Raw genomic sequence first — 71,197 nt, 5'->3', positions numbered from 1 at the left:
GCAGCTTTAACTGTAGTGTGACTGTGTGGCTACCACAAAAGTTTATGCAGATAAAATTGAACAAAACTAAGCAGAAGATTAAGCAGCTTTGTTGTTTGTCAAAAGTATCTTTTGAACACGTGACTCAAAAGCCTGGGCTGAATCTCTGTAAGGCCTTGCAGTTATGTAAAGCTGTACAAAAATAGTTTGGCATGGTTCCTCCTCTTGAAGAACCTCTGGAAGACTAAAATATGATGTGTGAATGAATGAACAGGCAGGAAATGCAACAGAGGGCAGGCAGTTCTGCTTGCCAAAGATGTGGAAAGTTGCATCTTTTTGATGTGCCTTTTTTTTCTGCCTTCCTCCCCCCTCTCCCCACTACTGAGGAAACTTAACCAAACAAACTGTAGTGCTTCTCATATTTTGGTACCTGAAAGAAATCATGATGAACATTACATTCCAGCCAGAGTCTGCTTAAATATTTCATGAAGCAAATTCAGTCCCTTTAAAATACCTTGTTACTGCTACTACATTATAATTTCCACAGTGCTATAAAAGTATCCATGATCTATGAAGCTGATCCCAGTTTATATGAATTAATAATTTAATGGATGAATTAATAGCTGTGCAGAAGTTGAAATGATTGTTGCATTTATTTAATGAAATACTTTTTCATTTTTATAGGTGATTATTGCTTTGAGTGGTGTTATCTACTCACTTGATATTTAATAGCATACCTACCTTTAATGATATGAGCGCCTTAGTTTGTATAAAATCAATTTCATCTCCTGATACTTACATTCTTTATATCTTTAAAAAAACTGTGGTTTAAATGATAACTTCACCATTTCTAAATTAGGTCTCCTCATGCCATTTTCTTTATAAATAGTAGGCAGTGTTAGAAATTAGAAGCTGAACTAATGATTCTGCGCCATAGTTCAGGGATAAAATGGCATACAGTCTGGCCTCTGTGATGACTATAACTGATGTTTGCCAGTGGTATTGCCTGTAGTACTTTCTGGTTTAGTTTCATATAGTGTCTTCTGCTATGAGAAGGACAATTTGTTATATTCAAATCCAAGTGGCAATAAAAATCAAAACCTTAGATGTGTATCTAGTATATGTAGTGTTCTTTGTATTGTGGCCATCCCTCTGAAATCCTCTTCATGCTACCTGTTTTACAGTGTTTGGGTGAATATAATGCAGGGAAACATTTGTTGCTGTTTTCTGGTAGTCGTTCTTGTAGATTGCTTTGGTTCTTGGAAGAGACTTCTACAGATTACAGCTAAATTTTGCATGGTCATCTGTTACGTTGTATGACTTTCTCATCGTATTTGCTTGTTGTCTGTAACTGATTTGTGCTGTTTTCAGAAATATAACACTTAGTGTCTTATGGCAGAAATTTTCTTGTGAGGAGAATGGAAAAGCAATCTCTAACAATTTTTTGTCTGTATTTTCCCAAAAGAATACTAACTTTCATCTTTAGCTTATGTTGCCATGTGAAGAATAATAAGGTAGATAAAGTGGGACTTTATGTATTACAGCTTTACTGGTACACCAGAAGGCCAGGATGGAGCGACTTCAGCGAGAACTTGAGATTCAAAAGAAAAAGTTGGATAAACTAAAATCAGAGGTCAATGAAATGGAGAATAATCTAACACGAAGGCGCCTGAAAAGATCGAATTCTGTATCGCAGATTCCATCAGTAAGTTGAAATGCCTGTAGGCTATAAACCTAAACCACAAGTGTGGTCTGTCACGTTAAATTAAAGGAACAGTTGCTCATATATTGGCAATATACTAGTGACAAGTAATACAGCTAGAATTAAACCAATAAACACTGTAAACACTAAATATGCATTATTGAACCGTAGCCTTTCAGTTCACTAGTTGCTTTTTGAAGTGTTGCTTTTAAAGACAGTCACAAAAGGTTTGACCTGCTAGTCCTCCCTAATGTTTAAGACTACAAATTAATACTTATACTGCTTTCTACGCAAAGTACTTTTTGGTGTTCATGCGTATACCAATCTCAAGAAAACTGATTAATACACCAGTTTTCAGTGTCAGATGAGCCATTGACCTGGTGGACCATTGGCACCTAGCCACAATCTGGAGTCATTCAGTAAGCTCTGAAACCTGATGAGAGAAGAATTCAGTGGGTCTGAAAGCTTCGTTTAAGATTATGCTTGGATTAAAAGAAAGGTCATTATAAAGGAAGATTCCTTTATCTTCGCTTCTGAAATAACTGGATGCTGTCTGCTTATGTGTGACTGGTGACTGATAATGAAATGGAAAAATTTAACAGGCAGATTTATTTTTTTCAGCTGGAAGAAATGCAACAGTTACGAAGTTGTAACAGACAGCTGCAGATAGACATAGATTGCCTAACCAAAGAGATTGATCTTTTTCAAGCAAGAGGTACAGTATGTCTTAGTACATCAACAACTGTAAATACTGATTTATTTATTTTTTCCCTTCATTCACTGCATATAGAAAAGTCTCTGTTACAAATGCACACTATGTATATACACACTATTTGCAAAATCATCACATTAGTTTGAGTGGAACCATGGAAGTAATTGTCTAAGCCTGGGTTTGTTTGGCTTTGTGTTATTTTGTTGCTGGCTTTATGATTTTCCTAATTCCACAGTCATTCCTATCTCCTACTTAGCTCAGAAGAAACTTGTGATGCTGTTTATTTCATAAACCCTGGGGTGGGAAATCTGGTTATTTGAGTATCAAAGAAGGAGGAGAAGCTGTTTTCTGAATGATACAGCTATACCTATGTGTCCATCTCTCTCTCTTCTTTCACTTTTTCTGTATTGTATTCAGCCTCTCAAGTTAGCAAATATAAAGTACAGTTGTAACTTCCAGTGTACTCTGCTCCTATTCTTGTCTGCAGGGACACAGTCTATTGGTCATGTGAGTGAAACTATGAGAGAGCTGAGCCAATTCAAGAGCTGCCAGCAAGAGGTCCCCTTCTCTGCCTGTTTCCCTCTCTTGCTACTTACTGTGACTCTGGCTCTGTGTTACCTTTCTATACCTACTGCAGAGCTGATTCTGCTCCCTAGCCAAGCAAAAAATAAGACCTTGCTACAGCTGATGTGAGGGAGAGGCAAGGGAAGGGAGAACTGAGAAGGGGAAGGGACTAATGATTTCATCAGAGCAAGCTGTTAGATTGCTGTGAAGTTCTCCTTCAGACAGTGTACCTGCAGATAAGGAGAAAGTAGACAGGTGTACTGAATGTAAAAACTTGACCTTAAATAAAATATTCAAATTACATGTGATTTTTGTCTGTCCCTTACAGTAAATTTGAGTTAGGAGCTCCTCTAGGTATTAGATCTAAGCATATATAATGTGCTGTGTAGTAGATAGCACATCTCTTTCAGTAAGTTACAATTTAGAAAGTGTCTCAGGTAAAATTACTAATAAAATGCTGTTAAATATTTGAATGGCAGAAAAATATATTTAAGGAGTTTGTGCTACTGGATTCTATTTCTGACTTCTCTATTGAATATCTTGCACAGTAAGTTTCTTCAAGTGTATTTTTGACACTGGTAATATCTTAGGTCTGTATTGACACCCTGATTTAAAAGGTAATAAGTGAGTAATAGTACTATTTCAGAATTGGTGCCAAAAAAAACCTGATATGCTTTCCTACCCAAGCTTATTTTTAAGACTGCTGTACTTTTTTATTTTTAGGACCACATTTTAATCCCAGTGCTATTCATAATTTTTACGATAATATTGGATTTCTTGGTCCGGTTCCACCAAAACCCAAAGGTACTGTACTGGTAAAATTTGGATTTAATACTAATATCCGGTTTGCATCTAATACCAAGTTGCAGTTTATGAATCTAGTTTAAATGTTGATTATGAAATAGATTACTTTAAAAGTATATGAACCTTACATTTTACCTGTATTGGCAGTAAATATGCTTCTGTTTGCTGGTTTCCTCTCTATTTATGTATTCAGGAAAGAAATGTATTAAATGGGGTATGTTTAAAGATGGGTAATATGTTGGGGGGTATTTTAGGTCAATGGAAGCATAAATTTTATTTTTTCTTTTAAATGAGAGCATGGGAGATACATAGCTTAGGGATGAGTGAAACTCATTTAGATAACTTCAAAATTTTCTTTGGGGAAAAGTAGATTTATTTATACGTTCCAATAACCCAGTTTGGTTACCCTGACTTCCTGGGTACTGTACAATTTTTACTAGCAATTTACATTAAAGCCGTATCTGAGTCTTGTTAAATACAGTTTTACATAAGCTGATGATGAAAGGAATGCTGCCCAATAGAGCAGTCAGTATTGTTGAAATTCTCAGTCTGTCTTGAACACTGTTTTGCACTTTTTCTTGCCCTAATGGGATGTCAGATAAAATACAGTAATTACCTCATGTGTTACCTAAAGCAGAGAATGAAATTAACTGGTTTGCAGCAGCATCATACCATGACCTATAAACAGACCACCAAATGAAATAGATAATCCACTCGTTTCTGTCTAGTCTTTCTGTCCAGGAAGTTCTCCACATAATATATATGTGTGATTGGTCCCTGTAGTGTGCAGGTAATCATTGTTATAGAATCGCATTTTATGTATTTCTAGCCATTCTGTATTTCAGTAGGGTCTGGATAAATTGTACTTTTTTTGTCCTCCAGACTGTTTACAGCTCTTCCAAACTGGTGCTCTTCTTCATGCTTTATGAGGGTGCTTTTGCCTTCCATTATCTAAGCTGTTAATGAAAGTACTGAGTAAAGTTACATTCACACGTAGTAATTTCAGACAAACTTTACAGCTGAACCATGAAGAATTTATCATAAGTTTTGTCAATTAAAAAGTTCCCTTTGCATTAAATAAAACCTATCAAAGAAGAAAATTAAAATTAATTTTCTGTGGCTAGCTAATATTTGCATTGACTAATCTTCTGAGAACTCACAAGTTTAGGTGTTTAACTATATGGTACAACCTACCTTGAACATGCAAAGTTAACCCAGACTGGTTTATTAACTTCTGAAGTAACTCTCATTCTTTCTTTCTTAAAAAACATTGATATTGTATCTTAGTCTTTTGTTAATTTTAACTGAATTTTCAGTTCATTTTAAGTTTCAGTTTAGCTACGATATAAGCTGCAACTTCAACCAGACTTAACCACTGTTGACAAAAGAATGAAAAATAATTCTTTTTGCAGTTGTGATCAATTCCTTTGTACTTCCTGAAACTGTTGCCGTCGTTCTGCAAGTTGGCTACTTGCTAATGAGGTGTTCTCCAATTGACATAATTGGCTAAAAGACTTTGTTGCAGTTACCTAAACTGAGAACCCTTAACTTGAGAAGTTGATCTTCTTTATTTTCATCTTCTATATTTTCTCTTTTCACCTTCTGTCTTTTCAGATCATGCAAAAAGATGCACTTGTATGCTTGGGGGGGATTACTCTGTAGTGTAACAGACCTAGGCACTGATTTTCACTTTTGTGTATCTGCCTGCCTATTTGTTTTGGGGTAGAGCTGCATACATTCATTCTAGGTTCTAAATGTTAAATGTATCAAAAGGTTACAGACCAGTTCTTGATTTAATGAATTTTAGACTGCCTCGTAGGCCTCAGACTACTAAATCTTGTGCATGTTTCCTGTGCTGATTAATTTCTACATTTTATCTCCTTTACACGCAACAGCTTTGAACTGAGACCAAAAGGGAAGAAGAAAGCAGAGGGAAGGGATGTGAAACTTGCTTTTTATAGTTTCACCTTGTGCCTTTTGGCTGACTTACAATCAAGCTGTAGTCAAGGGGGTGGTAAAATGCTGCCTCTGTCACTTGCAATAACTGTGCTGTTCTCAGAGGAAAAAGATAGTTCTCAGTTACTGAAAAAAAAAAATCATCGCAAAATTCTTTCCATGCTGTTCTTCGTTAGTAACTACTTATCTTATCTCTTTCATGTCACAGATCAGAGGTCCATTGTGAAAACACCAAAGACTGTTCCAGACACAGATGAAGATGAGGGAGCTCAGTGGAGTTGTACTGCCTGTACTTTTTTAAATCATCCAGCCTTAAATCGCTGTGAACAGTGTGAAATGCCCAGGCATTTCTGAGCCAACAGGCTCATTACTTTCTGTAAAACCATAGCAAATGTTACAAGGATCTATCCAGTCATTGGGGGGAGGGGGGGTGAGAGGGGGGGGCAAAAAAAAGCATTTATGCGTAGGATTTTGTAAAATTGAAGGTGTGACAAGATGGTATTTTGCTAATGTTAAATGTCAGCCCACAGAGCTAGTAATACCTCAGTGTTGTGTCACAGGCAGTTGAAATCGATCGGCTGAAAGGTAATCTGCTGGAAGACTCAGTTGCCAGCTGCCTAAACCGTGTACAGTATTACCAGTATCCCAGTAACACACTCCATGTCCAGTGCTTGGGTGTTGCCCATTCTGTTCTCTGCCCAGATGTCACTACTGAATTTTGACAGGGGCAAAGGAATAGAGTGCTAGTGTTTTTGTTTTCAGAGCATTCAGTGGAGCACTACATGCACAGAGGAGATCTAAAAAGAACAAGGTTTAACTGTGTAAACTGTTTGCTGCCATAATAGTGCCTTCGATAAAGGGAAGAACTTCACAAATCAGTGGTACTTTCTCCCTTCCCTGAAAACATCTCTGTGAAGCCAAGTACAATCACGTCTAAAGATGAAAAGGAAAAACTGCATGCGTTGTCTGTACAATACACACAGTGAAATACCCCAAAGCTTTTTCCTACTGTACATAGCTCTAGAGCCTGCTTTAAGTGATTTCTTTTCTTCACCTTTATTATTTTCTTGTACTTCTGTATGTATAGTGTAATAGTCTTTTTGTTAACTTTCTTTTTTTTTTTCCTTTAAGTGATTAAGCACGATCATGTCCCCTTTTTTTAAGCTTTTATCTGAGAGAAGCAATGCCTTAAAATAAGAGCATTAATAAGAAACTATGCACAAAATAGCTTTCCTCTGCTCATTCTGTACATTGCTCTTGTAAATGCTGATGATCTGTGAAGACCTGCAGATGCAGCGTGGTAAAAATGCAGGAAAAGTTGGAAGAGTTATGCATATAGTTCACTCTGTACACTGAGTTTTACGGTGGGTGACACAAGGTAGCGTTTTGTCTGGTGTGAGGAAACTTTGTACTAAGCAACTTTCAACCCACCAACAGATCGGCATCCGATTTAAGCTTGCTTCATCTGCTGGGTATCTTGCAGACTCTTGAAGAGGAATTCGTTGGGGAAGTACATACAGTGCCAAAATCAACAGCAGCAGCATCGTACAGCTTTGTTCAAGGACTTTAAATGCTTTCCTGTTTCTGCAGCCGGTTTCTAAACCTGACTTTGTGGTGAAGTCTCATATTTATAGAAAACAAGGATAGCAATACTTAGGACAACTGAAATAAAGGCTGGAAAAGAGAAATCAAACAGACTTGAACACTGAAGCAACCTCAAGCATCTCTTTATTTTGATGATCTATTTTTTTAAAGAAAATATTCACATGATCGGGGATGTATGTAACTGAAATCAAGAAAATGGAATTCCAGTTCAGTATGCATGAAAGATGGCACGCAAAGAATGATGTAGCAGCACTTAGCGTGAGGCTGGAGGAAGTGCTAATAATGTAGCAAGAGACAAAGTAGACTGTCACCCACTGTAAACATTTGCCAGTGGACACTTTTGTTAGGAGTTTTACAAGTGATCTATGTGAATGCACAGAGGCCTTTGTTTTGAAGGCTTTGCTTTTTTTTTTATGTGGGAAGAAAATGCCAATCCCAGGTAATTAGGCAGTAGACCCAAAGCACTTGCATTCAATGCATTTTGTTTATAAAATGAGGCCTTGTTTTTCAGCTTCATCTGCAGTTCTATGTGAAGATTGACAAATCAGTTTTTACCTGTTTATTAATAAAACCTAATTTGGATATCTTGAGTTGATGGTTTTGTGATTTAGCTGGGTAAACTGCCTTTGTAACAGATAAGTTATTTATAAAAATTAAAAAAAAAAAAGAATTATATTCTAATGTTTGGGTTTGTGATTTGTTTGCTTTTCCCATGCTGTGGAGCAACACAATACTCAATGAAACAATAAGATTAGCAGTCTTGAAAGTAGATTTTTCTTATGACCAGAGATTTTATTTAAGGCTTTGTTTTGTTCAGTCTTGTCTTTCCTCCCATGCATTATTCTGTTTGATTCTAATTCAGTGACTGCTGTAAGGAATGTGTTCCAAAAAGCTGTACTGATAAAAACCATTCACTTATTTATGAAGTAGTAAGCTAGAGGTGGGCCTTTTTACCTCATGCTTTAAGGGTTTATGGCTTTTAAAATATTTTTCAAATACAAAATGAGCAACCATTTTGTCTGAGGTATTAGGTGATACAGAATATACTTTGTATACTGTTAATGTACTTACAGTTTAAGGATTCATATGGTTAAACTGTGTTTTGGTGCTATGTATATTACACTGTTGTAAGATGTGCAGTGTTCCTGGACTTGTCCTTCCCACTTGGTCCTGGTGTAGACAGACATCTGGTATGTGGAGTTGGGCTTTCCTGAGACACGGTCATTCTATGTAAAAGCCCTTCAGGAGACATCTATAAACAGATTAACTACATATCCAGCAAGAAACGTAGTGAATCAACTGGAGTGCCTTAATCTGCTGTGTGAAGAATATCGTTCGGAGCATGGAGGGCAGCTGTATTTAAAAAGCAAACCAAAAACTGCAGTCAGCTGTTGGGTGGAAAAAACATGTTTGGGGAAATAGGTAAAATGGAATTCTGTTCATCCTATCGAATATGTAATTGATCTTTTCCTTGCATTTATTTGAGTGTTTATTTTCTGAAAGAGGGGAAAAAAAAAAAAAACTTGCATCCTAGCTTCAGCTGCTTATGCAGAGCCCTTGACACAGCACTCAAATAAGCAATACATTTTTGTAAACTAGGTGTATTTTAAAGTAGTTATCAGCATACAGTCACTTGGTGATAAAATGCAGAATCCAATTTTGATACTTGATGAAATAGAAGAAATAGTTTTCACTGGAAGTATGACTAAAGAATTACCTGCTTCACACTTACATAAAATACTTTTATTGTCAAACAGCAAAATAACACACTTAGAAAGCATTCTTATGTCTGAGATGTCTGTTTATATCCATCATGCTTTGCCAAGAAGGGTTGGATGAGGTGATCCCTGAGGTCCCTTCCAACCTTGTATTCTGTGATTAGTATGAAAATGTATTAGGCAGTGTTTTCAGTAACTGATCCTGGAACACTGGGATAAGAGAAGTGACATCTCCAGTATTGTCCTTTAAACAGACTTTTACGTTCACCTTCAGTTACCTTTTACCTTCACCTTACCTTTTGCATTCTTCCTGAATTTCAAGTCACATACGTCATCAGCTCTTCCTTCAAGCTGATGTTGGTATATTGGCATGTCACTGTTGTATGTTTTTAAAGGGTAGGGTTTTAAGGGTTTAAATTTTGAAGGATGATACAGATTTCATGGCTGAATTTTATTATTTTTCCTCATAGAAGATAAATATAAAAATTGAAACATTTGCAGTAAGGTTAAACTTTTTATTATGAACATCAAAAGCTTACCTTGAATGCTGATTTATGACTTTTTTAAGATCTTTGGATCTCTGTAATGGGGAGGGGGAGAGATATTATTTCACTCTAGCAGGAAGGGAGAACTACACTCCTGGGCTTTTAGAGAAGCTCCCATTTATTTTTTGTGACTGTGTGAAACACTATCAAATGATCAAGCTTCTGATTTGGGATAACTTTGGAAATGAAGGCAGTGAAACTGAGCCAGAGAACTGGTAATTGGACTTCTGTGTCACGTCAACTCAGCTGTGTAGAGCTGACTCCTGTTGGTGGCTTGCTAGATAAACTGGAAAAACATTTGTCTTCTGCAGCTACTGATCAGTAGAGGTATTCTGTTGCCCAGGAGTAGGGTTATGTGTGGCGCCCCTGAAATTCAGATTAAATGTGAGATTTGATGTCTTTGGTTTCAAGCTAATGATAGGTCGATTTTAAAACTGCATAGTCAGTATTTGTGCCTGTGTGTATTTGTTTTACTTATGTCAAGTTCATCATTTTTATGATCTTGAAATGTCTACCTTTGGTGTATTTTGTAGGTGCCCAAGGAGAAAAGTACCCTTATCAGTACTTTTTTCTGTCAGATTTCTCTGCCTTGAGTGGCTATGACACATGAGTCTGGATACAAATTAAAAGAAGACTTGATTAAAGATGTTGAAGAAGCATTAAAAAAAAAAAGTCACCAAGTATTGAAATCTATTGAGTATTTACCCTTTTATTCATATCTTGTAAAAAAAAAAACCATATCCTAAATTTGAACAGAAATATACAAATCAGCTTTAAACTTTTGATTCCTTACTCTGCACTCATACAGGGTAGAATGTTTACAATGCACTCCTTTTTCAAGCCTGACTGCTTAATAACAGTTTTATTGCTAACTTTGAGGAATAGTCTTTAATTTTATGTAGCCCCAAATGGCTTGTGAGGGTCATACTTTGTGTAAGCTACTTTAAAGTTACCAGAGGGAGAGAGGGAGAACAGGAGTTGGTATGAAATGTTTGAGGGCTTAGAATCAGAGAGTAGTTAGGGTTGGAAAAGACCTTAAGATCATCAAGTTCCAACCCCCTGCCATGGGCAGGGACACCTCACACTAAACCATGCCACCCAAGGCTCTGTCCAGCCTGTCCTTGAACACTGCCAGGGATGGAGCATTCACGACTTCCTTCAGCAACCCATTCCAGTGCTTAACCCTCTCACAGTAAAGAACTTCCTCCTTGTATTTAATCTAAACTTCCCGTTTAAATTTGGACCTGTTACCCCTTGTCCTACCACTACAGTCCCTAATAAAGAGTCCCTCCCTAGCATCCTTACAGGCCTAACTACTATAGGAACACTGGGGAATGACAATGAACGTTTGGAATGATGCGATCACACTAAACTTTGAAATTTTGGTACAGTTCTCAGTGGGTTTGATCTGTTTTTCTTTGAGCAAATCCATGGTATGCTTCCTTTCACAGGATAGTTTCTCACACAGTGGTGCCTTCAGAGGCTGCACTGGGAGAACTAAAGTGTGTGCTTCAGTCAGACTTTAGACATGTTCATTCCCATCAGTGTAAGTGGATATAATTACATTTTCATCTAAAACAGATATTTTTAATACGTAACCAAAATGTAACAATCTCCATCCAGTGCTATGCTACGGCATGCATGAGTTTAGCTTACTCTTCCCCAGTGTTCTATTTTCTTCATTGATTTAAGTTGCAAGTATCTATGCATAGTTACAGAGAACTTTGAGCCAAAATGATTATCAGTATGGGTTGAAACTGCCTATTATTTGCAAGTTTACTTAAAATAATGAAGCACTATTGTGAGTGCAGATTTTGAAGTAGCGTGTCAGTTTGGGTACTACTCAAATGAGCAATTTGAGGTGCTTGTATAAACCTAATCCATTTTTTTTAAGGATGTACATTGTGTTATGGCTACAAATTCTGTGACTGTGTGCAATTTTTCCGCACCATTTATGGGAGTACAGTGCCAATACAATTTTGATGCAGTTAATTTGCTAACAAATGGAGGGAAATTTATATGAAGTGGGTTTTACGTGGTTTTTGTCTTAGTAGATGTTAGCAGACCATATCCAGCCTGTGGCTGATCAGGTTTGCCTGAATTGTGGTTCCTGTTGTGATTGAGATCCAGGGATAAGATAGATGGTGATGGAGATGTAGAGGAAATGGACTAAGAAACACTCTGTCCTTTGTTCTTCACATGCAGAAGAAGGTTGTGTTCCTTTTCTAGCACCCCATTGTAATACACAGACTAAAGTGCAGCAAATATCAGCTCTCAAAGCTGACAAGATTGTAAATGGTAAGAGTGGAACTTGATTCGTAGCATGTCTGGCTATGAAGACTGGTGTGCTTGGTCTGCGGTACCTTAGAAGTCTGTCTGTACAAGTAAATGGGTTTGTCACATTCTGTAGCCAATCGTTGCGAGGATTTGTTGGTTTTCTGGTGGTTGATGGAGTTGGTTGATCTGTTATGTTCCTCGACATGGTGGCCAAATGTGGTCTTATCCCATGAATTCTTTGCAGACTTGCACTGCACCGTGCAGACTAAGGTCAGAAAAAGAACAGTAAGCTTAGGAAACAACAGCATCAGAGTATCTAATTTACATGCCATTTGACAAAAAAGGGTGGCCAACTTGTCAGGCTGGCTTCAGGGGCAAAGGGAGGTGCAGTCTGTGTAGAAGGTACCCAAAACCACCTCAACGCAGAACTTACTTCCCATTACATGAGAGACATACAGGTGCCACCACTGTCTTTTCTGCTCACCTGACAGCCATGTCTCCCATTATGTACTGGGGTCTCGCGCTTGGCATGTTCAGTTACATGCCCGGGAATGGTTCATGAGGTGCTCCTAAGAAAAAGATGGGGGGAGCAAGTAAGCAGAGTGCCTCGTCTGGCTGGTAGGCATCCGCTTACCCACCTTTGGGGAGAGGTGCCTGTGGGTAAAATGGGTTATTCAGCCTCTGCGGTTTTGAAGGTTGGATGCTTATTCATTAAAACAGACAGTTAATAGCCTCAGAAGGAAGGCCAGTGCATCTGTAATGCTTCCAACCATCATACTATAATAATAAACTCTTAAAAGTAGTGTTTTCTAATTAAGTAGTAAATCCAAAAGTGAGTTCAAAACAGGTTAGTTAGTGAATAATGATGGCTCTTCTCCGTTCCAGGTGAGATAATGAATGTTTGCTTGGAGTGAAAACTTGATTATAAAAGTTATCAGCCCCAAAACTTCAAATAAAGAATTACTTTTATAGTGGTGTTACATTTATGTTGATAAAAGATGATGAGCAAAGCAGTGCTTGTTTGTACAGAATGTCTCTTACCAGCTGATCAAAAAAAAGACTTCATTTATAAACACTGCTCCTGGTAACAACTCTGCACTTCATGGCTGTAAATTCTCAGTCAAGGACCCCTTCTAATGATTAGTATTTGATATTTCATGTGCTGTGTCCTGGGTAGGGCATAATTGGAGAGATGGATTCATTTTTTACAAAATCTTTTCTGTTCCGCTCTTGTTTATTTTGTGTTAGTCACATTTCCCAAATGACTTGCTTGGTGTCCTACAGCATTGTAATGGAAGCTTACTGTCATGCAGTCTGGGAGCTGCTGCTTGGAAGAAAGATGCAGAAGATGCTTGGATGCATTGGGCCCCCTACCCACTCCTCTCATGGGGTTGGAGCTGACTGGGAGCTGGTGGACAGTAACAGAGGAAATGTGAAATGCTAAAACTAAGTTTGTCTAAAGGGACCTAGAGAGGGCAAGGAAGGCAGCAGTTGAGGCAGCAGCAAGTCCAGTGCTTTTTTCTGCTGGAAGATTTATGGCACTGCTTTAGGATTTTTGTGTTTCCTCTTGGGTATAGCGTGTAAAGACATCCTAAAGATAATAGATGTTTTCTCACAGTTATGGCAGCTCTGCTCCAAGCAGTGTGCAGAATGTGAGCCCAGGATTTTGCAATTCCCTGTGCCTTAATTAATCTCTGTCTCTATTTCTGCCTCTTTGTCTTTTTAGCTTTCCTTTTTCTTCTCTCAAATTAGACTTGAACAGCCAACCACTCAAGCCAAATTTCCTATGCTTTGTTGGAGCTGTCTGATAGCTACAGTGAAAATTTGAATTAGAACAGGGATGTGTCTTTTGTTTTATTTCACAAGCCTTTTCCTTCCATCTGTGTTTTGGGGCTAGAAATCAAATATGACCTGCTGAAAGAAAATACCATCTTCTGACAGATACACCTGATGCAGTTGCAAAGAGGTCGTCATGAGGTGTCTGTTCTGTCTGCAAGAATCACTTTTTGGTAGCCAAAGTCTGTGGATGAAAATTGCTGTCATAGAGAGTTTGTTGGATGCTCTCATCGGGCATCCAGCTTTAAGTCTGAATGTGGTTTGATGCTGTGTCACAGACTTGTTTGGTGGTTTAGAGAAAGTTGCCCAAGTCCTTGTCTGTGTGTTCTATGGTACCAGTCTGACCTTTCTCATTTTTGCAGTGTTTCTTGTGCAATTTCTCTGCAACTGTGAAAGCATTTGGAGGTGTGTACATCTTCATGTCTTCTGTCCATGTTCGTGAACGTTGTTTTTGAAGAAGCAGTACTGTATACCAGGGGTTCATCCTATGTCAGTGCAACTAAGCTGCAGCTGTACTTACAAATAAACTGAAAAGGCGGAGTAACTCTTGGCTTCAGAAAACCTTTCCTAATCCTTGGCACAGATGCTCTGTAAATGAGAAAGAAAATAATGTGATGTTAGTGCTTTTTTTGAGCTGGAAGACATGACAAAAGCTTTCCTTATTTAATGATGACTAGTAAGGGGGGGGGAAGGGGGGGGGGGGCTTTCTGCTGAGCTTGGTAATTTTTAATTAGATTGCTTAGGCTTTTTGAACCCCTAAGGGAACCACGTGCTGTGCTGCCTGGCCACTGTTCTGCCCCTGTGAGCTTCACTTCTGGCCCTGGGCCTCTGCACTACATGAAACAGAGCAGCCAGCTAGCAAGGGCTGAGGCTGAATTTCCTCTTGCTAATGATCCTACAGCTGCCCTCACCACGGAGTGCTTTTCTGCCAGCCCCACAGCCTTGGCCTTTAAGCTCAACTCTCCAAACTCACCAATAGTTCTGCTTTGAGAAACAGACTTTACCATTTTTCAAAGTAACTGTTATGCGTTCCAGTTCCCAGTGCTTCCTGCAGCAACAGCAGAGTTGGGTGATGGAGATAAATACTAGGTTATTCACATGATTTACAATTGCACCCAGAACATCTGCCAGGCACAGCTGTGCCATGTGATGCTGTGCTAAGAAACCTCCTTCCCACTTGGAGAGCCCAACCATGTTCCAAGTGGATGTAAGTAACATGCAAAGGTATGTCTTGCGTGGTTTTGTTGAAAAGTGTATGGTGCATCTCCGGATGTATTGCTTCCTGTTGGTGTTTGTTTTCTTTATTTCTCTTTATTTTTTATCCTGATCTTTTCTTGCACCAATACCTGCATCCTGGTAGCAGGAATGAGCCTATTGATTTTTTTTATTGCATACAGTGGTTTAGTTCAAGATTTGAACCAGCATTTTAAGACTGTTAGTTCTAGTAGTGCTTCAGAAGGTGCTAGGCCGCCATGTGGTGAATTCAACTTGGTATCTTTTAATTTCACATGTGAAATTAATCTCCTGAGGCTAAACCAGAAGAGATTAGGAATGCTTTGGAGCAGAGACTGCATCACCACCCCCAGCTGGAAGTGTCCTCGTTACTGGTTTACAGGGTTGTACTCCATGATGCTCCCATTCTCTGTGGAGCTATTAATGAGCTGTGAATCCTGCGTTCTGGCATGGCCATGGCCCACCCTCCCCAGCGGCGGCAGGGAACGCTGGGCTCAGCGTTGCCCATTGTTCAGTCACAGCTGCCATGTTCTGGCTAGCGTGGAAGGGCTTCTACTTCTGAGGCCAAGAAGATGATGTTATCAAGTGTTGAGTAAGTTAATTTTCTTTCTGAATTTTGGGTGTATGACACTAGTTGGGTCTCAGAAAGATGACACTGCTCATTTCACAGTGCAACTGGATTCTGCTGTTACTGCTGTAACCAAATTGGTTTTCGTTTTCTTCAGAGTAAAAACGTTCAACTCCAGACTTATAAAAGAACCACAAATAAAACACCCCAGTGAAGAAGTTGTGGAAAAGGACCTGAATAAACTGGATTTCTCAGAAACTTGTTTTTTCTGTCATTAGTCGTATTGTCACTAACTCCTGTGTGATCCAGCCATCACTCGTGCTTGACAGAGCTTGCTTTCTGTAGTATTCTCTACCCTGAAACTCTGCTGTATTGCATTTAGCTACAAAAGCAGCTTCATACCTGCAGTTCCTGTTGGCTGTTTCTGGATGGTTTTAATGTGGGTTGATTTGAGAGCGTGCCTGCCAGCTGTCAGGACACAGAACAGCTAGTTCTCTCTGCTTGTCCTGCAAGCCTGCCCACTCAGTGACCTCTTCCAGATGTTTTTTATCAGCCTCCAGTATCTGGGTTGATGGAGTTTGCTTTCCCTACCTTTTTAGCTCTTTCCAGCCTGGAGCAGGTAAGCCCACTGCAGTATTGCAAGGGGTTATGCCATGGTATGGGCACGGGGAGCTCCCAAACCACGTATTTTCTCATTCTCCCTTCGCTTCCCTGCTAGTGTGTTTGATGGTGCCAGGCTTGGTGTAATGCACACAAGCTGCTGAGACAACCAGAGCTGGCAATGTTTTATTGTACTCTTAACCCCATGTAGAGCTCTCTGGTCCCTGGATCTGGAGGAGAGGAACTGGTGTTTCCTGCTTTGTTCAGAATCTCATCAAGACCAGCCCGGGGGAACCATTGCTTTCAGCCCCATGCAGCTTTCAGCACAGACTACCCTGCACTTCAGATGCCATGTAATGAAGAGCAGTGTTTTCAGGCAGGGCCACAACAGCATCCTGGTTGCAGCCTGGGTTGTGGGTCCTTTTGGGTCCCAGTTCTGCATTGGTGTGAAGTAACATACATACATCATAATATTGGCTGTGTCCTCCAGAAGGTTTGTGTTGGAAATTGTGCAAGAAGAATGGGGATATTTTGGGTTATTTTTACAGGTTCTTGTACATGTGATAGAGCCTAGAAAGTATGTGAAACTTTAGTAGTACTATTACTGATGACTATGGTGCAATTCTGCCTTGAAATAGGACAAACTGCGTTCTCCGAAACAAAAAAGGCTACTAAAAGCCAGGAGTTGGGCACCCCAGGTGGAGTGTTTAAGGTAGGTCTCAGTAAATGAAGGGGAGAATGGACCAGCATCAGGAATCATCTGCTGGCCCATGGGCAAATACAGGCTCAGGAAATCCTGCCTTTAAGCTAGCGCTGCTGCAGTGCCAGCAAAGTGATAGCTGGACCCTGGAGGGTTATTTGTGCCTCTGGCAAGGAGCTTGGACACAGACTGCATGCAGGTTTCGGGTAGCTCTGAGCTGAAGCCTGTATGTGCTGTGTGGCACACCGAGCCTGTACCTGGATAGCAGAGTATTTTATATTCAGCTGTGCAGAGATGTGGGTGCAGAACCCACTGACCTGGCCTTGGGCAACGGTACAGCTGTGGTGAACCCCCTCCCCGGCGATGCACGGGAAGAATGCCTAAAAGGAATGCAGTTGGAAATTGTGGCATTTTTACTTGCTGCGGAACTGCTTTGGGGTCCCTTCCCCCACTTACTGCTGCCTTGCAGTTGCATGCCTGGAATACTTGCTGTATATCTGCCTAGCTCTTGATTGACGCATGTACAAGATAATGAATTTAGTTACAATCCCCTGTGTTCAGATTGACCAGTTACGACCCAAGCACACCAGGAAAGACTTCAGAGATAACATTCGTAAGGCAATGCTCTCTGGAGTCAAAGAGAAAGTGTTTTTCCAATTAGTTTCTGTCTAAGGGCTGGCTGTGATGCTTATCCAATTGGCAAACCTCGGTTCGGATTTCAGCTTTAAAATATAATTGGCAGCTCAGCAAATTCATAAAATTGATCCCCATTCACACTTATTTTTGGCTTGCGTTAAGAATGTGCCAACCTGGAACTCTAAACTTAACCCGGAGTGACTTTCCCAGGCCCGCTGCCCTGAAAGGGAAGCCTGGCAGCAGCGCCTGGCCCCCAGCCAAGATAAATCCTGGGCCACTGATGTCAGGGCAGCTGAGGCTTGAATTGTAGGTGAGGGGAGAACAAAAAGGCAGAATAAAGGGTGGGTTTTGTAAAATGCCCCCTTTCTGAAACTCCTTGTTCAAGTGATCTTGAGTTTGGCTCACACTGCTCCAATCTCACACGGTGCTGCATTTTCTAAGACCATGTGAGCTGCCATGACATAAAGCACATGCTAAAGCTCAGATGCAGTGTAAATGCTCAAGAACGCAGTGCGTGCAGCAGTAGCTAGCAGAAAGCGGCAGAATTGGTTCAGATCAGACTGATCACAGTGTGATCAAGCCCCTCCTGTGGGTGGGTACATTAGTTTCCATCAGCCTGCAGGAGCCTTTTTGGCCAGGAGGCCCAGGCAAAGCTGCCTTCATGCTGAGCCGAAACCATCACGCAGCCCTCCAGCGTGGGCTGTCCTGTACATTCTGCTCGGTATATGGATGAAGTGTGCCTGCTCATGGGGCTTATGAGAGTGGATGGTTAAAGTCAGCTCTGGAGCAGCGAGTCCTGCTTCCAGTGCTACCACATTGACACCTGGTGGTGGATTTAGCCCTCGTGTTTCTTAAGATACATGTTCGGTGTATGTCTTACAGATGGCAATTACTAGACATTTCCTAGAGGCATTCCGCTTGGCTGCTTATACTTTTTCTGTCAACAACTCTAAGCTCCCTTGGACAAATACAAACATTAGAACATCAAAGAGCAAAGTGCAGAGGCTGACCTAAATCAGTGCCTCCCAAACACCATCACCACTTGCAAATCAGTATCATAAAAGACGAACAGAAATAACCATTGGAGAGTAATTTTCTACTTTTCTACTCTTCTAGAACTTAGGTTCTCTGCCCTTTTTCCATAATATTGTTATTGTAACTTCAGCCTGTACTGATACTTACTTTTTTCCCCCCTCTTCTGCAAGACTTAAATATGACCCATGTAACCTAAGAAAGATGCTCTAAAGGTTTAAAGATCTTCCATCTGCTTCTCGAAGTGAAGCTTGGGCTCCAAATCCCCCGCATGACATGCATTACGTTATGAGCAAAAGGATATTCAGATGCTGAAGTTCTTCTCCGAGAATGTTTCCCTGCTGGAAATAACATTTTTACAAGCTTCTGCATTCCCCCCAGTCTCTTCCTAACAGGACCTCCTGTGGGGAGAACTCAGTATTTCTCATTCTGATGATAGTTTTGAGTAACATTTATAATTGTCTGCCAATGGCTGTGTATTTTCAGGCAATAAGAAATCATAGTCAAGTTTGCTTCCCTGCTTAAATTTTCTTTAGCACTGCTTTGGAGTGGTGATGGGATGGGCTGCAGCCTTTGCCAGGCTATCATGGCATTTACACTTTCGGTTTCCCTGGAGCTGCAGAATGTGATTTGAGTTATGACGGGCATTTTACCATTTCAAGCAGTAAGAGCCACCATGTACCTCAGCACTTCTCCTGCTGCTCCCTTATCAAGTTCTGATCTCCCTGCATCTCTTCTGCTGTAACAGTGCAAGGAGAACATTATTCCTGTAGTAAAGTTAAATCTAATCTGGAAACCAAATTACCAGGTGGTGATGGTGTCTCTGTCTTGCCTTTGCGTTTGTCGTTGTAGTTCACTCAGCTACTGCAGCTTGTTATTTAGCAGTTTTCTCTGCTGTTTAGAGTCTCTGCAAATATTAAATCATGGATATTAAGTTCACAAACTGAGAGCCAGAGGAGAGCTGGACTCAGCTTTGCTCAGTGTTTCAAGGGTGCAGATGGATGGCATCCATCTTTGTCAATCTAACTATGCACAGCAGTATGCTTCCAAAGGTTATTATACCATGTGTAACAAACATAATTGCTTCTACCTGGTCTACATTTTCTTTTAATCTTATTTAGTACCTTTTTGGTCTTCTATGATAAAAAGTATTTCCACTTGTTTGCCTGGCTTTTATGCCATCCGTGTTTTGCTGCCTACTTCTAGTTTATGGTTTTGTTTTGCCATTCGGTATTCCAATGCCTATTTGTCTCCTGTATGAAGCCAGTAGTGTAAGTAACTGCCTCAAATGTACAGTCCTGGGGATGGTAGGTGAAGGGTGCTCATTGCTTTTGCAGTAGTTTAAGGTAGTTCAGAGCATGTGTTGGCTGAGTTTCTGCTAGCATCCCGTTTGATCCTTGGTGAGCGGAAAAAGCTGTATGAAGTCAGCTTTGGTAAGAAGACTGCTTTAATGTGCCATAGGAGAACAGCCCAAGGATACCAGTTCTCTGCCAGGCTGAAGGTATCTCCATTGTGGTTTTAATAACAACAAAAAACAAAACCAAATTTGGGATTTTTTTAAAAAGTAAAACAAGAATCTGTAAGAAAATTTACAGAAGGAACTCCTAAAAACCTCTTGAGCTGGAGGGCAGGGAAGGGAGAGACAGGATCCTTACAGGATCCTTGCTGGGCTTGAGTGGGAGCAGTGCATTTCACAGCAAGATGGGGGGGGTGGGGAATGTGTAGAAATTAAGAAGGCTGAGGAAACCGTGTGGCACAAGGGAATGCCGAAGAGGAGGAGCTGGTTATGGTGAGCAATTCTGATGCCAGCACTCATCGGCAGAGGCACATCATCCGACTTCCTTTGCCCATTCAAAGGCCTGCCAGCCCTGCATACATTGTCCTAACTTTCTGGCTTGCTGCCTTGCATGTGCTGTCCTCACAGATTGCTGTGTTCACAGCTTTGCTTCATTTGTATGTCTATTTTGACTGCATTTGCCAAGTCAGCATGGTACTACATCTTCCTCAAGAGTTCCTCTGAGCCTGCTGCAAGACTTCAAGGCAGTGAGTGCAACCTGGGGCAGAGAAGGAATATATGTGGCTGAAATGTTGTAAAAATCCCTTCACTATAGACTGTGAATTGCCCTGCTTCCTTAATAATGCTAATAACAAGTGGTGCTGTAATATTAAACTATTCTTGTCAAAAGCTCAAAGCATCCCAGTCCCGATAGCCCATAGGAAGTAAATACTACAGAGGTCTTACATGTGTAGAATCATTAGATGGTTTTGGTTGGAAAGGACCTTAAGATCATCAAGTTCCAACCCCCCTGCCATGGGCAGGGACACCTCACACTAAATCGTGTCACCCAAGGCCTCGTCCAACCTGGCCTTGAACACTGCCAGGGGTGGAGCATTCACGACTTCCTTGGGCAGCCTGTGCCAGTTCTTCACCACTCAGCACAGACATACCCTGATGCAGAGTGGATGAGTTGAATGACCTGTGTTCAACAAGCAGTCTGTCTGTTAAAGGCTTCCACCAGAGGCTTTGGGGTTTGAGGTGGTCTGTCCTACTTGGTGAAGGACAGGACTTGCTGGGTTCTTAAATTGCAAGCCAACATTTTTAATGAAACCTGTCTTGTTCTCTTTAGTTGTTTGTGATTAGTTCAAATGTTTGCTTATAAATTGTGTCAACTCTTGTCGGAAGTTAAAATATTGTAGTGAGTTAAAATATTAGCAAAACTTCTAAGAATAATTGGCAAACACAGTGTTTGATACAGAACGCTTTTATTATCTGCTTCATAGACAGTCTTATTATTAATACTCTTTATGGTATCTAAGCTCACAAATTAGTGGACTTGGCATGAGTGTTCTGTGAGAGGAAGATTTCTGCATGTAAGAGGAGGTAGGAGGGAGGTATAATGGGCTGCCTGGACTGCATGGGGAGCAGAGGACCACCCTGTTCCCCTTATGCTGACGGGCTGTTGCAGGGGCAACTTCCACCCAAGGGTTTTCAGTGACATATTTGTCTCTAGCTTCCCCAGCCCCTCACAGAGCAGGGTGTCTGTTCCTTCTGAACTTCTTGGGAAAGGCTGAGAGAAGGGAAGAGCACTCTTTTTTTATGCCTTTTTTTTTAATTATTATTGTTTTCAAATGAACTTGGCAACTCTGTAGCTGTCCCTTAGGAAAGCTGTCTCCTGGAGGATTGCTCTCACTGCTTCCAGCTGCTTATAAAAGTCTTGACAACCAAAAAGTAGAGAACATCAAGGGCTGTCCAAGCCTGTTGGGATTTATGGATTCATTTTCAACTTGGCAGCGAGAGCTGGACTCAAATACATCGCAGCAGAGACACCAAATAGCAACAGCCTCCCACCCCATCTGAACCCCCTGGCAAGAACTGCCTTCTCCTCCTTCCCATTAGTAGCCCCTTCCCCTAGCCCAGGAGCTGACACAGCCAAAAAGAGATCCTCCTGTCTTGGAAAGTGCAAGAGGCGCTGCAGCAGGAATTCTGAGCCCCAGATACTTGTGCTGTGGTGAAATAATGGAACAGTCAGCGCTTTCCATGGGCTCTTGGCCAGCAGCAGAGCTCCTCTCAAGCAGGCAGTGACACAGCACCACTGCTGAGCTGCCCTTCGGACAAAAGCTCCATGAGAAACAACCCTCTGGTGAGCAGAAGAGCCAAGAGAAATTAAGTTCTGCTTAGTGCCAAGGTCTGATTTATTTTCTCAGCCACTTTCCCAGCAGAATGCGCGTTCTGTGTGTTTTGCCGAAAGAGTCTCCAGTAAATAAGACAGAAATGAAAGAAAAATAAGTTATAAAGCATCAAGAGAGGATTTTGACCAACCACCAAATTCCTGTGCATCCTCAAAGGAAAAGCAGAAAAGCTGATGCATGTCTCCAGCAAGCCGAGGGCACTATATAAAGGCAGAATGCCAATTTTCCTATAGATTTTAAATGCTTTTTGCACTGAAATATGTAACATTCATTCCAGACATGCAAACAAATGTTGACAAGTACAGTTATATCCTGCTCTGTTCCTATGTGTGTATTTTCTGAGTGCTGTCATTTTGGATTTGCAGTGTTCAAGTATGTGGAAGATCTTTTTCCACTCTGCATCACACTTGCTCTGTGATCGTACACATGTGTACAGCAGCATATCTGTGTATAGCAATAGTTGGGAAAGCTCTGGTACAGGTTGGTAGGCAAGCCAATGAGCCTGGCCTTGCATAGGCACAATCCAGGCACTTAACTCCATGAGATGGTTGCTTCAGTGTGTGAAGTATGTTGCGTGGCGTATTTCAGCACAACTAATAATGCCTGTAGAACTCCAGAACTTTTCAAAGCATTTCACAGGACATATATTCCATAGTTTTGTTTTATAATGTCATTTCTAATCTTCATGTAACATGAGGTGGATAAATTTACAAGCTGTTTTGGAAGCTATTCACTTGGAAGATGGCTGAAATCTTTTCACATATTCCACAGCTCAGTCAAGGACTGGGATAGGGAAATTACCTCTTGTTCTGCCTCTTCCTCTGTTTCTTGAATTAATTCCTCTCGTACTGGTGTTGCCCCCTCTAATTCTGGCATTGAGTCTTCTTCATCTTCCTTCACTAGATGAGTTGCTTTTCGTTTCCATTTCTTTTGTGTATAGGGGTAAATGATAGAGGCATGGACTGGTCCTTTGGTTCAGCTGCAGTGGCTGCTGCTGGGGTTGGACTGGGCTGCCGTGTCTGTTATCAGAGTTGGAGTAGCTGCTATGCTGATTGGTGGGGACAGAGTAGCCACATTGTCTGTTGCTTTGCCATCAGATTCAGACACGTCTTTTTCTGATAGTGTTGAGCAGGGCTCTCCATGAACAGTCCATGCCAGTGTTCATTGCAGTTATTTGTACCTCTCTGGTAGAACCAGGACAATCACATACTTTTCCCACATTTTACTAGCTTTTCTGGATCTTGTACTTGTTCAGGGGTGAAGTTCCAAAGCACTGGAGGGGCCCACCGGCCTAGGTGCTTGCCCATGCCACTCCACACACCCTGCCACTTGTGACTGTCCAGTCTCAGGGAAGCTCTCTTGGTGGTATTCTTAGGTCGTTGTTTAACCTGAACCATATTCAACAGAACGGTGGCTCCCAGCAAAAGGAGCAGGCTCGTTTCAAGGGTACTCAAAGGATACTCAAATAGCCTGGTGGGGGAGCAGAGGCTGTGAGGGAATGTCTCCTCCATAGGGGGAGAAAGAGAGAAGTGTAATTGTTAATAATTCCCATTACATGGTTCAAAGTGTAGGGGTGATGGCACAATTGCTCACAACCTGCCAACTGATATCCAGCCTGATGCGAGCAGCAGTTTGGGCCTTCTGGGTATCTCCCTCCAGTTTATATACTGGGCATGACGTGCTGTGGTATGGAATACCCCTTTGGCTAGTTTGGGTCAGGTGTCCTGTCTCTGCTTCCTCCTGGCTTCTTGTGCCCCTTCCCACTGGCAGAGCGTGAGACTGAAAAGCCCTTGATCAGAGTAAGCATTACTTAATGCACCAATGTTTTTAGTTGTTGCTGTCAATGTTGTTCTCAGGCTAAAGTCAAACCCACAGCACTGCACCAGCTACTAAGAAGGAGAAAAATGACTGCTGCTGCTGAGCCCAGGACAGACAGCTATCTATATTGTGACAGTGACTAGTGGATAATTCATTACATATGGAAAAAACTGCTCTGTTCTGTGAAGACAGATCATACCCCAGCCTCACGATTAGGATTTCTTGGAGCCAACTATGTGGCCATAGATGATCGAACTGATACAGTGTGCTTATTTCCTGAACATTCTTTAAACAACACTAACCAAGAAAAGCTGCTGGTGGTTTCCAGAAGGAAACAAATCAAACTGTCACCACTTCCAAATCATGCACCATGCGTTGATGTCACTAAAGGTCACTTCTTTGAAAACGAAAGAACTCAGTGGTGTCAGTGAGGGCCCTGTTTGACTCTTGCTTGAGATCAACATCACCGACTGCAAAATACCTGACAGAAACAGTGCAGGGTCAGAGTGTTTGTGAATCCCACCTACACACTGGAATTGGTGAAGCATCAGTGCTGAGAGTAATGGAAAAATAAAATACAAAGGAAAAAAGACAATGTTATTTAGAACAAAGAGTTGTAGGTAACCACTTCATGATGTGCTAAAGCATTTCTAAAACATGTCATACTGACATACTTGAGCTTTGGTATAATGCTAAAGCCCTTCATCTTCAACCTTAATCTTTGCATTATAACCTGAAGAGTTCAGTGGAATAATGCAGAGACTAGCAGCTTTACAATTTACTGCGGATCAAACACGTCCCAGCAGAGCACAGCTTAAATGTTTGCAATCCTAAGTCAGCTGTACAGTTGCATTATGGGACCATGTTCGGTAATTAAGGGTTAAATCAACAACAGGACTTTTTCAGTACAACAGAGACACTTCAAAGCTCCCCCGCCAGTCTCCTTGGCATCCTCTGTGCCTCCTTTTTTAATTCACAACCCCAAGCCCTCAGTCCACATCGGGACTTACACTGGAGATTACTTCCCTGAATTGACTCCTATTGTATGTGATCCCTGAGAAAGGTACCTGCAGCTTCTCTGCTGTACCCTCACACGTCTACTAGAGACTCTATGTGTTCACTGCTTCTGTTTATAAACACGAGATGTGCCTTTGAAAGCTCACTGATACAGCCAGTGGTATGGATTCAAAGGTTCCTTCTAGCAGAGAGCACAGCCCTGCATTAGGGGAAATGGGCCAAATGATTTTTTGCCTGTAGCTGAGCAAGTAGGCATGGGAGGTCTGTGCAGAGCCCTCCCCATGGAGCATGGCTCTTTTACAAGAGCTGAGCAAGAGGCTTAGGATTTTTAAAACATGTCTATTCTTTCAAGGCATCAACAAAGATCTCTGCCATCCTGAACCCAGTCACTACTGAGGTTCAAATGCTGACAGGGAGGAGAATGAGATCCCACTGCAGTGAATGGCAGCCTGTGCCTTGACTTGGTGCCCCATGTGACATAGCTGGTTGATGCTTAGACCTGTGCTCCCAGAGCAGCTACAGCGTTTGCCATAAAGCCCTTTAATAACACTTGGTTAAGCCTCAGAGTAGCATGTTATTTCCCCAGGACTTGTGCTTGTCAGGAAAGGTTTGATCTGGAGGCTTCACAAACTCCTGTGTCTTTGAATCAGTGAAGTCAATATAGCAATATCCTCAACGTTGGGGTACAAAGCCATGACATGGTTCACATCACTGTAAGGGAAAAGGGAGCACAGCTCCCTGTGTATGTTTGATTGCTGGGCAGAGGGTGGCCTTACAGCTGGAGTGGGCCAGTGGTCACTGTAAGAGGCACTGGGGTATGCGTGGGTTTTCTGGCGGAAGCCCAGTCTGTTTCTGGTGTCTAACACAAAGGGCTGTTGTGGGGGCTGGCTGGGGAAGCAATGCTGCTGCTGCTGCAGGTGATGCTCACTGTAAGAGTGGGGCAGGTCAGCGGGAAGAGCTGAAGTCTGCGGCAAAATGTGGTGCTGAGTCCCCAGGGCCTGTCTGTGCTGAGCACCATCAGGGGCATAGCGGCTCCTCTGACTGATCCTGTGTGTGCTGCAGCACTCCTGGGGCCAGCTGTGGTCTGGGCACATCCCACCAGGCACAGGAGGGAGCACCGTTTGCTGGAAAGGGCATCCCGGTAAGCTGGTGTGGTCCAAGCTATGGGAGTGATGAAGTGTGTACAGGTTGTCCCTGAGGTCGCCGAACTGGTGAGGGCTGTCCCTCACTCCTCTGTCCTGATGTGTCTGTATGGACCAGTTGTGGCCGTAGGTGTCATCACCAATGGATAGCGCTGACATCTTCTCCAGGAGTGGATGGTCTTGCCATGGCTCCGGCTGCAGCAAGCGTTGGTGCAGACACAAGTCAGAGCCAGGGCTGCTGACCCAGGCGCTGGAAGGCTGCTCAGGACATCTCCCTTGGGACCACCCTGGATAACAGGAAGCTCCTGTGCAGCTGCTACCTTCTCGCAGGGTTTCTGTGCAGGCACCACAGGGCCCAGGCTCTCCTCCAGTCCTGCATGGCTCTTCCTCTTTCCCCATGCTTAACGGGACATTTATTTTAGCCCTGAGCTCATCAGCAACTGTGAGCTGAGCTTGGTGGAGCCTCTCTGGGTGGTAAAATTTGCATTTATTGCCATAGGTGCATTTTTTACCTGAAAGAATAAAAAAATCAGAACAGGAGGTTGTTGCTAGCTCCCATGTCAGCTGGCGCACTCACCGCTTCTTCCCAGCACTACGTATTTGCAGGGTATGGGGAGCACAAACAGCAGAAGGGAAGTAGCTGTTTTCCAGTTCAGAACTTCTGACCCCAGATTTACATACTGCTGTCCAAAATAGCAAGGGGAAGCAGCAGTGAAAGCAAGTTTGTGCTATTTTGGAAGTGTCTGAAATTCATTTATGTTCTGGTTGCTGCTCCCAGTGGGCTGGGAGACCTGCTGCTACAAAGGGATGCTTTAAAAAAAGGGCATGTATAGGGATCTACCTCTGAAAAGCCTGTGCATTACTGGAAAGCTGTTGGGAGGGGAAAGGGGAAAGTGTTCAGATGGCCTTTCCCCAGTGCCACAATGCAAGTCCACTCTGCAAGGTGAAACCTGTGTGCAGGCTGGGGCATCAGCACGGCTGCAGCGCCTGGTTTGGGTGCTGTGGGCAGGCAAGGATGGGAGCCAGAGCTGCTGACTTTGCTGGGGCTGAAACCACTTCAGCAGGAGAGGGAAGAAAAAGCATCACACATTTGTGCAGCCCTCCCTCACCCAGTCCCTACCACAAGAAGCAGGACAGCACATGACAATGGTGGGGGCCCTTAGCTGAAGGAAAGCACTGCTGGGAAGCAAACGGCAAGAGGAAGAGGGGTTCACAGCACAAGGAGAAACCCACCATAGGGGCAAGGCTGCCATTTTGGTTCAGGAAGCACTGGCTTTTTGCTGAGGAAGTTATTAAGTGTAGGTCCGTGCCGGCCTAACGGGTCATCAGGAGGCATAAACCTGGAAAAGGAAAAAGCCACAGGGGTAACAGAAACACCTTTTTAGCTTTAGGAGCTAAAGTGCCGCCACGGCTCAAGCTTAGGGCAGAAAATCCTTGTGATCCTTTTGTGGCCTGGCTTTCAGGAGCCAAGCTCTGTTCCTAGGCAGAGCCCTCCTGCCTGACAAGACACCAGTTCTTCACTTTCATGTAGCTGTTGTTTTTCCCTAATAACAGAAAAGAACTAGAAAGGCACAGCAGCTTGGTGTGCCTCTGCCCACCCCTTTGCTGGATGAAGGGAGTCACTGGCAGGAGGGAAAGGAGACATCCAGGGAATATGGTTATTCACAGAAGCTGTGGTTTTAGAAAGGTTCTCAAAGCTGTACAAGAAGGTCTTGCTGAAACTACTCAAAGGGGCTTCACAGGAACAGCTAGACTTCCTGAGGGAGGAGTTCTGAAAAGGTCTGGCAATCACTATGAAGTAGGAAGGAAAATATCATATAAATATTTGTAACCCATTAGTAACTAGGAAGAAGCCTGGTGGTAGCTGGAGGTGATAGACTGCAGCTTTGAGAGATACAGTATGCCAATGTTTCAGGGAAACTGAAACCCAGTGCCAAGCACGGCCATCCAGTTCTGGTGGCAGGAAAGCCAAGTCTCCATCCTGACCCATAGAGAATGCCAGTGTAAGATGGCTTCTCTGCTCACACTCATCCATGCACAATGGATGCCTCTGAGAGTATTTCCCCAGCCAAACTGGTGGCTAATGAGCACCTCTGCTGCTAGAACACTCAGACAAGGTCAGTTCATACAGACAGAGGAGCACACAGCTCAGCCTTGCAGGCAGCATGCATGTGCCTTAACAAAAACCTTCCACAATGGGGGTGGTAAGGGCCAGAGAGACCAGCCTCTCACCTCTCTTCTTCTAGAAAGTTATGGTTACAAAGGCATAGGAAAATGCTCTTCTGCCTTTAAGGGAATTAGACATACTGCCAGATAGCCAGCCTCCTTTCACAGATTTCATTCTGTTTCTTATAGGAAGTAGAAATTGAAAGATACCAAGTCTTAGTTTAACACCCCAGTTGGATTAAACAGAAGAAAAGCTGGTCACTAATGCTGCCATTTGCATATAGAAGTTCACTGAATGGTGACATGGGGGGTTTAAGACCAAAGCTGAGGGAGGAGGAACTAAAGAAATGAGATAAGAAAAGTTAAGGTAAATTCCTTCAGAAAAAGGCTTGTGTATTCTGCCAGTGATGGGAGGTGCAGTGATGTTAGAGCTGACTTGCCCCATGGTGTTTAAATACAAGAATGTTTGACAACAGCTGTCCCTTACCTGTTGCTGACAAATGAGTACATGAGTAGCCGCTGCTCAATAAACCATTTCCACTCAGGGTTTTCATTCTGGAGATCCCGGTAATTGTCATTGGAAACAATGACTCCATCTTTCTCATAAGCGACTTTCACTATATAGCGATCATCATAGCAAACTACCCTCTTGCCTTTCACCTTCCGGGATGGGGTGTACACGAGGATCGATTGCTTCTCAAGCTCTTCAAGGATGTGCTGATCTGGTGGGGTGGTTGGAAGAAATAGAAGGGGATTAAAAATTAGCAAGAGAATCTAATTAACTAACAGTGACCAGCTCTCAATGACGTGCTAGAAACCTGCAGGGATCTGAAGGAGTTTTGGCAGTGTAGGCAACTGGCAGTGATGTGACTCTCAGATGCATTGGTAGCTGGTGACTATTTGGCAGCTTGAAAATTAGGGGGTTTTACAAAACTGCCTACTTCCAAAATGTGAGACACTCTTTTTTTTATGTCTCTCTGTAAAGGATGGCTTGAATTCTACACCAGGGGCATTCTGAACCAGTGTAGTGTCCTTTATACCCTGCTGGATGGTTCATAATCAGTCTCGATAGGAGCTTTACTTAGAGGTAACATGTGCCTGATAAAATAAACAAATAAATAAATAAACTTATTCTTCTGCTATTTTCCCCCTATGCCAAAAGGTCAGAGGCCTCCAGCCACCTCATCCGCAGGCACCAAACTGCTGGCACAAAGCTGGCAAATTTATTTCCATACAAACTGAATTTCACCATCCTCCACAGCCTTCAGCTGATGCATTTCTTTCTCCCAGAAGAGGAACCTGTGTAGCTTCTCCATCAGATAATAGTAATGCAACAGTGAATGCTTTGGATACTGCCACCTTTGGGTAATGTGTGCAACCATATCATCGTCTCCTGGCTGGCCTTGAAAGCTCTGTAGACTCATTGCAAGCTGACAGACTCCTTTAACTCAGCTGGCAGCAATTTGTGCTTGTAAGGCAGAAGGTTCAAAGCAGTACAACAAAGCCTTGTAAGCAGATTTATCTGCTAGCCAGGAGTGTGAGGCAATAAAGTAATGACTAATTTAAGTGATGGAAACCTGATACACAACTTGCACTTCACGTATCTCTACAGGACAGAACTGTACTGTTCACACCCCCTGTCTCCAAACTGTACCTACTGGTTGCCAAATGATGCCCAGGACGAGGACCTACCTGCAATGGGACTCTCTTGGCGAGGGGGCTCCTTCCTCCAGAGTGGGACGAAAACCTTGATGTACGTGTGCCCCCTCTCTCGAAACCAATCCACTGCCAGCTGGATCCCCCAGCAGGAGAAAACCTCTTTGTTTCCATGACTAGAATAAAAAACATTTTTTAGTAGGAAAAGGATGGTGAGGCAAAGCTTTCAAGAAGCTGAGTTCTCTTTAACAGAACCATTAACGAAAAGGCAAAACAAACAGATTTTGAGTCATTCACCAGTTTCCAAGAAAACAAGCTGGTAGGGCGTCCTGGATGGACAGAGCCAAACACTTCCTCCAGCAGAACAAAATATTTGTTATCTGAAAAAGTTTGGATGCTTAAAAGCAAAGGTATCCTATCCCCCATATCTATCACCTGCAGCTACTCAAGCCTATCGCCCATGCCTGTTTCTTCCATCTGTATTTGGATGGACTTGGGGCCTAGAGTACCAGCAAGATATTGGGCTGTGTCAGACCCTTCATGTGCCTTGTCTAGTAATGGTTTAAGGAGCGAGAGGTTCTTCCAGCACAAGCAGAAACCATGAGGATCTCTTATGAGAAACAAAACATGGGTATTTTCTTCTGTCCTAACAGTGACATCAGTCTGAAGAGGCTGCAATTGTCATCACAGGTCATTCAGCAGCTAACTTCATCTGGAAATAGGAGTCGAACTATGGGGGAAGGAAAGCTATAAAAGGCAGGATGGGAAATGCAGAAACTCTAACCCAGGACTCCAATAAAGGGACAAGACCTCAGTGGAGATGGCCACAGGCACCTTGGGCACATGTTTATCTTGCCCTAGTTGGTGGATTTTGTCTTCATTGCTCAGAGAGGAAGGGAAGTCCTGGGACAGGTGCTGCAGAGGATGCAGGCAAGGTGGCTTCTGGAGAATCATCAGTATCTAGAGCAAGACACAGAAAACCTTAATAAAAACAGTTCGGGGTGGTATCCTTCCTAAGTTCCCTCACCTTGAAAACCCTCATTGCTTGTAATTTGCCACAGAGCAGTGCACTTGTAAGGGTGCATTTGTTAACCATTTCTGCACAAAGAAACAAAAACAGACTCTTCACAAAGTCCTAAAATGGATAATAGTAATGCAATAGTGATTGCATTAAATGCCCTCCCAGTATCTACACAAACCTTGTCCTTGTACTTTGAACTTGCTGGATAGTATTAGCACAGTCTCACTCGGGCTTTTACCTCTGCAAATGGACTTGTAAATGACTCACTGGGTTACTACACCTACCTGCAGCAATGGACCAGTCAAGGTCGATGCCACAGTCCTAAATGCCTCTCCCACTGTTCCCCAGGAATTCATCTCTAGGTTCTGCCTACATCAGTCTCAAAACCAAAGCTCCATTTTACACTAAGAAAAGTTTCAGTGCTGAGATGGTGACCACAAATGAAAAACAATACAGTTTGGAGGAAGAACCTGGGACGGGGTTATGAATCGATACCCAGGCAATAGGAAGTCTTAATAAACTCTCACCAATAATGAACCGTCTGCAGTGCTCAGCACATCTAATGATGTCCATTCTAGAACAGCTGTTGTGTTTGGTTTTAAAGGATAGGATCTGCCCAGGATAGGTGTAAAGTCACCTGGAGAGGTGAATTGGAAATTCAGGTGACATTTTCAGATTACTGCCATTAAAAGGAAGTCTAGGTACATCTTCTATGTCATTACTCAAACAAAATCCAGCAACAGCCTGCTTCAACATTGACTACTCATGTATAACCCTGTCAGCTTTAGGAAGGGAGATCTAGATGCACCCCCAGTGCAGAAGGTAAAGAGCTCAATCACAAGTGATTTGCCCAAAATGCCAAGAACAACAAGCAAAAAGAGGCACCTGGAACTGTTTCTCAGCATTACCAGTTAATCCTGTTGCTGCTATATTGATACAGCCAAACCTGGGGAATGTCTATCTAAAACAGTATGTGTATGGATGGTGCATGGCAGGGTCAACACAACTGAACAGCAACGTCTGCTGTGCAACAGAGCAGGGGCTTCAAACTCTTACATTCTCCCTGTGTCATGAGTCTGTGCTGCTTGACACAGACTGGCTCCTGTCAGTCACCTTTCCCACACACACACTCACAGTCCATGGACCATAACTGATCTGGTGTAACTCAGTCCCATCTCTCTCTCCCTCCTGCCAGCAACAGGGTACATTGCACTCAGGTCACAGACCAGCAGCGCCCATCTTTCATAAGCTGAAGCAGCAATTTGGTTTCACTGTGACTCCAGCGATTAATCCATAATTAGCATACAGTGACTCCTTTTTAAATGGTGCAATTCCGACCCTTCTGAGAGACGTTTAGTCAAAACAACTCCCTTTGAAACTGCAAATGGCACCATTGCCATATGGTTATGACACAGCATCAGACACGGCTTTGCTGAAGAGAGAGAGCCCAAGGCAGGACTCCTCTGGCCCAGGAAAAAAACACCGTACGTATCACTGACCTTGCTAAACCATCCTGCCTGCTTCTCGTGGACAGGCAGGAAATAGTTAAGCTTCTCATTACACCTGAGGGAAATGCAGAGTGTACTGAGATGCTTGACTAGTGAGACTGGCTGAAGGCAAGGTTATTTTCCATTCAGTTTCTATGGATAGGCTGATAGGTGATCAGAGACCACCAACTCACTCACTTGTTTAATTACCCTGGTCAGGCAGAAATGCAAATGCCTGAAATATTTTCCTCCACACAGGTAACTGCCTCTCCAAGCTTCAACTGTTTGACAGCTTCATCCCTAAACTGCTGCTTCTCCTTCACTTCTATGATTGCTGGTGTTGATGTTTTCCCAGTGAGGAAACCTAACATCCCTTTTCCCTGACTTCTTCAAATGTCCCTTCTCTGTCTGACAGAGGCAAACCAGAAACATCAAAGAGGAGACCAAAAGCACTCACCAAACCTATCCCATTAGCCAAAGTAAATGCCATTCAGCATCACTTTGAAAGGCATTCAGGAGAGAAAGGCAGCTCTTTCCAGGCTGCATTGGTTCAATTCTCCATCTTCAAAGTAGTCTCTAACTTTATCAAGACAGAGTCTGGGGATGTCCAAGAACTGCTGCAAAACCTTTGCCTTTCTGAAACTCAGAAGTACTTCACATTCCTCTAATTCCTTTTAGGCAAAAGATGAGGAATTCAGAGCAGACCACCAGCCTTCAATCACCTAGCAGGCAGCCTTCTCTCAGACTCACATTTTAGAAATCATCCTACAAGAAGATTTCAATGTTACATGCCAGAAGCATGGGTGGCTTCTTAAAAACCTGTTCAGGTGGGCATGTGGTCTGGGACAGCAATACAATGTGCTAGCTCAAGCCGTCTGCAGCGTACATCTGTAATGATGCTTGTCTGAAATAACCTCTGTCCAGCAAGCTCCTGTGCACAGGATGGCACAGCAGGGTGGTCTCAGAGCTTTCCCAGAGTATTCCAAGATCAAAACATGCCCTGTTTCATTAGCCACCAAACTAAGCTGGGCCTCCTGCTCGGTGGCAAGGGCACATCTTCTTTTCCCCTGGAAACAATGCCGTTCTCTGCCTTGTTCACCTCTAAAAAAGCCCCAGCAAAGTTGTGAGGACAAGGCTGTGTCCGCAGAATGGAGCACATGGCCGGTCAGGGGTACTATTGCACTTAACACTATGAGAAGGTAGGTGCTTAGCTCAGGCACTTCTTTTGCAGAGAGACAAGAAGGACACCATAAGGAGGGTCTAGGGTGAAAATGCAAATGGAGCAGGAGATCATAAAAGACGTCTACCAAGCTCCTGGCCCAGCCAAACCGAGCGATTCTGCACTGTTCCGTACATCTCATCCATGAGCTGCCCTGAGAGAGGAACCGCTCAGTTTTAGGTGGGATTTCTCCCTACATCCAGAAGATGGCATAATTTGCTTAGTCTCCAGTTGCTCTCGATGTGTTGCCTACCTTGCCCTCTAACCAGAGCGGATATGGTCTCATCTGACCTCACACCAAAGCTAACCCTCCTCTGCCCTGTCCCAACCTTCAGGAACAGGCTTGGCCTTGCTGAGTGGACAGGGAAGTTAACAGGGAAAAACTGGGATAGCCAGTGCGTCCTGGACTCCCACCTGTCACAGCCTCTGGCCCTTCATATTATATACATAAACAGAGGGAAACACATTGCTGTCTTTGGATTTCCTATCCACATGGATGTGCCAGGCTCTCCATCAGTAAGAGTGCTTTCAGTATTAGGACACTCCTTATGAAATGCAATTGGCCAGGATGAGATGCTGTGAAATATGAACAGAGTTAAAAAAGGAGGAAACAAGACTATTCAGTATACATCAACTACCAATTCCCTGATATTTCTATAAAAATGAAGCCAAACCAAAACCCAACAAAAATATACAATCCAGGAACATTGCTGAGGTTTACTTGCAAGTCAAAACAGTACAACCGTGATGTTGTTAGGAACCACAGTGACCCATCTTTATTTTCCCTTTCCTTCTGAGGTTACTTAGGCTGTTCTAGCTGTTCACCAGTTTTCCCTGGAAACACCTCCACATATGTATTTAGAAGTCCTAGGTACCCGTTTGAAAAGGGAGAGAAACATCAATTCCTTTTAGGTGAACTAAAAGGGAGAGAGAGCTGCTGAATCATACAGCCATAAACAGTAGTGGTTAGCTATCTGTTGGCTTATGAAAGGTCAAAATGCAGAGCAAGCCAGTGATTGCATCTGGCCTGTGTATTTATGGGCAGAGAGACAGCAGGTCCCTAGAAGCTGTGCCTCAGCCAAAGAACAGGAATAAGCGGTTGTTCATACATTATACGTCAAAGAAACCAGTGCACCTCTCACCTGAAGAAAACATACTTCAAGCCATCAACCCTGAAATTCAGAACTTCACAGGAATAGAATCATAGAATCAGCTGGTTGGAAAAGACCTGTAAGAGGGATCCGTTTTAGGAAACACAGCTTACCTCATTGCAACATTGCTGCCATCAATCACAATGGGTCGCAAGTAATCTGAAGAATCACTTTCACCTTCTCCGAGCCACTTTGCCCCTGATGCAGGGCTGGATTGTCCACGGGCAACAAGTTTTAGTGCGGAAGGCTGAGCTTGGCTCTCCAGATCTTGAGGTTTGCTCCCCATCCGAATCAGCTCTTTCAGCACATCGTCCTCCAGGGCCTCTTGGCCCAGGTTCTCTAGCACTTTGCAGATGTCCTGCTTACCATAGCCCAGCTTGCAGAAGAAATCCAGCTTGCTCTGGTGCACTTCCACCCTTGCTGTAGAAACTTCTCCAGAGTGTGGTGGTACTGGTTTGCTAGGAAGCGAACTGGCCAGTGCCATCTTATCAAGTTCCTTTAAACCCACTGCTCCTGTCTTCCCAGCCTTGTCCAACAGGCATCAGCTTTAAGGAGGGAGAGATCAGAAACAACAAAACACAGGTTTTAAGGAGGAACATGCAATCTCAGTTACCTGCCTAGTGTACAGCAAAGAGACTATCTCATCTCTGAAGAGACTCTCCAGTCTTCTCTCAGCATTAAAGCATCTTTCTGGTCCGTGCTTGCTTATAAAGCACTGGAATGTCCCATGCAACGTTTGTCCCATCCCAGGAGTTATGTCAGACAGGTGTCATCCTACTGCTAAGCTATGCAAGCCTGTCTGTACACAAACACGCTGTATGCGTAGATGTGTTCTTCAGACTTATCTCACAGGAAGTGATACGAAGGACGGTGTAACCGGGGATTTTCAGTGTGCTCAGTGTGGTTTGCCAGCCACCAATAAAGATCTGTTGAGTGTTGTTGCATGGGCTCAGATGCCATAGTAACTGAGCAAGTGTAGCCAAATTCATTGAGCGAGTTAAGGAAACGTTGTTTGCCACGTACCTGGGAACCCTGAATGGTTTTTTACAGTTCTGTCTTTCCTAGTATGTGTCTGTCTGTGTAACACAGACAGAGCTTACGAAACTCTGTCACTTATCTGTTCCCATGATGCCTGACTTACTCTTTTCCTGTTATTCACTGTTTCAGTGAGGACTTTTACATTCAGAGAAGCAGCTTGTTTTGTGAAAGCCGTCAGGGCAGTGGTTGGAAGCGGCAATCTGAGAAACACTTTCAAATTCACTTACATTTATAGCCTGATAATTCAGAAATGAGTGTACAGAAGTAGCAGAAAGCTGCTTGAAGCTTCTCCAGAGCTGCGCTGTTTGCATTTCTGGTCTAAACAGTAAATGAAGGTGATGGGCAACATCATACAGACATACTCAGAGCTGCTTTAGCCCAGCAAGTGCGGCAAGAGAAGGACATACACAGTGACCACTCATGCATCAAGCCAAACTTCTCTGGACACTGTTGGCATACTTGCACCAAAGCTTCTCTTGCCACATCTCTGCAATTATTGGTGCTATCTGAAAAAGCTGTGGCTGGCTCATCTACCCATGTGTAGCACAGAAGGGTGCCCTCTTCCCTTCACTATTTGTGGTCAGTAAATGGTGCGGAATTAATTGACCAAACGACTACCTCCATGACAAGCCTAGGGCCATGACCACACTGCATTCACTGGCTCACCTTCCCAGATCACCCGGCACACTGAGGCACTAAGAACTCCCTCCCCACTCCCTGAGCTCTGGGGAATAAACCTGCATTGCGTTCACTTAATTTAAAACTGATTAGTTCAGCAGGAAAACATGGTAATTAGCTATAACCCCACCTTATGCAACTTTGACCTTTACTTTTCTACGTAGCCTTACAACTTTCAGGTGTAAGCAGTGGTTACATTCTAATTCCTCATCTTGAGCAACGTTAAAGAACAGTTCTTGGCTAGTCTTCCTCCAGGAGTTTGCTCCACTTGGGAACCACTTGAGCAGGGCCATGTGTCCCGCAGGAATGTGTTTAAGCAGCACTTCCACTTCAACAGCCTCAGACCACAGAGGGGTCCGGAGCTCCTCAAAGCCCCACCACAGCCCAGTCCTGCCTGAGCAGAGGCAGAGGGGACATGGCCCCAGCCAGACCTGGTAATGGTCAAGGCAGGGCAGGTTTTGGTCTTCTCTAAACCAGGTGCACAGCAACTGCTCCCTGCCCCAGCAGTGTTCCCCCTCACACCATAAGTCTGGGCCACCTCTTCTGCCTCCTCTGTCCCTAAGAATCACGCTGTAAACCACCTGAGTCTGCCAGCCCATTAGGGGCCTTCCATGAGCTGCCTCTCTGACAGAAGATGGGCTGCTCTGCTTTCAGAAAAACAGCAATTTTCACTCACAAACTAGAGATGCACTCAGGCTCTTCAAAACAAGACCAGTGATTTCATATCCTGATGACTAAGAAAAGATTCACCTGTTTCTTCCTCACCTTACCTGCTGCATTAGCCAAAAACAATAAAACCAAGCCCCCAGAGCTCATCCTGTGCACGTAGGCAGCCCCACTCGCCCTGCACCTTACCTGACAACTGCTCCTTCTGCGTCCCAGCAATGTTGTCCCACCATTCATGAGCCAGAAGCTGAATTCAGAACAGTACTGGGCTCACAAGGAAGTCATCAGCCCATATTTAGAGGCTTTATGGTGAGGCTGATGTCAACTGAGAACAAACAAGTGCAGTGAGCAGGTTAGAACTCTACAGGAAGGTTTTACTTCCTTATTTGGCTGGTGGAGCTCTCGTTTAACTGCACAGGTTGATGAACTTTCACTTCGGTTTTCAAAGGGAAAAGACAAAACAGAGAGAAGAAAAAGAGGTGGTTCCCAGCACATCTCAGGTCTGTGACAGGCAAAGATTAGCCAGACCCACTCTGGCTGGGGTCCACAACAGTAGGCAGTAAGAAAAGAGCACATGAATTCTGGGTCAAGTAAAGATTTTTCCACCAGGGATGCTCTCCCGGGTTATTTCAGGCTCATTCCCGGCATCGGGCACATTTCTGACCCTCAGGAATGCATGAAAAAATATTTAAAAATCATCATTTTTAATAGCACTTGATGGTGCAAAGCCTCATTCAAACACCTGAGGGACCCTGTGCTGGGAGACTGCAGCAGAACAGCAGAAACCAGACAAGCCCGCCTAACCTATGGGTGCCTCCATCAAAAGGCCACTTCAGAGACACACAGCCTGTCCACAGCAAAGACCAACAGCTGCTTATCGACAGAAAGCTGAGGTTTCCTTTACTTGTTCCTTACCTTGCTGCAAACAAATATGCCCCAAATACACTTTGGCACAGCAGGGAGTGTTGGGGACTCAGCAGGGGTTAACCTCTTGGACATTTGGATGCTGCAGACAGCTCTGCCCACAACTCTGCCCCTCTGTGGGAGCAGAGCACCTCCCACTGCTGCAAGGAGACACATCAGAGCAGAGCTGCCCCTTCCCAGCCAGAAATACAGGCATACTTTGCGGGAGGAAGCTAAGTGGCCAAACACTTTTGCAGTGGCATCCTCTTTAATCCAAAGAACAGCTGATGATGAGCAAGACTCACCACCCCTTCCCAACTGTTTCCAGTCATGGTTATGTCTTTGCATTGCACCAGGGAACTCCCTGGAATTCTCCTGCAGTGCCAGGCAGCCATGGGATGGAAAGGCAGCACACTGCCCCATCTATCCTGCCTCTGGCACAGGACCTCCTCTGATCCACAAAGGTCCAGCCAGGGGGGTCAGTGGCTACAGAAACAGGAAAGTGTTCCTAAGATCACAACTAAAGAAACAGGTTGGCTTTCTGCTACTGGAACAGCTGCTATGCAAGCAGAACATCCAGAGCCTTCGACTCTTCTTTGCTCCATTTAAACCTGCAGAACGCCACACACGTCATCACAAGACCACCACAAGGCAGTAATACTGGAAAGGAAAGAGAAATTTGCTCTGTTATTTATAACCAAGGAAGGCGATGGAGCAAAGCATATGACATTTCATAGTATCGTTTTAACTCCTACTTCTCACTAACAGGTCTGTTTTTACTACAAAAATAAGAACAAACAGGAGCTTATAAAAAGAAATGAGAAGGAAATCATATAGGAGAATTTTGCACTCGTCTTTCATTTGTAAGACATGACTAAACCCGTTGCTGTAAAAGGCATGAGCAAAAGTCTTCAACATCATTCAAATCACAGCCAGGGAGATCCTTAACTAATTCCTGAAATCTGTTAAAAGCCTTTTCACTAACTGAGACAGGAGACCATGACAAACAAAGGAGCATATCTGATTTCTCAGATAATCTCAAAACCTTTTGCTCACCAGCACAGATACACATCTGAGACACTGAGGCTGTGGTTTCAGCGTGCTGGGTTTCCCGGGGTAGAGTTAATTTTCCTCATAGTAGTTGGTATGGGGCTGTGTTTTGGATTTGTGCTGAAATAACACAGGGATGTTTTCATTACTGCTGAGCAGAGCTCACATAGAGCCAAGGCCTTTTCTGCCCCCTCACCACCCCAGCAGTGAGCAGGCTGGGGTTGCACAAGAAGCTGGGAGGACACACAACCAGGACAGCTGATCCCAACTGACCAAAGGGATATCCCACACCACATGGTGTCATGCTCAGCATATAAAGCTGGGGGAAGAAGGAAGGAAGGGGGGGATTTTCTGCATGGAGACCTCATAGCAGCATTCCAGTATCTGAAGGGGGCCTATAGGGATGCTGGGGAGGGACTCTTCATTATGGACTGTAGTGATAGGACAAGGGGTAATGGGTTCAAACTTGAACGGGGAAAGTTTAGATTGGATATAAGGAAGAAGTTCTTTCCTGTTAGGGTAGTGAGGCACTGGAATGGGTTGCCCAGGGAGGGTGTGAAGTCTCCATCCCTGGCCGTGTTCAAGGCCAGGTTAGACAGAGCCTTGGGTGGCATGGTTTAGTGTGAGGTGTCCCTGCCCATAGCAGGGGGGTTGGAACTTGGTCTTAAGGTCCTTTCCAACCCTAACTATTCCAGGATTCTATGTTCAGAATGATGGCATCTGCCTTCCCAAGTAACCATTACTTGTGATGTTGCCCTGCTGTCCTGGAGGTGGCTGAACACCTACCTGATGATGGACAGTGGTGAATGAATTCCTGGTTTTGCTTTGCTTGTGTGTTCAGCTTTTGCTTTACCTATCAAACTGTCTTTACCTCAACCCACGAGTTTTCTCACTCTTACTCTCCTGATTCTCTCCCTCACCTCACAGGGTGGGAGAGAGGAAGTAGGTGTGTGGGGCTTAGTTTCCGAGTGGGGTTGAACCACAATTGTTCTTTTTGGTGCCAACAAGGGGCCCAAGGGCTCGAGATTACAACAGATTTGATTGGAACATGATAGATTGAATTTATAGCTGTTACTGCTGTTGAGCTATTAACGGTCAGGCTCCTGTACTTGCCATAGGGCTTGCTTGCCTCACTGTATCTTAGAGTTTAGTGCCCTTTTGTGGCTGCTCTTTGCTTTCACCTCTCGCTGCACTGCTGTGCTGCTGTGTTTGGGAACATTCTGGTAACAGCAGTGGTGATGCTCCTGGGCTGGTGGATGTCGCAGCTCCTGGATGTTATAGAGGACCAAGCATGAATTTCATGCAGGCTCCCTGTGCAAAACCAGTTTCCTGATGGTGTTAGACTTTCATACAGAAAAATCCATGCTCTCAAAACTGGCAGTGTTGAACACCACAGGTGTTTTGGCCTACACACCCCAGTATTTGCTTTGCTAAAGGAAACAGTCATTTATTGCATCAGCACTGAGAAAAGTGTTATTATTGTCTTCCTCATCAGAAAAAGCTGCTGGGAAAATCAAACAAGCATGGATGGCCGTATTGCAGTGAAAAATCTAGCCCTCAGCGAGCAGGAGACAGGAGAAAGCGAGTACTCAATCAAGTGTAGGTCTATTGCTGGGGATATTTTAAATAGCTCCTGGAACTAATACATTCCCATCCTGCCTCAAGCATTTCCTTCAGCACAGCCTGGGTCAGACCCTCAAGCCGTGCTCCTGCAATTCAACCTCCTGGCTTGCTAAGAACAACAAGGCTCCTAGTTTTAAATGTGATTTTTACATACTATTAGGCAAAGTCTAGATGTTTTCTGCCAGGGAAATTCTCTCCCTGTTGGAGACACTGGAAATTGACTTGGAGACAGGCTTTCACCCCCAAAATTTACATCCCAAACTTAACTTTAGGTCCTGCTGGGTCGGTTATTGATAGGCAGCCCTGAACTCTGGCTGGTAGAGTGAGTATCTTTAGAAGAGGCATTTTCACATGCTTGCCAAAATGACCATCTTTTCTCCCTCTCTGAAGCCAGGCCACAGTAGTGAGCACTCCATCTGACCACAGAAGAGGGAGAACAGAGAAGAGCTGATTTCAATAACACAGCCAATGGTAACTTCTTTTATTTCTTGGAAAATGACAATCCCATTTTAAGATCCAAGGTAGCAGGATCCCAGCTTGGTTTTGCCTAAAGTATCTATTTTTCCTCTGTCTTCTATAAAAAAAGATACTGCTATCACTCAAGTGCTTTCCACTGGGCTTACAACAAAAAGTACCTTTTACAGTCAGAAAGTCCCAAACAAGTTTAAAGTTCAAAAGTTTACTGCTGTTCAGCTTAAGATTTCAGAAAGCTCTTGGAACTGCCTTTCAGCTTTGATGATTTATCATATGCCTGGGAGACCTAAACCTCAATACAGTTTGCTGATGCCTTTTAAGACAAGCTACTGTGTTTAACCAAGATGATCCTGGCTTGCTCACCACAACAAAGTACATTCCATCAGCAACCAGCCCAAGTGTTTCCCACAGGAACAGTGCCCTGTAGCAGGTACTTACATGAATCTTACTGTAACTTAACATTTCTTCAAATTGCTTATACTACACCTATGTATGATTGATAAGAAAGCTATTATCCACTCTAGGAAGCATACAAACCCCATAATCCTGTTGTCAATAACACAAGTTTTACGTGAAAAAAAATCACATAAAAGGGCAAGATGATCTTAAGGTCTTTTCCAACCCTAACTATTCTATGATTCTATGAACAAAGAGCAGCAACAGATAACTTGAGAACTACTTGAAAATTTTGAATTTAACTTCTTAAATGTGCAATTAATATGCTTGTCCAAATAACTGGTATGGGCAAAGCTTCATTTTGTTGTTGTTATTTGGGTCATTGTTCTGGGGGCTTTTTAACAAGTGGAAGGTAGCAGGTACAGCTTTACCTACAGAGAGTAAAGCTTCTTGGCAGCCTAGAATCCAGGAGACATGGCATGCTTTGCCATAAACACACTCATGTTCTTTGAGAAGCCATCAGCAAGAAGGCCAAGAGCCATCAGGCAGAATATGCACCAGTATGAATGCAGGTTTATCATGAATAGTTTTCTGATAACTACTTACTGTGCCATCCATCCTGGAATAACAACCACTTATCCTTACAATCTTTATGCTACTTCTACTGACTTGTGTGATACCCATGAGATTAAAGAGAAATCTCTGTTGAAAAACCCTAGCTTCTCTCACTTGCCTTTAAGACCAGAACCTTTTTATATCATGGTTCTGATCAAGGCCACCTCAAGTCTAGAGAGAGCTGCAGAGAACTGAAGGAACTGCAATGCATGACTACAAAATAGGCCTCCAACTTCCTCTTATCCACATAATACAACAGTTAACAGAGTCTACTTCATATTTTTATGTTGTTACAGATAAGGAAATCCAACAGAAAACTCTAAGGAGATGGTTTATAAGCCTTTAAACCACTGAACAGAGAGCCTAAAGCATGAAGAGTTCCCTTTCAAACACGCCTCAGTGAAGTCAAAGTGAAGCACCTGATGCTTCTGTTTCAACATTTTCAATGTTATTCTCAACATTACAGAGGAATGTGGAGAGGGTTGTTCTGTTTTGGGTTTTATCACCACAAGCACCAAAGGTCAATACTGAAACTGTAACTGGAGTTAGCACTGACAAAATGGAAACAAGGACAGGGAAGTGTGAACTCTCATTAGAATAAACCAAATCAAGTCTCCACCTCCCAGACAGTAAGAAGCCTTGTGCACTCCAACACCTCTGGCAGGACAGGAAGAGCAGGAAATGTTTGTGGTTTTGGCTGACCATACAGGTCACCTGTATCACTTTCTTAAGAACCACATGTATCACTTTCTTAAGAACCACATGTACACAGCCATAACTTCCAATGACCCATCTAACCCATAGTGCTCCACCATCCGTGTGTGTGCCAGGTGAACTGTCATCCCTCCACAGCATTAGCAGAGCAGCTTAGAAATGCAGTCTTAGGTGGCAGTAGCTAACATTAAGTACTTGCCTCCAAACCGGGAGCTTTATGTGTCATTTAATCACCTATTAATATCACCCATTCACATCTTGAAAGTTTCATTTAAAAAATATAAACAGGTAATTTTGTCCATCTGAAGTTACTGTGCATTTAAAACCACTATGGCATCCTGAAAATCAGAAACTTGAAACACTTTGCATATATTTAATTTTTAACCCTTTATTCTGAAGAATTTTGGTCGCCAATGCAAACTGACTTACTACTTCTATACACTCATCATATAAACTTCTAGTTCTTACACATTTATCTGCTACAAGAAATAAAAAGCCATTTCTGCTGCAGAAAAGCCAGCACATTCACCTGAAATAGGGTGCTTGTTTCTAAACATCAAGAAGTTCTGTATGTCACACAGATGGCTGGCGGCTAGCTGAAGTTGGAGTCTGCTGAAACTCTCCACGCTGTTAAGTCACTTTTACCATCTCTCCAATGAAAGGATCTCCCATGTTCATCAAGAATCCCATCTTCTTCTCAGTGGAAGCTCTTTTTCTATGTCAAGAACGTAGTTGCTTTACTACCTCCACATCCTTATCGAATTTGTCAGTGTTTTTTTCACGTTAAAACCATGCTGTGGAAAGGAACTGAGAACAGTATGAGACAGTGCAAACCCTTTCTTCAACAAAGCAGGCTGAAAGCAGGAAGAGCTAGACAAAATCTACTGCCTCAGCAGCACCACCCCACATGCATCATACTGTGGCCTAGCACAGTCCTTCAGAAGTCTTCCTATCCCCAGACTGAAGGCAGAAACCTTCCAGAGAAACAGACTCCCAAAACCAGGCTTTACTTATTCCTCCTCTGGGGCAGCAGGCCCTGCACTCGTGCTCAGCCTCTGCAAAGGATGGCACAGGCCCCTGCAAGCCACAGATGGTTTAGAAAGCTTTTGTCAGGAGACAGTTATGGAAACCCTTGATTTCCTGTTCCATGCTTCGAATCAGACAAAAGTTAAGAGATTCAGCAAAAGGCAGCTTCTAAGCCAAATAAACTCAAGTCTTTAACAAAGCAAAGAAAGGGTAGAGGCTGGTGGAAAGCACATTCCTGTATACAACATCCTCAGCATCCCTGCTCAGCTTGGGTCTGGATATGATAGGCATCTAGCCTGGCCTGCTTTGTCAGAATCTTTCGCCACGGGGTAAAGAGCTGCTTTTGTACCTTTAGTACCAGTCTTCCCACAAAAGCATCTGAACCAGAAGTTCCCTTTCTGCATAGTCCATTCAAATGCTCTAGCCAGACACAGCTACCAGCCCGCCAAGGCAGAATAATGTGCAGCAACTCACTGCCTTGAATTTTAGATTTACTCTTTGTCCTGCAGATCACATTCCAGTAACAGGCATCAAGCTATAAAATCTTATTACAATCAGACACTACAGCAAGGATCAGGGGAAAAAAACACAATCACAAAAGGAAAAAGTTAAATTTATTCATCAAAGCAGGCTGCCTCTAAGCCATCACACATTCCATGCGTGGGAAGGAAAGTCAACTACTATTCCTGACATGTCCCCTCCCCTCCTAACAATACAAATCTCTCCTCTTCTGGAGAGGAAAAGGAGGACATGCATTTTCTTAAACTGTATGTATACACTGTTTAAACGGTGGGGAGAAAATCAGACATTTAAGAGTCTGCCAACTTTCACTAAGACCCAAGCTCTGATAACATTACTTGTGTTCCTCTGTAGATTAGGAGTTATTAACATATTTACCTCTGCCACAAAACCTGAAAATTAATCCCATCTAGGTTTGGCAAATACAATGCAAGTTACACATTCTGCTTTTCTGCTAATGACTATTTTCTTTCTTACCTTCCTCCCCCTAACCTGCCTGACATCATAGCAGCTGGATCCCCCTGACACTGCAGAGTCCAGACCTTTAACAGTGACTACAGATGGACGAGCATCAAGTGAATCTCAGTTCTAAGAGACATCCTTCAGCAACACCATACAGCCAAGTGACCTGCAAACATGTCATCAAGTAAGTTTAATTGCCTTAGCATGGTGCAGCAATTCTACAGCCCCTGCAATCAGCATGGCAGCACTTCAGTGCCTTTAACCACTGCTACACAGTGGGGTCAGCAAACACTGCTGATGGGACTAAACCATCCAGAAGCACATATTTCTAAAGGAAGGAAATAAAAGAGTGTTGAATACAAATGGTACCTGCCCACCTTTTGGAAGGAGGGTGCACAGCACATTTCTGTCTCCTTAGGTCTTCTATCACTCTCACTACCATAGCATCTGAAAGTGCTGAAAGGTAAATACAACCTCCTCGCAGGAAGGAGGTATGTCCTGCACATCTCTTCACAGTGGAGAAGGGTAATTCACTTGTTAGTGCAGGCTTATGTTTCCCAATAGCTTTAGACAACATTCTTTATTGGAGACTCAAACCATTCCACTAACATGAAATACTTTATTGAAACCACCTTTTTGGCATCAAGGCTTACTCCGACATAGAATTGTAAGGCCAAGCTGCCAACAGCAGGCAACTGCTTTTATCCAGTAAGTGCACATCCATTTAAGAGAATGTTGGGAATGCTGGAAAGAAGCACATTTTAGTTCCCTCTCTCTTTTCCTTATCCTTCATCTGTACTTGGACCTCTCTTTGTCTTTTGATTTCTTAGGACTTCTGGTTTTGTCTGCTTTTTTGTCCCAGTCTCTTACTCGGAAGTCCTCTCTGTATTTGTCTTTTTGTTTGCTGTAAGAATAGTCTCTCTCTTGAGATTGGCTGCGACTCCGATGCCTGTCTTTCCTCTCGCTCTTCGTCTTCTCTCTACAGCGTTCTCCTTCATGCTTTCGCCCAGATTCCTGTAAAAGGAATTGGACAGATATGCAAGTTACAGACAAAAGGGGTAACTACAGAAACGCATGAAGAGAACTAGAAGTCAGGCAAGGTTGGTTCCTTAGCTAAGGCTGGTACTTTCCGGAATACATTCACATCCATGATGTGAAAAGGTAACACATAAAAAGCCCCACTGTAACTGTATGAAGAAGATAGGTCTAAAGTTTTTGCCAGCATTTATGGAAAAAGTCAGAGCTGCTAGGCATACTGCTCACTTGTATTTCCTCAGCTTTAGTGAAAACTGGTTATAACAGAGATTCAACTCAGATGGATATTACCAAACTCTTCATAAGCATCACATGAGCTTCTAAGCTAGATTTGAATATCTAAGCAATACAAGTACTTCGATCATAGGTTTTGGTTCAAGCCTCACAGGCATTCCAGTACTATGAAGATGCAGAACACTTTCTAAGACTGTCTGTAATAATCCTTAATGGCCTAAATTCTAGGCCTCAGAAAAATGAACGACACCATTACAGAAACCCCATACATGCAAATCACTTCCCTGAAGCTAGAAGTCCACAAGAAATTCAGCATGGTGAATCCAATCCTTTTAAATGTACTGTCAACTAATAACACAAGGTGTAGGAGTTGAAACGGAAATAACAAATTAATGAAAAAATCAGCTGTATTTTGCAGGCTGCTGGGAAAGACCCATACAGAAAACACATGGGAATACACTCATACACAGATATAGTAAACTATAAGGGGTTCAAGTCTATCTAATTTAAATGGCCTAAGAAGAAGAGACCAACAGTATGTACCACAAATGGTAGTAGAGCTTGAACACACACACACACACGCACACAAAAAAACTCATGGAAAATAAAAATAAAAATGCTCCGAGTTCAGGTAGCCAAAACTGAGGAAATTCTGAATTTCCCTGGCTTTCTGCATGTTGTCACCAAGAATATTGACTGGGTGGCTCAGTGCACAGAATGTATTTGCTCCAGAGAGAAATTAAGTTTATTTAACAAAGGGGGAATGGCTGTCAGTAGGACACCTGCTTTTCATGTCTCCCTAGGCAGACAGTATGAAACCAGTGTACTAGTGAATGAAGGAACAATGGCCCCATTACTCAGATTGTGAAATGTCACACTAACAAAATTATGGCAATATGCTAAAATGACTGTGTGGAGACACCAACACCTCTACAAGCTACAGCATCATAGCAGTTTTACAAGTAAAATGATAAAAACCATTTAGAAAGTTGCCATTTCATTTCAAGGAACTCTAAAGGATTTCTTAATACACACTGCTGAGTTTTGACATGTGAACTAACATTTCAAGCACTACTAAAAAATAGTTTGTTTTTATTATTCAGATAAAGGAGAGAGCTTCAAAATACTGAGGAAAAATATGTATACAACTTGCTATTAAGAAAGTGGCAGGTACTTCTGTTTTGAAGGCATAATCACCAAGGTGACTGTATCAGGGCAGATACTGGTTTATGGGATTTTAATAACACCAGTGTTAAACACAGATTGGTATGAACTACGAAAAATGTCTGCACTAAATTATACAATATTTGTTTCTTCATTTCAGATACAACTGTCATTCTTGTGAATATGCACTCTTGACAGCAGCGTTCACAACTGTATGCCTAAAACCTGTACTGCACGTACAGACAAGCTAACTTATTTAGAAGAATAGCAAAAAACTTGACTCCAAGCAGAGCTTTCATCCAGGAAGACAGAGACCAGGATGGTTCCCAGAGCAAACACTACCTCTTAGAATTACACAGATAATGCTGAAATACCACAGTTACAAGGAGCAACATAACCCGCCTGGATCAACACACACATCACTAATCACAGATTTCATCCTTATCAACACAACCAAGAATTTCTACTACTGCTGGGCACTGCTTGCACTGGGCTTGGTGCACTGCTGCCTTCTTGACAGTTTGTTCTGAAACTTCCTCCCAGCACATGGGAGAAACAAGAGACAAGCAGAACAGGACTCAGCTGGAAAACCTAGCAAGCCAACCCTGCAGACATGCTACTGGCCAAGTCAGGGCAGGGAACAGGTTAGTGAAAACTTGAAAGTAAAAGACAAACAGCCTCTGTTGAATGCCATACAAAAGGGCAACTTGCTGAAAGGTTTAAAAGAAGTCATATGAGCATGGGGTCAGCTAAGCACAATGACCTTCACAGAAACATTTAAGGTACAGGAGTTCAGGGCAAGTCTGAAAGTACTACAAGGTCAACACAGCAGCTAATATGACCACAGTGTAAATTAGAAGGATGTAGTAATCTGAATTAGTAGAATGAATTGCATCTTAGTCCCTGCCCCAGTCAGTTACCTTTCCCCTTTAATACAATTTTGGAGTCTTTGGCACAGAAAAAGACCAATGGTTTTAACACTCAAGGTTACTAAAAATAACAGTATTTTTAAATCAAATCCTTTACGCCCTATCCAAGTCAGGAACATGCTGTTTTGCCACTGGCAGAGGAAGAAAAGGATTCCTACTTAAAAACAGGCTCTCTCTTCCTGCTGGAGTTCAGATTTCTCAATCCAAGATCACAGCCTCTTATCAGGCAATGAGTAAGTTATGATCACTCCAAACCTTAACCCAGCACTGGGCTGGTGAACACACACAAGGAAGGAAATATCAAAAGAGGGAAAGATACTTCTCTGGAAGTTCATAACTACTTGGCCAAAAGCAGTAAATTGTCAAATAGAACCTGCAGGTAAACCAGCTAGAAATGCCATGACCACAAAAGTAGAATAAATATGCCACCTCTACATACATTAAACACACTAGATTAAAGATTAAAAGGAGCAAACAAATAGAGACATCCTTTTCAGGAGGGAGATTTTGATCAAACTTGACACTAAATAGAAAGAGCATCCAATAAGCAGTAAGAGCTGGGAATTGAAACCAGAAAAATCACTGTCTCTGGCAACACCACGTACTACAGAAACCTGAAAAATCCACTGGATTGTGCTATACTCCACAGATCCAGTTATCCAAAAAATAAAAAGATCCAAGGAGCCAAAAAAACAGAGAAAACTGGAAAGGGAACAAAATCATAATACAGATCTCAAGGAGAAGCATGCCCTGTATTCAAAAACCTCTACCAAATCCTATTCACAAACCTACAGGTAGTCCAGCCTCCTTCTCCAGACCCACAACCTGTTACCTACCAGAAGGAAGCCACAACACCCTACCCTGTCTACCCTCTGGAATCAAGTCAAACAGCACAAGATTCAACAACATATTCTTAAAACATCAACACAGAGACTGAAGATTCAGGAAACAGTTGGCAGACTAAAAAACAGATGAGTCAAAATATACTAAATAAAAAAAAAGCAAACCAAAAACAAAACAGCAAAAGAACAGAAAAACCACTCAACATCATGGAAACTATTCAGAAAATAAATCCCCTTCAAGTCAGAGCTGGAGCCGGTAGCATGAATTCCACTTTCAGTTGCCAGAACTTCTCATTGTAAGACCTTGTTTGTTCTCTGTTAATTACAATCTCTGCCACAGAAGGGGCTTAAGGTGGAAGTTTCTGTATGAAAGCACAAGTACTGTGGTTTCTGGCCAATCAATTGCAGAAGGTCTGCTGCTGTTTCATTTTAAAATTCTTACCTCAAAAATATTCTAATATGCCTAAAATAGGGTTATGGCAAAATGCCTTGTCTGCCTATATAAAAATGCTGCCATTCATCAAAGAACCTTCCATCCCATTATAGTTTGTGCTGGCCTCAGTTACTCACACTGAACATACTCTGCCTCAAGAACATGCTTCCTCCCCATGGTCTTCTACCAGTTCCCCAGATTATGCCCAGATCAGAAGTAAAATTAAAACAAAAATAAAATTTACTTTTCATATATGCTAAACAGGATTTGTCAGGTAAGCTGTCTGCAGATTTAATCTGGAGAGGGTCATGCCAAAAGCACTTGCTGAATCTCTAAATGAGACTGAGTACATACTGCTCAGTATGTACACAGTATACAGTACACACTAATGGGAATATTCAAGTGCAGATACAGAGAAAAATTAACTTCTTCCCAGAAATAAATATTCACAGCTCCACAAGGGAACTATGTTGCTTGCCAACAGAGAATAGAAGTAAGCAAGCATTCACCTGTGATTTTGGGTGTAAGAAGGCTCAGCTATCTACACCAAAATGGGTAAAGATAAACAACAGAAAGTAGGAAAGAAGATGATACCGGAATACAGCAGCAGCAGACCCAGGAACAAGCCACAATAGGAGCAGATGACTACATTATAAAAAGATATACAGAGACACTGAAGAGATCACGGAGTGAAGCACTAGAAAATACTCTCTTCTAGAACCTGGAAGTAGCACCAGGAATCCCTCTTGTCTTTGTATTTCCATGCTATGAAATCCACTGCTAATGTGCCCCACAGTCCCCTTTGTAATAATTACAGCGAAGGTTGACAGCCTACTGCTGCCAGTGCTTGCTGTACCACCTGCAGGGGTGGAGACACCTCAATGACTTTTAAATGTTCTCTGCTGGTAACTCATGACCAGCCATTACCAGGCATGTAATTTCTGAACCATCAAGGACAAAGATTACTTCCAGAAATATCTGTTTCAAGAATGTTAAAACCACAGTGTCTATCAGCCAAAAACGATGGGAGGAAGTCTAAACCAACATTAGCCCAGACCTATTCTATGTGTATGCTCCAATGGAGACTTTAATTATCTGAACAGGTCCCTCCCCTCCACCCAAAGGATCACAACAGAATTAGTACGCAAACAGTGACAAAAAGACTGGTACCAGGAATGAGCAATAGGGCTCACTGGTGACAGTGATAAAATGTAATTGCTAATGTTCATGAGAAAGGTTATTTTTAGCATCACAGCAGGAAGTAATGCAATGGGACAACAGAACCATGTATGCTCTCTGTACACAGAAATCAAAGCAGCACTCAAAACTCATGCCAGGACAATGGCTTTATTTCTGTGGCTGGAACCTTACCACTTTCTGCAAAGTTGCTAAAAGACAGCTTTGCTCTCACTCATAAAGCTTGCATTGTTAAAATACTGGGGTTTGGTTTGTTTTTCAGTTTAGGTCAATTCTCCCTAATGCTCACTCTTCAGTGGGGGTTAACCCTCCTTCATCATTGCAGACATAGTTTCCATGAAATATCAACATCTTGACTATCCTGAATTCACAGGAAATGTGAGAATGCTGACCTGACAGGCTGCAGTGGAACCAGTGAATGACAAAACTACTGTCTTCTGATGATCTCCTCCACAGCCCTAGTCACATAGCACCACATGTTCACACAGTACAGATGTGAGCAAACCCACATACAGATTTTACACAAATGCTTCCAAAACAGTTAAGGGAAAAAAAAAAAAAGATAATGCAAAAAGACTGTGTTTCTGATTCCATGTGCGAAAAAGCCAACACACACTGGTCTGGCAAGAAAATGAGGAATAGTTTGCGTTTGTGAAAGATGATTAACTACTGTGAATATGCAAACAGGTTCAAAGTGCTATAGAGCTCCTACTTTATGAGAGGCTACATTGCCTTTTCAGGATGTTTTGGCAAAAAGCCTTCAGACATGCCAAAGCTTCAAAAGTCCAGGAAGATCTGGAAAGACACTTTCATAATCAGACACTAATATCAGCCTTCTGTATGTTTACAATTGGTGTATTTTTTGGGACTTTGCACGCCATGTGCTCAGCTCAATATCAGACTTTTTTCCTGGCTTCTCTTATTAAGAGAACAATTAACAGATACAAAGTCAATGCATGAACAGGCAAATACCTTAGATTTTTTGGTCCTCCTGTCCTCCTCTTCATCTTCAGAGTAGTGGTGCTTTTTCTTCTTTTGTTTTTTAGCTGAGTGTGACTGACTTGTTTGAGACTCTTCTATATCCTCATCCAGCACAAGGTCATACTTGGCACTGATGGTGCTGGTTAAGGACAGATCTGTTACTTAACATCAACGAACAGCAGAACATATAAGCTTGTGAAGCAATCAAATCCCTGTTTCTCAGACAGGTTTTACCAAGACTTGCCACGTATTTCAGTCAGAACATGACTGTACCCACTGACAAAAAATACAGGTGTGCTAAAATGACTGAATTCTGTCCTGTCAAACAGTAGTCAGATCCCAATTCTCTTTTCTCTTCTGCCTGTGGATATCTGAACAAGCTACTGTCTTTTTTTTTTCTCTCATGCTTAACACAACTGAATTATAATGTCAGTTCATGTTTTAGTTACTACTGTGGATGCTGCTTACTTAGAACTCTGTTATGCCTATGTCACTCCACAGGCTGTAGACTGGGGACGTGATTTAACTGCACGAACACAGAAGTGAAACAGCGCATCAAATGAAAGTCACCAAATGAAAAACGCAAAATGCTTAATTCCTCCTCAAACCCCAAATTGGCAGGCTTTAAGAGTAAGCAGTCTTTTCCAGGCTGTTTTCAGAAACTACTTAGTTTAAAAAACACCTTTGGCCAGAAAAGGATACTCTTGCTTTGGTTTTACCTTCTCTTTCAGAGCAAGTTTTGAAGGTTTTGAAGGTTTGTCACATTCCTTTTCATACTCTCTGAAATCATCCTTCGTATACTGCCCACCTGTCCACGGGAAAATATATTCAATTCACTCCAACTAAAAAAACAATCAAGACCCATACCTATCGTTAGGTTCTGCACATGAATTAAGGGCTCTTGATAACCATACAGTTCCAGAAACAACACTGGCATCTGGGTAACAGAGTAGAAGAGAGTAGGACGCATTGTTAATTTTCTGTCCTTCTCTTGCTTGCAGATCCCATTAAACAACACGTTTTCTTCTCACTCATGACCAGTGGAGACAACACATGAACATGATCACAAAGCAGGACTCAGCAACTGGTTTAGTTGCATTTTGATGTCACACTACTTAAAATTCTGTTACCGTGAAAGCACACAGACTGCTCTTACTATTAAATGACCTTTTGCACTGGGCTGCACAAAAAGGGAAACATCCAAGATGGTTTACAGCATAAGAATTTAAAGGGGAAACAATAAAAAGAAAATGTCATGTCTTGATTTAAAAGGGGGCGTTAACAGGTTTTGTTTTCTATCCATTCACTTGAAAAGTGCCAGTCACGCAGAGATTAATAAACTATTCTACAGCAAAGTACTGCCATCTCACGGTCATCCTTAAAACTGCAGTATTACCTGGCTAGGTCAGAAAGAGCTATTGCAGGTGGAAGGCCAGTGCCTTCTCCTAGGTCATTTTTGGAGTACCATATAGGTACAGCAAGATGACAATATAGTTAGCTTCCCAATATTTAGGGCATTTTAGACCTATGTTACCCAGATGTAGAAAAGTTTTCCATGTAGTCAGTTAGTACAGGACACACTGTAGAGTATGGTATAGATTACATCTGTCATCTTAGCTCTGTGCAAGAGAAGTTCCAGTACCTCAGTGCCCCCGACCAGACCCCAGGCTGAACAAATCATATGGAAACAACTGAGGGCTGACTCCATTTTTAGGCAAAGACACACAAGAACTTCACCACTGCAGCGCACAGCCATCTCTCCAGGAACAGTGTTTTCCTCACTTCCCAAGAGCCAAGTAACCATTGCATCCACCTCTCCCACCATCTTTTTCCTCCCAGAACATCCTCAAGTATCTGAAATTGGGTTTTTATAACATACAGCCTACTATGCAATATGCCTGACCTACAAGGGAAATCCCTGACCTGAATACTGACTTTTTCTTGTATACACCCAAGCGTCACACAGTGAAAAAAGAAACCAGAAAGTAACAATGTACTGCCATATTATTTTGCTAGGAAGTAATATCGAAACACATCCCTTTTAAAGCTTGAGAGGAACAAATGATTTAGTGGCAAAAATACATCTGATAAAAAGGTAACCCATGGCAATGCAACGTTAATGTAACTAGTAAACCCACTCTTTCTTACAGAACAAGCAAAGAGCGAGCAACTCTGTTGCTCTCTTTATTACAGTACCACAAAAATTTATATTCCTGAAGATGAGATGATTTAAACTTGTAACAGTTGCTTCACTTTTGTATAATACTTAAGAGTTTAGACCTCATGGCATATCAAGTTACGACAGCCAAAGAATCCCAAGTGTACCTACCTTTTCCTTTCCACTTAATCTTTGCAACAGACTGGCTAAAATCGACATGTATTCGTCTGTCATCTATCAGCACATTGTCCATTTTGAAGTAGGCTTTCTCACAGTCTTCCTCCTGATATTAATGTATCCAGAAAACTTTGAGTTATGATTATTTCACAGGAATATTTACTGAAGAGCTTAAGCACCAATCCAACTGCTCAATGGCATACATTTCTTTCTAAAAAGCACAGCAGTTCTTGCACTGTGCCATTTCAGAAGAAACAGTTATGCTTTGCCCAAATGTCATTTCAAACTCCAATTCTTCAGTTCAGCTCTTTTCCTTTTTCAAATTTGCCAATCCAGCAAAGTTTGGAACATGTAATATAGTCAGAAAACTAAGGAAGAGAACAACTAGTAAAAGGTCCATTTTAAGCATATAAGTAGGCTAAAGAAAAGTGAGAACCCTTTTCCAGTGTTTTCTAGTATTCCGCGCAGAGATTAGCAGATAAAAACAAGAAGCTATGCAACACCAAGGGAACTTTCATTATCAATCTCACTGCAAGAGCAGCATATTGATAAAAGCAAACATCATTTACAAGCACAACACAGGACACTACTGTACAAGCTGATCTACCTTCTTCCATACACCCTCCTCTCCTTATGCAGCATGCCTTCTTTTTCTCCTAGCATTCCCTAAACTCTTCAAAGCCCCAATATGCTCTGGGGAAAAAAGGGACCTGCTCCTCTCCCACTGGTTTCAAGACAACCTGAGAACAACACATTTGTATTGCTCAGTTGAATAAAGACTCACATATTTGCCTCATTTAGGACCTACAACTTCTATAACCAGATCAGCATGAGAAAATATGAGCTACCCCACACTTGACCGAAACCGAACTTTTATAAGCAGGATCTACAGAAAGCACACCTGAAAAAAACATACCTTTTCAAACTCAATGAAAGCGTAACAGAGAGATTCGCCAGTTTTCCAGTCTCTAATCACTTCACAGCTGAAAAATGGATAAGAAATTAAAATGTCAATGCTGTTCGAGCAAAACACATAGGATAGGCAAGTACTGCTTAAAAGGGAGAGCAGAAAACAAAACAAAAACAAAACCAAACTACCACAACAGAAGAAAAAAAAAAAACCCACCAAAAAATCCACAAAAACCCTAACACAACCCCAAACCAACCACGAAACCCCCTGAAGGTACTGAAGCACTGGATTCTGAGCCCCCTACTGATGTGGGGGTATCTACACAGAAAAAAATCCATGTGACATCACTTGAGTAATTATTACACTTACCTCACAAGTGGTTAACGGTATTGAGCTAAGGATGAATTTCTGATTAACGACACAAAACCTATCTTCCACCATTACTGTTCATTATTTATTTTTTGCATTAATTTTGTATTAACGCATGACAAGAAATGTCACATTGTTTTCTCAATCATTTTAAGGAAAGTTTGAACAGATATCATGTGACAAACTTTCTCTTCTTAACAAGCACCTCTTTAGTCGCCATCTTACCAGACAGTTAACTGGGCAAAAATAATAAGTCTGAAGTAATCCATCAGTAGATGCACAATGGGAACAAAAAAATACAGGCCTATATTCCTGTAGTGCACAAACTGGTAGAAGTTCAATGCAGAACAGAGTTAGCATGCACTTGAATAAGCAGGACCTACTCAGGACTATCTGAACAAATCTAAATGAATTTCTCTGAAAGAGTCAATATGCTTATGTGCGATGATGATCTATTTGATGCAGTCTTTTGAAATACTTCTGAAAATTCTAATAAACTCCTGCACCAAGGCAAGCAGCAATGGTGGAAGACACATCTTAGCACTGATAAACATGTGAAAGCCCAGGTAAGAATAAACAGTTATTTTTCACTGAGAAAGTAAAGAGGTCACCCGTGAAGTTTGCTGACGACACTAAATTGCTAAAGGCAGCAAAGACTGAAAAAATTGCAGAAAGTTCCTAGGAGACCAACTGAAGAACAAGATAGCAAACCGTGTTCAACACAGATAAATGCAACAGGATGAGCGTGGAGGGGGGCAGAAATCTTAATTGTGCTTTTAAAAACAAAATAAGCTAATCGTGCATTAACTACAAAAGGAGTTGAGAACAAAGCAGAGAATACCACTGTGCCACTGCATAGCTGCAATTTCTTTAACACTTATGGTCTCTCATCCTGAGACAAAAACCAGAAGAATGGAAAAAAGCTGAGAAAAGGAAAACAAGATCAGGAAAATGCCTGTAAAAGCATGAGTATTTAGGCCAGTACTCTTAGCAAGAAAAAAAGATGACTTCAGCATATAGAACAGGAGACATCTAGTAGGAGAGCAAATTTCACTGCCCATCATGTCTTTTGATACCAGTACTAGGTGGAATCAACTGAAACTACTACAAGTCAAGTTCAAAACTGAAAAAGGAAGCAGGCATGAGGAACATCTTAATAAGAAGTGTATCAGATGCTAGAAATGTTTCCTGCTTTATGCCAAACCACACATACTTCAATGGAAAGAAAAATCCAGAGACTGTACCTAGCTCATGTAGCATCTGAGATAAAAACTGCTGAAAGGAGGGGGAGAATGGGGACTGGGGAGAGTATCGTATGCTTTCCTTGCTCCTACACTTCCCTAGGCTCTCACTTAAAACCACTGCTAGGACAGAATATTCATCTTACTAGATCTGACTTTGCATTGCTGTTGTTGTGGTCTCTAGCCAAATACATGCAATCACAGCATAAGTCTCTGAGGACGGCAGAACATTACTTAAGAGCCAAACCTAAACAGATTGGAAGGAATCAACTTCAGCTTCCACACAGAAGGTTTTCTTTTTTCTTCTACAATAATTACCTTTTAATGGGACCAAATCTTGAAAATATTATCTCTAAGTCTTCATCTGTGGTCACAGGATTCAGTTTACAAACAAACAGCACATTTTCTGGTGGCTTGATCTCTGCATCTGGTAAGTCTCCCACCTGTACCATACAGAAAAAGAATTTCATCACTTCTGCCTAAAGCTCTACATTTTAGTGCCACAAGTACAGTGGCAACACATCTTTTCTTATGAGTTCAAGACATGTTCCTGTCACAAAATGAAACATTAACTTTATCTGGAAAACAGGTTACCAGCCCCACTGCTGCTGCCGCAGAACAAGAGCAGATCTTCTGCAACACTGGACTGACCTTGGTATTAGCCTCTGATACAAACTATTCACCCTAAATTTGAATTTGGCAGTTGTAAAGAAGTGTGAGGGATTCACCCATCCTTCAACAGCATCTGTGGGTTTTTTTCTTAAAAAAAAAAAAAAAAAAAAAAAAACTACAGACTTCAAAGCCTCTTCACAGATTTTGTTACTATATGGAGTTTACAACTACCAGCAGTTACTAAACATCATTTTTAAGGAAGAACATCAAGTTAATCAATGTTAAAATCAAGTAATCCCATGGAAGGAAGACTGCTGTCACATTAACAATGCAATCACAATGCCACTGTATGTACTGGGAAGAGATTATCACTAATGAGTTCAGCTCTCTCTCACACATGCTAAACCTTTTTCAGGATTATAGATATTCAGCAGCATACTATGTATGTTATGGGTTTTTTTTAATTGGGTGCATTTCTAGCAAGTTTTTATAAAGCCTCCACTGGTCCACATTTAATCTTGGCTTTGAAAACAGAGTATCACCCGCTTTATCAGAAAACCACCTCCAGTGCTCATGCTTAATCCTTTTCACTGTATCACAGACACTTCACAGATTCTGAGCCATGACATCATAACCAGACAAGCAATTTCAAGACAAATAGTACACATTCTTCTAGTCTTCATATAACATGCCCACACACAGGAGTAACATTTAAAAGGTAAGTGCAGAAAGATGTTGTTCACCATTTCCAGAAGAATGGCACGAGTTTTTGCTTCTTTTTCTGCCTCAAATTCTTCTATTTCATCTGCAGACCGTCCTTTCATGTCATCAATTTCTTCATCTGCCCCTATTCGGCCACTCTACACAATGAAGGAAAGAGCTATTTAATACCAAGCCATGGCCAAAAATTCTTTCTTACTTTCCAAATGTTACTTGGATGACCTTCTCCCTCACCCCCAACACATGAAAAATGCTTAAGCACGCATCTCTGCAGAACTGGGCTCTCATTCTGTTTTTTCCACTTAGATTAAAAAAAGAAAGATGATGTTATTGTTGTGTTTCAGGCATTATGTACTTTGTATGAACTTTCAGGCCCAATCATATTCAGTTAGATATTCTATACTCTTTTATACTTCCATCTCATATTGAACACCTCACTTTCCCCCAAGAAGCCATCATAAACACTCACATCCAGCTGTTCTTTAGTAGGTTCTGGTGAGCGATCAGGAACAGACAAGCCAGGCGGATCTTCAAATGGATCATCTAAAATTACTGTATGGTTTATCCTAATGGAAAACAAAATCAAGACCAGCATCAGTCACATGCAAATAAAACTCTCTTTACCCAAGTAAGAACAAACTGATCCCCCTGATTCTCAGTTATATTCCAAACAGCCAAACATACTGTATGCTTGCTAATACCAGTACTGATGCTTTTATAAAGGCAACACAGTTGCACGTTTTCTTACATAATTAATTTAGTACATATTTATTTTACCAATAATACTGCAATAAAAGAGTACTTAAGATACCATGTACAGGTCACCTGACATCACTATACATTAATTCAGTTTCCAAAAAAGATTAATTCGTTTAACAATAATGTATTCCTCAAAAAGGGAAGTTACAAGCAGTCACACCTGATATCTTGATATGGGATAAAATCCTTATCTACAAAGGTTTCATTAATTGTCTTCAATACATCCATGCCTTCTGTCACTTCTCCAAACACTGTATGCACACCATCGAGGTAATCCAGGTTTTCCCCTGTAGTAATAAGAAACTACAAAAGAAGATATAAAACAAGTAAGAAAAATTCAGGGTTTGAGTTTTACCTTAGGAGAGGTACAACTGTCAATGAAATCAGTCAGGGGAAAAAAAAAACCTTCTTCCTGATCTTTGCAGAAGATAAGTCTTCTTCCATTAGCTCTGAGAACATGAGCTGATGGAAGAAAACCTACAGCTCGTAGCCACAGCCTGAGGAAGAATGGCTCTCCCACACAAGTCTCCTCCACAAGAGCTCCAGCCTTCAGCTTATCAGACCCTGAACTGGTTTGACTCAGTAACCTGGCAGAAAACCAGACCAGCAGAGGAAGAGCAGGTACTTATCTGCCAGGTAGATGTGTTGAGCAGCATCAAGAAAGCTTGTAACAGGCATCACAGCTAATGCTGTGAGAGAACGAAGAGCAATGCTACCCTCTGGGCAGCAGAGAGCTGGACTCAAATCACATGTATATCAAACTGCATTCAGCAGGTACATTTTCACAGTTTTAGCAAAGCTTCCATAGTTCTACCTTCATCTAATTCTATCCAGATTTTTTTTTGTTCCTTCCCTTGTATCATAACCCATCTCTTCCCCCAAACCAGGATGCAGTAGCATTGAGAGGAAAACTGGAACACACAGGAGCATTGACTTAGGTCAGCCTGCAACTGGCACTGAAATGTACCCTAACACGAATCAGGTGTTTTGCTTTACGGCAAAAAACTGAAAACTATGAAAACTGATACAAACTGAACACTTGGTAACAAATTAAAGATGGAGGATACCCGGTAATGAACAAAGAAGGAAGAAGCAGATATGCACAAACAGCTGAACATAACCACTACATCCACGCTTTACAATCTGACTGGTAACATCTCACTCCCCATTCTCTGCAATACAGTTAAGACTTGTTAGTATTTGTTATAGGCTACATTAAGCTACAATATTTGTGAGCCAGCTCCACATAATTTTTTACTGGAATTTTTCATTCCTAAAGAAGAAGCTGCAATAATGTTTCTGGGAACTGCATTCATTCATATATGACTGTGTATATGCTAGCAGGCTGCATTCTTACGTGTAAGTACAAATGTCATCTCCTTTCTCCTAAATTCCCCACCCAAATAATTTTATACATAAAATACAGGGAAGCAGCAAAATAAACTCCATGCATTACAAGCTCTAGCTGGAATAAACCCATAGGCTTTTTAATTGCTCTTCAATTACTAAACCCCCCCTCTTTGTAAAAATAAAACATAGGAATATTACAAGTGAGGCATTTTTTTTATGTATCAAAGTGACAACGCATCTAAAATAATAACTTATAAATAATATTCTAACAGATTAGAGGTTTAAATATACCTACAGCAAAAGATTTGTGCACATGAATAGGGAATAGCATAGGGAACAAAACACTTTCAAAAACTTGTTTTATACCAGTACTGGGATAAGACTATAAACTTACATTGTATTGTTAATGTACATTTATATAACCATACCAAGGAACTTCCATTTTAGTTACTCAGGTGTTTACCAAGGCTTTCCAACACTGTATGCTGACCTGTGATCCATGCTGATCACTGCCATTGTTCACCATTGATACAGTTCCCTTCTTTTTGTGCTTGATTCTCGGCACCTTCTCCGCCTCAAAAAATCTAGCTTGATCACCATACAGTTGGCTGAAAACATATATACCATATATGTTACAAGACAAAGGGATTCTAAAAAGTGAGAATAAACAAATGATGTAAAATAGTAAAGAAAACACCTTGGACATTTTTATACTGGCATTAAAGTAAAAACAGAATTTACATTGCATCTATGCACATTTTTCTGGACCTGTGCACTTACATAATTCACTTATTACAGGGAACAATAGCTTTGTCTCTGTGGTATCTCACAGAGATTTGTTTGTTTGGGGATTTTTTTGTTGGGGGGGGTAGGGGTGGAGGAGGTGTATTTGTGTGTTTTTAAATGAAGTATATAACACTTTTCTAAGGCATAAAGCAAACACCAATTTCGGTAAGTAAATTCTACAAAAGTAAGTTAATCCATGCTTGGAAAGTTTAATAAATTATGTCAAAAATTTCTCTTCCAAAGTAAGTGTGTCCTGGGTTTAGCAGTAGCAGTCATTTTTTTCTCCTTCTTGGTAGCTGGTGTAGCGCTGTGGTTTTGACTTTCGGCCTGGGAAGGGTGCTGACAGCACCAATGTTTTTAGTTACTGCTCAAATGTTTGGTCTGGCCAAGGACTTTCTGAGTCTCAGGCTCTGTCAGAGAGGAGGGGAAGTCGGGAGGAAGCAGAGACAGGACACCTGACCCAAACTGACCAAAGGGGTATTCCATACCACAGCACGTCATGCCCAGGATGTAACTGGGAGTTACCCGGAAGGGCGAGGACTGCGGGGTTGGACTAGGTATCGGTCAGTGCTCGGTCAGGTGGGGTGGAGCGAGTTATCGGTCGGCCGGTGATGAGGTGCTGTATTCTCTTCCCTTGTTATTTCTTTTATTATTATTATTGTTATTATTATTATTATTATTGGTGGTAGCAGCAGTGATTTGTGTTATACCTTAGTTACTAAACTGTTCTTATTTCAACCCATGGGAGTTGCATTCTTTTCATTCTCTTCCCCATCCCTCCAGGAGCAGGGGGCAGGCAAAAAGGGGGGGAGTGCGAAAGCGACTCCGTGATTTATGGCTGACTTTGTTTAAACCGTGACAAAGTGGAAAGCCACTAAATCTATGTGTAACCCTAGTTCAGTATATAGACAGGACTGTATACAGCAATTCGACATACACAGGATCTGGCAAACTGTTAAATTCTTTTTTAATTTTTTAATTCTAACCCTGATTATCACTCATTTTGTCTCACTCCATAACTGACAGAGACATGGCTGAGACACACACTTGCTCAAATTTAAGGACAGTGCTGTGTTTGAACTCATTTTCCTAAGCATGGTAAGCCTCTGTGAAGGCAGGATTCAAATTAAACTTTGCCTGCATCAGTTTCCTGAGTAGCAAGAACAGATACTCCAATTTCATTGAATTCAGCAGCAATGAACAGGTAGAAAAGACAAACTGACATTCTCCATGCTAGCAGCAGAACAGAATCTGCCACTCTCTCATCACACTATACCTCCCTATCTGCCATATCAATGAGCCTCAGAAGAGAAATCCCTATAAAAGAGCAGAATGTCAAAATAAACTTGATCTACCTGTGTGCAGAGACAGCTCAGGTCTGCTAAGTTTACCTACCTAGACTTGCTCTGCTTAGCACAATATACCGCTTCTAGGATCACCAGAGTTCAAGATCACCTTGTGTTCAAGGTTTTATATTAAGAGGCTCTGAAAGACCAGCCTTACAAAGGTCAATGCTGGTCTAGCAACGCTGCTGCTGTCCAAACCGAGCTATTTATCTCTGCATAATGTGCTTTCCAGCACTCCAGGTTTAGTTCTGCTCTGCGATTTTAATAACACTTCTAATAACACTTTCAAGGGAATCATACAGAACACAGGCACTTTGCTAACTTCCATCCAGGCTGTTTGAATGATTCCTTCTACTTCAATATGCATGACAACTGACATCTTAAACATGAAAGAAAAGTGATTTTCTTACACATGTACAACATGACTAAAATCAACTCAAGTAATTATTTTCGGAGCAGCAAGTTTACTTTGCCTTGAAGTACACAGAGGACATCATATATAGCCTTTCTATTCCCCTCCTGCTCAATTAAATGTTACAAAACTAGAAGTTACAAAAATAAAAATGTTACAAAAACTGCTAATGCTTTTGCCTTCTGCAGAGCACTTCATTACAATACTTCGCTTACTAAACCAAAACTGTAGTTATTTAACTTTTAAATAATCAGAAATTCATGTACAACTTGTTAGCTCTAACTTTGCTTTTAAGGTCAGAGATAGAACACTGTCCAGAAACAAGCAATCTGAATGGCCAAAGACAGCACAATAATTAAAAAAGGTATTTAGGTATGATAACCAAAGAAGCTTATACATCAACATTTTTACTTCCTGTCAGTAATTCAAACCCAAGAGAGCTAAAGACAATTTAACTGGAACCCCTATTTCCCCATACAACTTCTCTGCCGATTAAGTAACACAAAAGTTTCACTTACCAAAATATGGATTCCCCTCCACGGCCAGTTCCCATGGGGTCTCCAGTTTGTATAATAAAATCCCTCTGTCACCAAGCACAACACACAAGATATTGATCTCATGATTGTCAATTTAAACTAACAAAAAAGAAAAAAAAAAAAAAAAGGAACTGATAATACTCACCTGAACATTATGAATAAGACAATAGTTGTAGTACTTGACTTTGCAGAGCTTCAGAAAATTCAGACAAGCTGTAAGAAATTACATATAAATTTACTAAAGAAAATCCCAGATATCATAAGCAGAGATATAACAGCCAGTTCAATGTGTGGAAAAGTATTTTTGGAACAGTACTGTTAAGACTTAGAAGCGCACAACCTATAAACGCTGTGAGAAATGCTCTGAGGTAACATTTCCTCCCTTCTTAAGGCCAGTCTCTAGTGATTCAAAGTACCCTAAATACAGCTGTTTATATAGAAACACATTTTTTCCTCCACACTTTCTTTCCAAACACCTAAGAAAGGCCACAGCTGCTTTCCAATTCAGAATATATTTGCCTTTATTTTTTAATTACTATACATTACATTTATAATAAGGGCATAATTTAAAAAATCCAAGCTTCCCAACAGCAACTGAGGCTTCCAAGTGTTTTAAGCACGTATATATAAGCTGCGCAGGGGTACCGCTGATAGCCACTGCAGACTCCGCACTCGCTTTAATCTAATCCCAGGACTGGGGCCCGACGGGAAGTGCCAAAACCCAAGGTAGGAGACAGGAAAGATGCGCCGCTGACTGAAACCACCCGCTTGAAGCCCCTTCCCTGTGGAAGCCGTGCCGACAACCCCAACCTCCAGCGGCCAGAACGCCAGCAAAGACCCCAAAGCCCCCTTCTCCTTTCCCGCACAGCGGAAAACAGGGGGAAGCTTCGCGGCGGCAACAGGGGACCCAGCGACGACGAAACGCAAGGCCCTACGGTTTTTTAACCGTATTTCCCAGTATTTCCCCACCGATCAGGTGCCATCCAGGCACGGATGGCAGCGGTAAAATCTGTGTGTTCCACCCCCTTGGGCTCCTACCGCGGGGCCGCTCCTCCGTGTACAGGTCGATGACCAAGTCTCCCACGGTGGTCTCCAGCAGCACCGCCATGATGCTCACCCGCTTCCGCAGGGCACGGCGGCGCAACCCGCCCTCGCTAGGCCGCCCCCTGCCGGCGCGGAGGCTCCCTGCTGCAAGCGCCTCCCCTCCGCGGGGCTGGGGACACCGACAAGCGGTCGGCCCCGGAGCCGAGACAGCGCTGACAGGTGCCGGCCGCCGGACTGCGGCCTTCACCGCGGCTGCCGGGGAGGCTGCACGCCTCTTTCCTCTATCGGGGCAGGCTGCCGCGGAGTCCTGCCTGCCTGAGGGGGAAGAGGGTATATAGCGTGACTTCCCCCAGCAGCAACCTGCTCTGTCAGAGTACACGTTTTGAGGCCGATCATGCAGGTTTTGAGAATGGTGCTCACCAATGAGGAGTGTGTGTGCTTATATTGTCAAAGAAAACCGGGTTTACCTCACAGTTATTAATAGGAGGTTATAAAGTGACTAACAGGCCAAATATTTGCATTGAGTACATGGTCAGAACACAACCTTTAGAGCTTACCGTGGGTGACAGAAAGGACAGACAAGCAAATCAAATTTATTCCTTTCCAGTTGATACTACAGAGTGCCAACCCTCTACAGACTGTTCTTGGGCATCTGTGTTACAGCTGAACTAATGTAAAGGCTCTTAACCTTCAAAACAAGGGGTCCTGCTGCTCGGCACAGAGCTTCCACTTGTGCTCTCTTTGCTCTTTGCAGGTCACGCTCTGGTACTTGTCACACAATGAATCAATTCAAGTCACTAATCTGTTGGAAAACAATTTATTTCTTATTGCTGAATTTAATTCCTGACAGGTTAGTGACCTGAATTTTCACCATACAGTAAAAAGGAACTAGGGAAGGGGGAGAACAGGGATGCACAGTTGGAAGCAGAGGTGCATGTATGGTTGGTAAGAGCAGGATCTCCCCTGTAAGTAGCAATAATAGTAATATCAGATCATGACATTATATTACAGCACCTTTATAAATAGCCAAGTAGGGAATTTGCCCACTTTTCATCACTATCCTGCTTCATTATGGTTCTGGAGACATGGTGGGCTGGTCCTGGGACCAAAATGTGCACTGCAGAAAAGTTGTGTTCTGCTTTCATAGCATACTAGTTTTCAAAGTTGTTTGTGCCATCATGTGTTTTAGAGTGCTCTATTGGTTTTGTGACCCTGTACATCAATCCTAAATAGATTCAAGTCTGGTTTTAAGCTACCCTGTACAACAGTTATTCATGGAAGAAAGCACTATAGCACACGCTACATTTTTTACTCTGAAACTTTAAGAGGGATGTGCATCAGTTTTCTGCAAGCCTGTGCTGACTGAAGTTTAACTATTTACTTGCTAATCTAAGAACCCTTACTTTGCACGTCAGTAAGAAAGCGTATCACTAACTTACTCCAGGTTTTTGCCACTCCTTTTAGGCATAAAAGAAATTAAATCATAATTTCATTATTCCTTATACTGGCTTTTGCCTTCTAATAACCCACACCTATAGTGAAGGTTCACAGGAAAAATGGCTTCTCATGATCATACACCAGCACTGAAACACAACGCTTCTGGCATCCTCTGCAGCTCAAACAGTAGTCAATCTCAGTTCAAAACACTTTAAAATGTTACATATTTTAATAATTATAAATGCCAGGACACGTTCACCAGCAGACTAGAGGAGTCTAGGAGGTGTGTGTCTGAGCTGAAAAGGAAGCCTTATGCTCCTGGTCTGTCCTGGCACTGAGTAGGTTATTCAGTTGTGCAAGGACAGACCAGGAGCATAAGGACAAGTTTCCTTTGTGAAACTGGTCACAAGTTATTTAGTTATTGCGAGGAATTTTACCATTTACATTAAGTAACATCTGTTGTGCTGTGCAACTAATGAAAGCTTTGAAATTTGGGGAAAACAGCAGTACTTTGGAAGCAGTTTTAGTGCATAAATTTTGCAGTTTTAATTAAGTTCCAAGAGAATAAAAATGAAGGAAGAAAGAGGATTGAAAAAAAGGGAGTGCAAAAGACTGGGAGAAAAGGGGAAGGATGATGGAAACAAAAACAGAAAGAAAGCATTACCTCATAGGTGGTTTTCCAGGAAACTTGTAAAAGGAGACAGACAAAAAGGAACAGGCATTTATGTCCTCTTCCATTTCAGTGAGATACTGGATTCCTTCAGGTCAGCTGAGAGCCCAGCCTGAATTTTGATGCACCTATAAATTCTGAAGTTCAGCAGTCCTTGATTCCTGGGATTTTTATGTACACCAATACCATTAATCATGGTGCCTCTGGTACCTTTTGTAAATATTTGAATCATGAATCCCATACACAAAGCACTGTAGTATTGCAGCTTGCCTTTGCTTGTCTAGAATTCACCAGTCCTGTTAGGAGTAACCCCCATTCTGATTTACACATGGAGTGCAACTCACAGTTAGGAATTTAGGTAATTTAAACTGCCTCCCACCAGCACATGCAAATGACTGCAAGTACCAACAAGAGCTGCATTCTTGTAGCTGCCATCATATCCCTGAAAATTCTTATGCACCCTGTTTGAGATTCAGCAAAATGTCTTGTTGGGGAGCTGACTTACCATATATCTATATATATAGATAGATATCGATATAGATATATATGACTCTCTTAGGCCTCATTTTCTACTGCCTTCTATCTTGTGCCAGATGTTTGCACTGCTATCTCGTGAATGAAACTGCATATGAAATACTAAGTTTCTGTGGGTCTTAGGATTTATGTTCACTGTCAACCAAGTGGGAGTCATAGAGTGATATTAAATCAGGCTGCAGACTGCTGCAACAAGACAGCTAATTTATTGCTCTGCTCTGACTATAGTAAAACCTCACCAGACAAGTTGTGAAGATGTTTGCCATTAGCAAGTCTGCTAACAGACAATGGCAATCCTTCTTAAAGCACTTTTAATCTTCCTATCCACTGAGGACTTGGAGATACAGCTTGTTTCCTTTCCTCTTAGGCATGGGACTTCCATGGTTTTGACTCTGCTGTTAAACTTCCCTGTGTTCTCTTCTCTAGTCTGAAGACGTCCAGCTCTTTAAAACTTCATCTAATGCTTTCTTCCTTTCAGATGACTCTCTCTGAGAGTGTGCCCTGGGGCACACTGAGCCCTTTTGCTTTCAAGAAACCTTTCTGCACATGTGGTGCTCAGAACTCAGCCTGGCATTGCTCTGGCCATATAACCCCTGCTGCAGGTATCTTCAGGGAGGGAAGGAAGTAAGTCAGTTTGATAAGTGTACATTGGCTATTTCAAATAGAGAATTATTAACATTAGCTATATGGGTAATTATTATACAACGTGCTTTCAAAGGCTGCAATCACCTGTTAATGGTAACAAACATTTGTAGGAGCAGGCACATCTCCACACATGCGCAGGGTGGTGAGGCACTGGCACAGGCTGCCCCATCTTTGGCAGTGTTCGAGGCCAGGCTGGACAGGGCTTTGAGCAACCTGGTCTAGTAGAAGGCCTCCATGCCCGCGGCAGGGGACTGGAACTGGACGAGCTTTAATGTCAGGCGGCCCGCGAGGGAGGGAGGTGACGGCGGGAGGGGGCCAGGCACCGCCTCCCCCTCTTCCTCCCGGTCCCGCCCCGCCCCTGCCGCCGCTTGTTGATGTTTCACTTTGTTTTAATTCCCGGGTCGCAAGATGGAGGCGGTGCTGGGACGGCGAGAGCTGCTGTTGCCACCGCTGCTGCTGCTGCTGCCGCTGGCCGCCGCGCTACTGGGCCCCGCCGCGCCGCCTCAGCTGGGCCAGGTACCGATGGGGCCGGGGCGCGGCGGGGCCGGTCCCTATCTCTCTCCCTGTCCCTCACCTTGTCCCTCTCCCTGTCTCTCCGAGGGGCGACCCGGACCCTGCCGGAGAGCGAGCGGCTCTGGGGCGGCCGTGGGCGGCTTGGCCGCTGGCTGGCACGGCCGGGCGGGTGGCATCGCCGCCGCTGGAGGAGCGGGCAAAGCTGATGGCACCGGAGGGGGTTTTCCGGCTGTAGCGCTCGGCAGACTGAGGTGTGTTACCTCTGCTTAAAGTGCTGAGCTGCTGCTCGAGTGCATTTCGGTCTAAATGTGGAAAAATAGCACAAAAGGACAGGATTATGCATCTCCCACAAACTCAGTTAATGTTTCCCCCTCTCTTTAATGATTTATATAGGATTTAATATGCTAAATAATAATTTGACTGCTGGGGGGGGGATTGTTACTTCTATGCAACGTAGATGTATTTACATTGTATTCTAACGCTTGTCTACCCATGTTTGGACTTTCAGCGCTATTGAAGTGTGCAGTGCTGTAGGTCCATGCTTGCTTTTAGTGATTTCTGTACTCAAATTGAACCAAGCAAAGGGTTACAATGTATTGGTATATTGTGGGACATCATGCTGTTTTTTTTTTTGCTCCAGTATCTATGTTGTATCTTGGTAAGATTAGTTTTAAATGAAATTTGATGGCTTTTTATAAAGTGGAAGGCATTTTTTGGGTACTGCTTAGGAGATAGTCTCAGTGGGAATAAAAAAATGTGCTGTAGTACTGGTGATCTTTAACCTCTAGAATTACCGAAGAGAACTGAATGCTTAGGTCTGTACTTGAATCATGACTGAGTACATCCTCTAATTGTTGTAATAGTGAACTCCCAAAGTGTGAGGTTGCAAAGAGGGAAGAGCTGTTTTGCGTTTGTAGTCACTTGTCTAACGTGAAGTTGCTGTCGTGATTAAATTCACTGTGGTTTTGGATTTTGTTGTTGCTGATGTTGTTTGGTTGGTTGTTCTGTTTTTATTCAAGTAAAATGCTTCTGAGAAAGCCTGACAGAGGCCCTGCACTGGCACATCCCGTGTTGCAAAGTGGGATTCCTGGGCTTACTTCCTGGTTTCTGCCTCTATTAGGAACATTTGAAGAGAGATTTACTTAAATCTGTTTTCATGGGGATTTAGATCTTCAGACACCTATAAAAGTGCCTAAGTGCTTGGAGTCAGGTGCACTAAAAAGAGCAGACACAGCTCAGTTCTTGGGTATTCTGCTTATCCGTCTGAGCAGGGGAGTGCTAGCTGGAACGTGCCAAAAGACACAAGAAGTGGCAATGGAGTATATAGACCTATTTTCTTGCTTGCCATCTACCTGGAGACTGTCTTCCACTGAATAGCATTAAAGTTGTTTGTCAGAGCTGGCAGTTGTACAAGAAGTGGAGGCACATCTGTGAGTGCCATCTTTGGATCTGAAAGCACGAGTGAGCACAGCAGGGCAGTGCCAGAGCAGTCCTGTGGAAGCCAGCTTGGGGGCAGAAATAGAATAGGTATGGTTTAAACTGCTGATAGGGCTTGATTTAGTAACTGGGGTGTAATGCCTTATGGGCATAGCTGTGCTGTTTGTTGGGTGAATTTGTCTATTTGTGCCATACTGCTTGGGTGATCTGTCAACTCAGTTTTTGATGGTTGCAACTATCTGTGCTTTTTTAGCTTTATATTGGTGTTGTGGTATAAGTATATGCAGAACAGCTCTTCAAATAGTCAAAAAGGCAACACATTTTTACTCTGGTGTTTTTTCTTTTTAAATCTCAAGCTTAAAAAAGTGAACACTTGTGTTTCCTCATGCACTGTTTGTTTGTACAAACAGAATAATTTTGATGTAGAAGGCACAGTGCATCTTGGAAAAGTTTTGAGTAGAACTGTTATTGCTGGGTTTTGAGCATGAGCTGGTTTATGGTGGCCTGGTAAGAACAGAACTGTCTGTTCCTACAGTGGGAGTAGGTAGAGTGAAAATGCCATACTGTCAGGTTGGCTTCAGAACCTACCCACTTAAGACAATGAGCACTGGGGTGAGAGTAATTGTGGTCTTTCCTCAGCATGGCCTGGGACTGCAGGCTGGTTGGGAGCAGGCTGCATCAACAGGACAGCTTTTATTTGTCCAAGTACCATGACTGTGTCCTTTAATGTTCTGTGAGCCCACTGGCGGCACACTACTGATTGCTGCCTGTTTTGTAGTTCTTGTACATGGTATTAAAGTTTACTTCCAAGTTGGTGACCATGATGTTACAGAAACCATAGTGGAAGGACTGAGGAAAAACTCTGAGGCATTGGGATAATGTTTTGTAAGGCTGGACTGCTTTTGTTCAGCTCTGGAATGTGAATGTCTCAGTTCTTGTGCAATACTTGTTTCTTAAGATGTTTTGAAATCTAGACTTTTATTTTGAACATCAGCATGTGCGCTTTTGGTTTCTTCTCTCTCCTGAAATTTGGATAAGCAAAACTGGGTTACAGATTGATTGATAGTAGACAAAGTGGGTTTTTTTTTAATAAAAAAAGGTGGGGAATGATTCGGGAATACAACTGACCATGTTATTCTAGTGCAAGGTCAGGAATTAGGTTTTGTGTTTCAGAGTATTATTTTAATGTGCTGATAGGAACTGGCTAAAAGCACAGTGGGCCAAATGCTAATGGTTTGTTGTTTGCTTACTCTGTTTGTTCTTGATAATTCAGGTTTAGCAGTGTTCTAAGTGGTATACTAGCCTACCAGATGGGTTTGTTTTTTAGTTTAGTTGCCTGAAAAACATTTGTTGGCTGTAAGAAACCTCTGTTCGGATGGATTATGTCACAACAGAAAAAAGTAATCTTCATCAACCATTTGAGTATGTGTGCAGTAAGTGTAATGTACTTTAATCAAAGAAGAAACTTGTCAATAGTGCCATGCTGAAATGTTTCTTTCATTGCTGTGTGCCAGTTTCTCTATTAACCACCTGGCATATGTTCTAAACTTTATGCCTAAAAGATCTGACATAATCTTTCTGTGTATATTTGATTAAATTAAAGCAGCATGATGCAGTCATGTCCTGGTGATGTGGGACTAAGTAGTATTCACCTTTTAAAACTCCTGATAAAATATTCATAGTATGAATTGATTTAATAGAGAGTAAGCAAAGATGATTGATTCTAGC

At 42.3% G+C, this 71,197-nt stretch overlaps 4 protein-coding genes across 7 annotated transcripts in view; 2 read left to right on the top strand and 2 right to left on the bottom strand.

Annotated features, from left to right (window-relative positions):
• Positions 1-6,143, top strand: part of TAB2 (TGF-beta activated kinase 1 (MAP3K7) binding protein 2) — a 17,325-nt gene extending 11,182 nt beyond the window's left edge. For all 3 annotated transcript variants that reach the window (XM_061378680.1, XM_061378681.1, XM_061378682.1), the window contains 4 exons: positions 1,524-1,684; positions 2,303-2,396; positions 3,681-3,761; positions 5,926-6,143. In XM_061378680.1, coding sequence (XP_061234664.1) covers positions 1,524-1,684; positions 2,303-2,396; positions 3,681-3,761; positions 5,926-6,071 — 482 coding nt within the window. In that variant the 3' untranslated portion in view covers positions 6,072-6,143. The remainder of the gene's footprint in view (positions 1-1,523; positions 1,685-2,302; positions 2,397-3,680; positions 3,762-5,925) is intronic.
• An 18,766-nt stretch (positions 6,144-24,909) lies between these two features.
• ZC3H12D (zinc finger CCCH-type containing 12D) lies at positions 24,910-37,894 on the bottom strand. Of its 2 annotated transcripts, XM_061378560.1 has the most exons (6): positions 37,406-37,894; positions 34,948-35,379; positions 29,993-30,132; positions 28,788-29,022; positions 27,368-27,474; positions 24,910-26,646 (listed from the first exon to the last, which is right to left on the bottom strand). In XM_061378560.1, exons 2-6 carry the CDS (start codon positions 35,316-35,318, stop codon positions 25,616-25,618), a joined length of 1,884 nt encoding a protein of 627 aa, XP_061234544.1. In that variant the 5' UTR covers positions 35,319-35,379; positions 37,406-37,894; the 3' UTR covers positions 24,910-25,615. The 2 variants fall into 2 exon arrangements, with proteins under 2 accessions (XP_061234544.1, XP_061234545.1); XM_061378561.1 differs by lacking the exon at positions 37,406-37,894 and having other exon boundaries at positions 34,948-35,486.
• Positions 37,895-44,611: 6,717 nt separating this feature from the next.
• On the bottom strand, positions 44,612-64,380 carry PPIL4 (peptidylprolyl isomerase like 4). Its single transcript, XM_061378596.1, has 13 exons — positions 64,228-64,380; positions 63,335-63,402; positions 63,172-63,236; positions 60,600-60,717; positions 58,920-59,062; positions 58,470-58,566; positions 58,024-58,140; positions 56,987-57,111; positions 55,065-55,131; positions 54,143-54,254; positions 52,516-52,621; positions 51,805-51,943; positions 44,612-46,012 (listed from the first exon to the last, which is right to left on the bottom strand). Exons 1-13 carry the CDS (start codon positions 64,295-64,297, stop codon positions 45,788-45,790), a joined length of 1,452 nt encoding a protein of 483 aa, XP_061234580.1. The 5' UTR covers positions 64,298-64,380; the 3' UTR covers positions 44,612-45,787.
• A 3,464-nt stretch (positions 64,381-67,844) lies between these two features.
• GINM1 (glycosylated integral membrane protein 1) overlaps positions 67,845-71,197 on the top strand; it is a 19,360-nt gene continuing 16,007 nt past the window's right edge. The window contains exon 1 of the mRNA XM_061378597.1: positions 67,845-68,035. Coding sequence (XP_061234581.1) covers positions 67,928-68,035 — 108 coding nt within the window. The 5' untranslated portion in view covers positions 67,845-67,927. The remainder of the gene's footprint in view (positions 68,036-71,197) is intronic.

The sequence above is a fragment of the Neopsephotus bourkii genome, unplaced genomic scaffold (genome assembly GCF_033783945.1).
Source record: "Neopsephotus bourkii isolate Nb327-2 ecotype Australia unplaced genomic scaffold, CSIRO-AGI_Nbou_v1 NB_1767, whole genome shotgun sequence".
NCBI lineage: Eukaryota > Metazoa > Chordata > Aves > Psittaciformes > Psittacidae > Neopsephotus > Neopsephotus bourkii.
The sequence above is the reverse complement of the archived record's forward strand: the minus strand, read 5'-3'. Positions and strand labels throughout refer to the sequence as shown.

Coding starts and splice junctions, on each gene's coding strand:
- ZC3H12D (XM_061378560.1), bottom strand. CDS start 35,318: ATGGCACTGGCCAGTTCGCTTCCTAGCAAACCAGTACCACCACACTCT. Junction 30,133..34,947: donor GGCAGCAATGTTGCAATGAG/GTAAGCTGTGTT, acceptor TTTTTATTCTAG/TCATGGAAACAAAGAGGTTT. Junction 26,647..27,367: donor ATGGCAGCCTTGCCCCTATG/GTGGGTTTCTCC, acceptor TTATTCTTTCAG/GTAAAAAATGCACCTATGGC.
- PPIL4 (XM_061378596.1), bottom strand. CDS start 64,297: ATGGCGGTGCTGCTGGAGACCACCGTGGGAGACTTGGTCATCGACCTG. Junction 59,063..60,599: donor GTGATCAGCATGGATCACAG/GTCAGCATACAG, acceptor CTTCTTTTGTAG/TTTCTTATTACTACAGGGGA. Junction 52,622..54,142: donor GATTAAGTGGAAAGGAAAAG/GTAGGTACACTT, acceptor TCCCGTGGACAG/GTGGGCAGTATACGAAGGAT.